The 72,089-nt window shown below is 37.8% G+C and overlaps 2 protein-coding genes and 1 long non-coding RNA gene across 3 annotated transcripts; all 3 read left to right on the top strand.

The window, feature by feature from the left end:
• Positions 1 to 14,911: 14,911 nt before the first annotated feature.
• On the top strand, positions 14,912 to 17,381 carry LOC104239994 (protein VERNALIZATION 3-like). Its single transcript, XM_070147460.1, has 4 exons — positions 14,912 to 15,106; positions 15,652 to 15,713; positions 16,569 to 16,609; positions 17,158 to 17,381. Exons 1-4 carry the CDS (start codon positions 14,912 to 14,914, stop codon positions 17,298 to 17,300), a joined length of 441 nt encoding a protein of 146 aa, XP_070003561.1. The 3' UTR covers positions 17,301 to 17,381.
• Positions 17,382 to 21,851: 4,470 nt separating this feature from the next.
• LOC138868480 (uncharacterized) lies at positions 21,852 to 22,854 on the top strand. Its single transcript, XM_070146035.1, has 2 exons — positions 21,852 to 21,869; positions 22,066 to 22,854. Exons 1-2 carry the CDS (start codon positions 21,852 to 21,854, stop codon positions 22,852 to 22,854), a joined length of 807 nt encoding a protein of 268 aa, XP_070002136.1.
• A 3,872-nt stretch (positions 22,855 to 26,726) lies between these two features.
• On the top strand, positions 26,727 to 28,250 carry LOC138869790 (uncharacterized). Its single transcript, XR_011400042.1, has 2 exons — positions 26,727 to 27,159; positions 27,933 to 28,250. It is a non-coding gene; the product is annotated as an uncharacterized lncRNA (long non-coding RNA).
• The last annotated feature ends 43,839 nt before the right edge of the window (positions 28,251 to 72,089 follow it).

Genomic DNA, 72,089 nt, shown 5'->3' with positions numbered 1-72,089 from the left:
GAACCCGACTATAACAACTGGTAAGCATGTAAATAAATTAGGACCTTTTCTCTTTCATTTTTAGAGACAAATTTAATAGAAAAAAAATGTATGCACTTTAGGATTATCCTTTTAAAATAAATGAGATGAGCCTCGCCCAATAAAACGCACAAATTGCGGGGCCCTCAATAATTGGTTAATAATTGTATAGACTTCGGGATCGGTCGTTTAGCAAATTTTACGACTTTACCCAAAATAATGGTACGCTAGTTGCTTTAGGTGCGCTTTTAACAATTTACTTTCGTAAACTCGGGTGCACATTTATGTGACACAAATCCAAATCTCAACGGAGTCGAGATGTGTCAACAACCACGGGTGCATTGATTGTGACGTGGTTCGAGATGCATGTCCATGATGTTGCAAATACCTTTAAAAAATAATGAATGAGACGAGCCTCGACAAACAAGAATACACAAATTGTGGGGCCCTCAACGGGTAGTTATTTCGAATGCTTAGATTTCGAGACAGGCCGCATAGCAAAATTTACGGCTTTTCTCAAAATAACAACGCGTTAGTTTTTAGGTGCGTATTTAATAATTGTTATTTTCCTAAACTCGGGTGCACATTTATGTGACCCAAATCCAAATCTCAACGAAGTTGGAACGTATCAAAAATTGCGGGTACATTTATGTGGCGCAATTCGAGATGCATTCTCACGACGTTGCAATTCTTTGAATAAATAATAACAAAGCGGTAAACAGTTAAAATTTGCACGTAGGTTCATAATTGTATAAAATCAGATAATCAAGCCGAATATGACAGTTGAGCGACCGTGCTAGAACCACGGAACTCGGGAATGCCTAACACCTTCTCCCGGGTTAACAGAATTCCTTATCCAGATTTCTGGTGCGCAGACTGTTAAACAGAGTCATTCTTTTCCTCGATTCGGGATTCAACTGGTAACTTGGGACACCATAAATCTCCCAAGTAGCGACTCTGAAATAAATAAATAAATCCCGTTTCGATTGTCCTTTAATTGGAAAAAAACTCCCCTCCGCGCCCCTTTGCGGGTGGCGCGAGCGAAAAAGGAGGTGTGACAAAATTGTTTAAAGGATTTGGAAATGAATTTTGATTAGAAGATGTTGGTATCGGGCCCGTATTTTGGTTCCAGCGCCTGGTACAGGTCTTATATGTGATTTAAGAAAATTCTGTGAAGTTTGGTAAGAAACGGATGTCATTTGACGTGATTCGGACCTTAAATGCAAAATTTGATGTTTTAAGAAGTTTTGAAATATTTCATTGATTTTGAGGTTTAATTCATTGTTTAAGGGGTTATTTTGGAGATTTGATCATACGGATAAGTTCATATGATGTTTTTGAGTTAGTAGTATGATTGGTTTGGAGCCCCGAGGGCTCAGATGAGTTTTGGATATGTTTCAGAAGGGTTTTGAACTAATAAAAGTTGCAGATTTTTCAGTTCTGGTGTGCTGGTATTTTCTTCTTCGCGTTTGCGGGAGGACCCTTACGAACGCGATGAGTTATTCATGCCGAAGGAAATTTCCTTCTACGTGAACGCGTGACGCAGGTCACGAACACGAAGCTTTAGGGGGTCTTCCCTTCGCGAACGCGGGCCTGGTAATGCGAACGCGAAGGCTTATGAGCCTGGACAGGGGGGGATATTATACCCTATGCGAACGCGACCTCCTGGCCGCTAACGCAATGGATCGAGGAGTTAATGCCCGCGAACGCGAGCCCGTTTACGCGAACACGAAGGTCTCTCAGGCCTAGCTCATCGCGAATGAGATGAGCCTATCGAGAACGTGAAGACCAAATTCGCCCAGTTATTTTAAGTTCCAAAAACAGATTACATTACAGGATTTCCACCATTTTTCATAAACTTCATCTTCTTCACACCTCTTGGGCAATTTTTGAAGAGGAACTTCACCATAGCTTCATAAGTATGTAATCCTAAGCTCCTTTTCTTCCATTTTTATCAACACCCACTAGATTCTAGGCCTAAAACATGAGATTAAGGGTAGAAAATTAGGTATTTGGGTAGAGTTAGGGCTTTTTGATTATTTGGGAATTTGACCTCGTTTTGGGGTCGAATTTCAAAACATATTATATAGTCGGGCTCGTGAGTGAATGGGTGATCGGGTTTTGGTCCGAACCTTGTGTTTTGACCAAGTAGGTCTGGGGTCAATTTTTGAATTTTTGGGAAGATTGATTAGAAAGCTATATTTAAGCATTGGAATTGGATTGTTTAGCATTTATTAATGTTATTAAGTCGATTAAGTCTAGATACAATTGATTTGGAGCCAAATTTGAAAGGAAATGCAGTGTTTGAGGCTTGAGTTGGTCTTGGAAATTCGAGGTAAGTGTTTGGTCTAACCTTAGCTTGAGGGATTAGGAGTTGTGTCCTATTTGCTATTTGTTTCTTGTTGAGTACGACGTATAGGCATGGTGACGAGTATCTATACGTTGGTGTCGAGCATGACTGTGAGTCTTATATTGGGATTTTCATGACTTCGTTGTATTATTCATGTCTTGGTGAGGATTTCCATTTGTGGTGTAAAGTTGTGGAAAGAATTGTGACCTATGAACATTGAGGAGCGTTGGCTCCAGTTGTATAAAGAATTGTGAAAGTATAAGTGATAATTGAACCTCTATAGAATTGGCTCGAGTTGTGAAGTGAATTTTTAAGTAAAAGTGAGAAAGAGAAGAGATCATTATGTTGCCCCCTTGTCGGGCTATTGTTGAGTTGTGGTTCCCTTGTATTGTGTTCTTAATTGATATTACAGATGCTTAGGTTGATGACTCTTTGTGTTGGGTAAGGATTATGGTTATTCTCGGGGAACAAGTTTGGTTATAGCTAAGGTAGTTAGATGTTGTAATACGTTTGGTTATAGCTGAGGTAGTTAGATATAGGAACAAGTTTGGTTATAACTGAGGTAGTTAGATGTTGTAACAAGTTTGGTTATAGTTGTTTCTCCCTTGTCGGGACGTAGTTACTTATGCTGTCGAATCCCTTACCGGGATAGTTTAGACCTTATTGATCCCTCGTCGGGACTCTTGTAATGATTATTGTTGATTTTATATGTGGATCGGGTTGCACGCCGCAATAATGTTATATTGGATCGGGTTGCACGCTGCAACAATATTATATGTGGATCGGGTTGAACACCGCAACAATATTATATGTGGATAGGGTTGCACGCCGCAACAATATTATATTAGATCGGGTTGCATGCCGCAACAATATTATATGTGGATCGGGTTGCACGCTGAAAGATCAGAGTCATCTTATCTTGACTACTCCCTAGAAGACAAAACTCTTAACGATGCTTTGAATAGCAATCTTTCGTACCCCATTCAATAGACTTGCCGGGAAAGCTTAATAGAGTGACCAAGCTAAGACCTTAGACGAAGAGAGTGTCCAACCAATCATGACAAGCAGCCTTGCACTAAGCAAGTCGTAGTCCCAGCTTTTATTCTCCTTCGATAGAGTTGGATTGGAAGAGTCAGCCTGCGGGGTAAGCCTTTTCACGTGTGCGCATTATTGTTGATTTCTCTCTTTTTTCTGGAGTAAGAAATCCAATATGGATTCAAAATCTACCATAACATAAGGAGAAGAGGTAGAGCAATTATGTGGATCAGGTTGCACGCCGCAACAATGTTATATAGGATCGGGTTGCCCGCCGCAACAATATTATATGTGGATTGGGTTGCACGATGCAACAATATTATAAGCCAACGATAGAAAGGTTGAGACCTACAATTCCAGGGTCGACCAAATTCTAGGCGCACTTCCGATCTTGAAGGGTGTGGATTCAAAGAAGTTCGTACAGAAGATGTTCCTGCAGGAAGCGGCTTCAAAACCCATTCCAAAGAAGTTCAGGATGCCAGACCTTCCAAAGTACAATGAAACCTCGGACCCCAACGAGCACGTCACTGCTTACACTTGTGTAGTGAAGGGCAACAACCTAAGAGACGATGAGATCGAGTCCGTCCTGTTAAAAAGGTTTGGGGAAACACTCTCGAAAGGGGCCATGATGTGGTATCACAACCTAGCTCCTAACTCTATAGACCCATTTGCCATGCTGGCAGATTCTTTCGTAAAGGCACAAGCTGGTGCCATCAAAGTAGAAACAAGGAAATCTGAAGTCTTCAAAATCAAGCAAAGAGAGAACGAGATGCTGCGAGAGTTCGTATCTCGCTTTCAAATAGAAAGAATGGAACTACCACCAGTCTCCAACGACCGGGTGGTGCAGGCTTTCACTCAAGGTTTGAACGAACGAAGCTCGGCGGCTTCGAAACAGCTAAAACAAAATCTGGTTGAATACCTTGCTGTGACTTGATTGGATGTTCACAACTGATATCAATCGAAGATCAGAGTTGAGGACGACCAATTAGGATCCCTCTCGGGCTTGGTATACCCAAGCAGGATTTTAATGAAAGAGACGAAGCCGAATCCAAACAAATAAATGTACCAAAAATACACCAAAGATAGGAGAAACGCCCCGAGGCGTAACATACCCCGGAATAATAGAAGAACGTACCAAGGGCAGAACCCTCGGGGACTCGTCAGCAGAGCCAGGTTCGATAGACACGTAGGGCCGACGGAGGCACCCCGCTTGTCAGAATTCAACTTCAACATCGATATTTTAGATATCGTGTTCGCCATCAATAAATCAGACACACTAGATGGCCAAGGCCTGTACAATCAGATCCGTCACAAAGGAACCATAACTTAGTGTGTTAATTTCACAACACACACGGTAATAGGATCGAAGATTGATAGAAACTCCGGGAAAAGGTAGCCTGGCTACTCAGTAAAGGTCACCTCCGGGAATTCCTCAGCGACCGAGCCAAAAATCAGTTCCAAGAAAGAGAGGCAACCAAAAAGAACGAAGCAGATGAGACGCAACATGTAATCCATATGATCTATTGAGGTTTCGGTGCCCTGTAGGAACCCATGGTCAGGGGAACAAAAATATCCCTCACTAGGGAAAAGTGAACTCGAGGTTCTATCTCATCTCCATAACGACGCACTAGTAACTTCTTTTCTTGTGAATACATTTCAAATTAAACATGTGCTGGTGGATCTAGGTAGCTCGGCCAATATTATCAGGTCGAGGATGACAGAGCAACTCAGACTGCTTGACCAAATTATGCCCACCTCTCGAGTCCTCAACGAGTTCAACACGGCGAGCAAAACAACGAAAGGGGAAACCACCCTACCAGTCAATATGGCTGGCACAACCCAAAACACTAATATCTCTACCATCAAAGGAGCTGAAGGATAAACAAGCAGTGAAATAGCAACCACGAGACATGTTCTCGGCTATACCCAAATTAACAAATAAAGGATCGTACTGTGTCCTCAGAGCAAATACTAAAGGCCTACCGAGGCTCAAAGCGCCATCGCCACTAAGGTATAACCATCTCCCATTTAACTTACACTTCACACTAAACTTTATGCAGGTGTCCGATTGAGACAGTCGAAGCATTATCCAGCCCGAAGACCTTAAGGTTTCAAAGCATACATTGCACTCTTTTCATTCAGTCGGGTTTTATCCCGAAAAGGGTTTTACCAGCAAGGTTTTTAACGAGGAAACATCTATATACTACCTAAGGAAAACTCAACAAGTATTCAAGGCTTCTTTTGCAATCAACCTCAAATACCAGGGGCATCCCCCGGAAGGTCACCTACTCGGAGAAGCCAAGATGCACTAAGTGGGGTCTCAATAGGAAAATAATATACCGGTCCAAACGGTCGAACGAACCGTTTCCGCATAGAACAACCGAGCCCATAACAGCAAAAAACGTGTATACTTGTACCAAGTAATCAAAGAACACTTTCCCCTTCATCAAAGCATTTCGCGTTTCAAGGAACCTCGGTATTGTTTTGCAAAAAACGGCACTAGAGCCAAAAAATGTCTTGAATACTCGGGGGCTGGCGTCAATAACTCAAAAATGTTTGACCCTTGGGTCGGAGCTTCAAACTCATAACCCCTCTATGAGGCAACATCGAGATCACAAAACGGCTCTAGAGCCAAAAACGTCCCAACACTTGGGGACTGGCATCGAAAACTCAAGGCCACATGATCACTGGGTCGGAAACCCCAAAATCGTAAGGCCTTAATGAGGCAATACCAAGTTTACAAGTAATGGCTCCCGAGCCAAGAAACCCTCAGTGACTCGGGGACTGCTGCCAATCGCCACCCCAATCGACTTATCATAACCCGAGGCCACATGACCACGTGTGGGTAGTCTCAGCCTCGTAAGACCTATATAAGGCAACAACAATATCTGTAAGACCTCAAGCAAGGCATGAACCACACTTGTACCAAGTGAAAAAACTGTAAGACATCAAAGTCATGTAAAACTTTTAAGACCTTACTAAAGGCATAAACCCGATCTTAAAGTTAAGGCTATATATCGAACTTGTAAGACCCATAAAAAGGCATACCCTTGATATAGACGCTGAAACTACTTCATTCGGGGACTGAAAGGCTCCGGCCAAACACAAATGCCTACGGTCACAAGGCCGTACCAGCCAAACTATCGCGACTCGGAGACGCCCGACCGTTGTTATAAAATCACAGGCCTTTAATTACTTTGAAAATAATTTGAAAAGAACCGGTTAAACAAGTTAACCTCGACATAGGCAAAAGAGCTTCGACCATATCATCTCCAAACTATAGGCTTCAAGATACTCAGCCACCAAGGCAAACCTCCCGAGGTGCTCGATCATCGCCATATAATGACTCACAATCGAGGTTTCTAGCAAACCGTCGAAGAGCGAGGCAATCACAATTTCAAAAAGTCCTTAACAAGGGAAACATAAAGCCTATATAAGATGTCATATCAACCCAATGTGTAAGAGCCACTATCGCCAACCCATATAAGAGGTCGTACCGACCCAACGCGTAAGAGCCACTGTTGCCAACCCATACAAGAGGTCATATCGACCCAATTCTTAAAATCCACTATCGCCAGCTCATAAAATAGGTCGTACCGACCCAACATGTAAGAGCCTAAGGGCCAGCTTTAAATTAAAAACTTGAGTGTCGAATGAGCTCGAGTCGAAACCCGATTCGGAGACTAAACCCAAAACAGTTAACTAGATATGCCTAATAGCAAGAGCATAAGATCTCAAACGCTGTCTCACCCTAAAAGGTCATACCGACCAAGCGCGTAAGAGCCTACGGGCCATCCCAATAAGCCTCAGGGCCATACTATGAATCTGAGGATTCCTTTTAACTTGAAGACCAGTTCATCTAGCTACAATCAAGGCAAAGGGAAATGCATGAAAAATAAAACTATGAGGTTTCCTTTTATACATATATGTGAGGGAATACAAGCTTCATTTAGAAAGTTCTCTGATAGCACTCTATGCGAAACAATAAAGGAAAGGCCTAATCTAATATACGTCCCTCTAGGTGACTATGGACCGTCGGTTTCTTCCTCGCCATCTTTGGCGTCAGAAAGAAGGAACTTAGCATCATACTCTTCCGCCTTTGGCTTCTTTATCTCTTCCGAAAGATCGAAGCCCCTGGCATGAATTCCCTCCGAGATTTGCACCTCGCGTACTCTTTATTCCTACTCCCATAGTCAAGAGCCCCCTTAGCTCGACACGAGCATCGGCCACCTCTTTCAAATAGGCAGCCACCTTCTTACCAGCCTTAGCTCGGGTTATTTTGGCTTCAGTCTAGGCATCCACAACTTCGTCCCTCATCTTTAGGAGCTCAGACTAAAGTCTTGAAATCATGTTCGTTCGGACCAAACTATTCTCGTGAACGCTGCAAAGTTGCACTTTAAGGGAGAAACCTTGGCCAAAGCATCTTTCTTAGCCGATATCCGGGTGTACGCCTGAGCCCTTAGCTCATCACTCTCATACTTGGCTTGACCAACTTTGTTCCTAAGGCATTCCAGGTCTTCTATCTTTTTCTGCAGCTGAAGTAAACAAAACATTAGCCTCAGAAGATAGAAAAGGAAACACACCCTCCCTTGAAACAGAAGTTACCTGCTCCTCAAGCTAGCTTTCGTAGTTCATACTGCGACTCGCCTTATACCATAAGTGCGCCAACTCATCTTACCTTTCATCGCAAAGAAGCCTGAGGGATTTCTCCTCATCTATGGCTTTCCGCAGCCTGGCCTTGCGGCGAAGCAGCTCAAATTTGAGCTTGCTAAAAGCCTGTGAAAGAGAAACGTGATAAGAGAGCAAAAATTGCAAAAACTATAAAACAAATGTGATTAGCTAAAACTCACCATGGAGTAGAGCTGTTGAGCTCTATCGAAAGTCAAACGCACATTTGTTATCCCGGCTTTGTCAACCCCAATAGAACCACTCCGGATTGGTATACGGTTATCCGACATGCGTGGCCCCTAGCTTCGAATGTCCCTCGAAGTACATTCGATGGGAGAAGAAGTCGGCGGCAGGGATCCCTCATTCCTTGAAGGTAGATGGCAGCAAATGAGGGACCATTTTTCTAAAGCCAGAGATCTCGGGTGCTACAGGTTCGGCTGACGCGCCCTCTGTGAGCCTCCGAGCTGGACTCGTCTTGCTATAATCACTATCGTCCTGCAAAGACCTTTTCTTCTTATTGTTATTATTATCCCTTGTCCTGAAGCCGGCTATCCTCCTCTCTCTCCTAGAGGGCACGATATCGCTTCAAAGAACTCTCCAATGCCTACGATGACAGAGTTAATATGTGAAAAGAGAAAGTGTCCTTCAAGTTAAAGGGAAGGGGGGAGAAAAGCACATAGCACGTACCGTGGTGTTTTGCCTCCCATCTACACCTAGACAAAGCACGCCATTTACGTTTATTATAAGTCGAGTGGGTTGCCAACTTCTGAGCCCAATCCGGTAGGTTGGGGACCTCGCACGACATCCATGAAATTGCTGCAGAAAAGGAAAACGAAGGCGCATTTACAAATCCCACCTTCGCCATAATTTAAAAACTACATAGGCACGAGTATACCACTTGCGTGTAAAATTCCATTCCTCGAAAAATGGCAAAAACTCCACAGGGATAATATTAGCAGTCCATACTCGGACGAATCGGCTCATCCACCCCCGATCTCTATCTTCCTCGTCATCAACAACGAAAGGCGTGGTGGAGTGGTATCGTAGGGTTAGCAGACCTCGATGGTGAAAAGGTCGATACATCCTGATGAGATGGCTAAGAGTGAATTCAAGCCTTGCTTTCTCCGCAAAGAACCTCATCATCAATACTATTTGCCAAAATGATGGATGAATCTGCACTAAGGTAACCTGGTACTTTCGATAGAAGTCAAGCACAACCCTATCGAGGGGGCCCAACGTAAAGGGATATGTATACACATTTAAAAAACCCTTGACATGGGTCATAATGTTCTCTCTCGGGGAAGGTACCCACAATACTACCTTTTCCCCCCATCCACAATCCTTCATCACCGACTCAAGGTGATCTTTTCCTAATAAAGAAGTAAACTTTGAGGCATACTCCCAATGACCTTGAACGTTGGGAGACTTTTCTGATGGGAGATCCCCCGCTCCCCCGAAACAAAATGCATAGATGATGACTCGCCTGGCACTGACGGCACACTGCCAACCAGGCGGGAACTAGAGGCGAAACTCCCTTCTCCTTGCCGATTGGACCCTGATGTAGTAGTCATGACTGTGGTAAAACTAGAGAATTAGAGCGGGAATTTGAGCAAGAGCGTCAAAACTAAAATGATGGAGGACCTAACGCAGGAAAGTAGAACTCTACAAAAGAGGATTACTACTCAGAATAGGGGAATCTTCAAAAGGGCGAAGACAACCCTATATATGGAAAAAGCGGCGACTATCTGCCTACCTCAAAAGCCGATTAAAAATACTGGCTATAGTTTTTATCGCTTTGGAAAGATGTGCCGACAGGATCGCGTCGCTCATTTCATAACCATGTCATACACTTGACGCTGCCATTCGACATTTTGGGGTCAGAGACCCCCGCATCAACCAAGCCTCGAGATGGTACCCGATCTCGAGGACCCCCATCAAAAAAGAAAAAAAGGCTCTAAGTAGCCATCAATATCATTACAGGCCTCGAGATGGTACCCGATCTCGAGGACCCCCGTCAAAAAAGAAGATACACTCCAAGAAGCCATTGGCATCATTACAAGTCCCGAGATGGTACCCGATCTAGAGGACCTCCACCAAGAAGAAGACAGGCTCTAGGAAGCCAATGACATCACTACACGTCCCGAGATGGTACCCGATCTCGAAGACCTCCACCAAGAAGAGGATATGCTCCAAGGAGCCATTGACATCATCCTAAGCCTCGAGATGGTACCCGACCTCAAGTACATCTCTTAAAAAGAAGATAAGCTCTAAAAACCTACTCATTTGGGCTTGGCCTCGAGGTACCATCTAAACTCAGGTAATCCCTCATCCGGGATCTATCTACAATGCCTTAATTCTATCTACACTGAGTTCAAAGCAAGTTTTCAGGTAGCCTGAACCTGAGCGAACCCCCACTCGGGGACTGCTCCCGAAAGCCTAAAGGCTATCTTTGTTCTCGGGCTTCCGAGCAAATCCCCCTATCGAGGACTATCGTGGGGTCTAAAAGGCAAAGTCTCGTACTGAAAGTTCGAAGCCCTACCATCATTCAACTCGAAGTTGGGGATCCCGACGACCCCAGTTTATCAATCCAATCTAGGCTCGGTCTAAGGAACGGCAAAGGGTACTACGGGGAATCGTGTTAATATTGTATAGATCAGAGACAAATTGAAGAGACATCTTTGTATTCATAAGCACATGATTATAAAAGCCCACGAAGGGTCTTTATATATGATTACAAAAGCCCACGAGGGGTCCTTACACAAAAACAAAGAAGCAACAAAGTGTATATATAATAGAAGCCAAAAGTCTAATCTATTCTCGGGGGTGCATCCTCGGCGACAGTATCTTCGAGCACCGTCTCCTCGGTGGCCTCATCTCGATCTTCCAAAATGGCATCTCCAAGGGAGAAGATGAAGAAGAGGAAAGTGATGCAGAAGAAGCAAAAAAGGATGAAGAAAAAGAAAAAGATGAAGGAGCGGAGAGGGAAGAAGAAGTAGCTGGGTGAAAAATCTGGCTAGTATGGATTTCGCCATCACTACTATTGTGAAGCCACTTCTTGAGATGTCACACCGGAGTGGGATGCAACAGTTAGCAGATAGTACCACCTCACTCCGCAGAAAGCAAAAGGAGTGAGGCGTCGTACCGGGTAGTTAGGATAGATGAGTGGAAGTTCATAGTCTGCATATCCTCTAATGCGAGGATAATTCGAGATTTCTTTCTCATCACCTCGGGTCAACAACAACAATAACAAATCAGTACAATCTCGATCGGTAAGGAAAAGCCCTGGAAAAAGGCCATGGCATAACTGATGAGAACGCCGCCATGTAACCTTAAGGCCACAGACCTCAAACATGGGAAATAACAATAGATGAGAATGAAGAAAGGAAAGGGGTGAAAGGCTGTTAAAGAACATTTGAATAAAGAATTGGTTCCAGGAGGCTCTCATTTATAGAAAGGGTGGCAGTGTAACCGACGACGCCATCAATGTCTTTGAAAGACGTATCGGCAGCCGCAATCAATGCATTTTTGGGACCTGGGCTGACGGCGATATTATGGCTTTGAAGAATAAGAATTGGCAATGCATTGAATGATTCTGGAAAGATGAACCGACGGGGCCTCTCAGTTATCACAAAGGCTTACGACATAAGTATGGCATCATCGTGGGAAGTTCGAAGAGATGGATATCAAAGTCGTTTCTTGTTGTTCTACTCTAAGAAACGCGGAGACTATCTGTATACGATAAAATCGGAGGGTCTAATTATCCGTCATTACGATGCCTCGCAGGCACATTTTCAAAGGCTCGGGGCTATGGTCGAGATTCACCCCCGAGAGGCTAACGACGCCTAACCTCGGTGCAGTATAGATCGGCGGTTATGGTGAAAAAGTGAAAAGTTCCCAAGGCGCATAGCTAGAGTTGACGAAGCTTGTCAGGCTAGTCTAAACCCGCATCATGGCATTAACTGGTTGTACTAGCCCCGTATCTTTGTAATAAATGCATTTGTACTATGTTGGGATTCCCCCTCATATAAAAAGGGAATCCTTTTCAATTTGTAGGGATCTGATGCTCAATATTGAATACACAAGAACATTCTCTCTGTTCTCTAACATATTCTCTTGCTCTCGTTACACCATTTATTGCTTATATTCATTGTGTTCTATTTATTGTTCTTCATTTATTGCTTATCATTGGTCATAAAGAGCCATCATCATAGCTCTCATAACTGTTATCCCTCCCTCGATTGCTCTAAGCCGGTCATCCAACTCGACCTCGAGGCCCCATATACGCCAGCTCGAGGTCCCGACCTCCAGCCGTGTGGTTTGATTGTCACATCGTCCCTAAGTTATAATCTTGCTTTCTAATCTTTTACTTAGCATCATTTGCCTTACAACTGACATAAAAATAGATCACGTATTTTTAGAACACAAAATCAAATTTAATTGTTATTACCATTTTCACGCTAAACAGTTACTGTTATTTGATAGAGAGAATCAATTAATCTTACAACATTGGAAGCTTTAAAAGGAGTGAGTAATAAATATCTTACTTTTTTCCTTTTTTTCAGTGCCTTTTAAAGATGATGAGATAGAAAGATCGTTGTGTTCTAAAAATAAATAAGGCGACGTTCGCTTTCAAAGTCGTGTTCGAATTTTTAATCCAAGAATATAATACTATGCAGGTCCACTGAATTGGCTAGACGGATTCCTTTGTCATATAAATTTCAAATGCTAATTTAGAAACTTGTCAATGTAAATTGATAGTGTAAAAGATTTTTAAACAATGTAATTTAATTTATCATAACAGATTATTTATGGTTTTTATCAGGTTACTAATTAATTACTATAGTAGAGATTTATTTATAATTATTTTAGAAATAAAATAAAGGTGCATTGGTACGTTCGAAAATGTCTTTCAGAAAATAAGTTATTTTTTCTGGTGTTTTGATTTTCAGAAAAAGTTCAGGAATCTTATACTAAAAAGGGAAGATGATTTCCCTCACTTTTGTGGTGAAGTTATTTTCCTTCACAATTATTTTAAGTATTAACCAGTAGTTAGATATTATTTTTAATCTTAGATAATCAAATTTTTCTGGAAGCATTATCCGGTTTTTGCAAATAGTATAGTCGATTTTTTTTAAAAAAAAAGTCAAAAAATAATTTCTACTCTTCAACTAAATACCAAATAATATTTTCAGGAAAACAAGTTATTTTCCAAAAATTAAACTGTCATGCCGTTATTTAGTGCATAGAACTTGAACTAATTATTTCAACTCTATCCTAGGAAGCAAATTAAAAGAGAAAAAATCAAAAGGAAAAATAAAAACAAGAAATAGAGAAACGGGTCAAAGAAAGTCAAAGGTTCTGTCTTCCTTTATGCTTTTCTCACTGTGATATGATTTGTATATATCATGCACTCATCTGATTTTTTTTCTCTTAAAAGATGGCTAAATAGAGTGTTGGCTGTCCGAAATAGCAACCCCTTAGCATCTACAGCTGGAATATGTATCCACTGTCAGGGGCGGCCTAAGGGCAAGGCAGATGAAGCCATTGCCTTATGCCCCCAAAATATTATGCCCCCAAAATATTAAGCCCCCAATTTAAGTTTGTTATCAAATCTAATTTGTTCTTGTCTATGTATACTCATGTTTTTATTAAATATATTTCTAATGATTTCACTTTTTAATTTTAATTTAGTTTCTCGGATTGTCTATTTCTTTTCACCATATTTTATTGATCAATCAATTAGAAAATAATTATTTTTCATCTTTTTAAGAGAAATGCCCAAATGCAGTGGGGCACAAGGTTAGAAAATCGATAGATTATCGCCATTGCCCCCTCTACCTTCTTCCACTTAATTAATATCATATTTTCATTTACACATAGTTCCAAACGGTGATGTGCTCCTAATTCACACATCATACGTTGTGAACTTACCATAGCAAAAGTCCTAGGCGTTTGTTTTGCATCTCATTATTATATGGAGTTTACCAACAAAAAAAAAGGGCCTTTTAGTTTGTTTTGGCTTTAGGCCACAAAATCCGTTGAGCCGCCACTGTCCACTATTTGCTGGATTCACAAAAACAATCTTCTCCTTTTGGCGAAATCGCTTAATGGCCATCTAAACTTGTCATTTTTGTATATAAATTTACATCTTTCTCATTTAAACACTTCTAACTCATAAACACAAATAATAAACAGTCATTTTGAACCCGGAATCACTAGTCAAATTGTTTGGCTAAAAAGGGGTCATGATTAGTGTAACCCAGTGAGTCGAAATGCAATCAAAACCCAAAGTACAAAAACAATCTGCGACTAAGAATTATGCTAACTTGGAAAAAATTAAGCTAATACTTTACGAAAATCACATCATCTTTTACATTTCTTTTCAAAATCAAAATTAAAAAAGAGAGGCAGTTGGGTCATGTTGGGCGAATTGATTTATGATGCATTGTTTAATTTGATTATTTTGATTCACGAAATTTTTGAGGGGCTGGATCATGACCCGTTTATTGATCTTTTCGGCAAGTTCAAATTTGATCCAATCCACACATTTGTCACCTGAACTTGAGATGCATATTTTCTTCAGTTCATTGTCTTACAAAGATTGGCATCAACCAAGAATAGGATTTTCTAGTACGTAGGAGAATACCATAAAAGGGAGGATTCTTGGCAGAGTACAAAAACAAAAATTAAGCATATAGGCACCACACAATATCAACAATACTGCTCATATAAATAGACATAGCTAGCTCCTCCCTTTAATCACGAATTGCTATAACTTTGAAAGAGAAAAGTAAAGAATTTTATTGTAGTGATAATATAACACATCTTCTATATATCATCATGTCAAGAATAGATCCTTTGGTAGTTGGTAGTGTGATAGGCGATGTATTAGATCCATTCACAAGATCTGTTGACCTTAGAGTGGTTTACAATAATAGGGAAGTCAGCAATGCATGTGTCTTGAAACCTTCTCAAGTTGTTAAGCAACCTAGGGTTCAAATTGGAGGGGATGATCTTCGTAACTTGTACACTCTGGTAAATCATATTCGTTCTGTTCTATTTTATGTGTCATTGTTACTATTTGGAAAACATAAAAGGATTCTTCTTGACTCACAATTTTTTAAAATAAGAAAAGGGCAACTTGGTGCATTTAGCTCCCCCTAGTACAAAATCCAGAGAAGGGTCGAATCTCATTGGATCTTATATACATAGTTTTTCGCTGCATTATTGTTAGAGGTTGTTTATGTTGCTTGAGCCCTTGACATTCTAGTTATACGATTTATTCAACTATCTTTTAAATATTTTGTGTTACTAACTACTGTCACTTATAGTACTTTTACATAATTTCTAAATATTCAAATTTTATTTTTAAAACTTGAAGAATTTATATTTGATTGACACGGAAAATTAAGCAGTTGACCTAATATTGCAAATCTCACCCTGTAAAATGGAAAGGAGGGAGAGAGAGTATACACCTATATATATATATATATATAGGTGTTTAGTTTTAATTTCTTCAGCTTTCTTAATGTGGAATGTTTTGACAACATTTGAGATTTTGTGCTCTTTTTTCCCCCTAGGTTATGGTGGATCCTGATGCTCCAAGCCCAAGCAACCCTAACCTGAGAGAGTATCTACACTGGTTAGTCTAGCTTCTAGTAGTTTTTATTTTCACCAAACATACTGCTCGAAAAAGCAGAAGCTGTTCTTGTAGCTGAAAAATAGGAAATTGTAGGGTTCTTCTTAACTGTTGCATGCATGAGCTTCTTCCATCTATATTATTTCAAGCTTATACAATATACCTTTTTAAGAGGTTAATATATGAGGTACCCCAATATCATATATTTATTTAATCCCACCCACATATGCTTGCGAGCGACATAATTATTTTATGTGCTCAAAACACAAGTAAGAGATGTTTTAAGAGAAGTAACAAAACTGGTCTAACATAAAATCATAATGTCATTCGAATTATAATTAATGGTGTGTACTGAAAACCCTAGATCTCTCGTAACACAAGTGAGACATATGCTTTAGATTTTTCAGTCAAAATATTAACTTCAGTCTCAACGCAGAATATGACATATGTTATAGAGGATACTGCTCTTATTACAAGAAAAAGATACACAAATCATCACAAATTCAAGCATCGAAATATATTTTGCGATGGAAGAATGAAATTGTCACAAATGTGTCACAAAGTTCGTTCAAATTTATGTATTCCGCATCTTTAGTCATAAATATCCCGTCATATATCAACTTTTTTATTTCTTGTAATGAAAAACCAATGTTTTTACATGAAAATCTCTACTCAAAAATATTATTTGAAAAATCGATTGAAACTGAAATACAGAAAACATATAAAACTGAAAACGAGGAAAGTCTCAGTGGGATTCTCTATGTCTTTATTTAACATTAATTCACTATCACTATATATCTATCCCCCCCCCCCCCCCTCCTTTTTTTTTCTAACACTTTCTTTATTACATTTTTGTAGGCTGGTCACAGACATCCCAGCAACTACAGATACAAACTTTGGTAAATCCTCCTATATTACAGATCATTCTGCATAATTAGTTTGTCATTTACAAACATCCCAACTCCCCATAACCCCACCTAAAAACCACAAACCAAGAAAATAAGCCAATCGTTAGGTTATATAGGTTTTGTGTTAATCTAACATTCTTAGGTAGAGTTTAAGTTATATGCACTCACGTTGTAAAAAATATTTGAACAATCAGGTCAATTATAAGATAATAATATTAATTGATAACCTAGTAAAAATTGTACTCTAATTTACTATTAGAGACAGGGGCGAAGCTATGTTGGCCCAAGGGTGGTCAACTGAATACTCATCACCGAAAAATAATACTATATATAAGGTAAAATATTACTTGTTATTGATTAAAATATACACTTTGAACACTCTTGCATAGCCCACTGGCAAAGGGTGTTTAAATTTCGAACACCCTTATTGAATTTTCTAGCTTCACCACTGATTAGAAGTAACATAAAATTTTATTTACAGTGTTAGTGTATATATAACTAAAATCATTTTACTTGTTTTTTTGCTGCATTGATTATAGGAAATGAAGTTTTATGCTACGAGAGTCCACAACCATCATTGGGATTTCATCGCTTTGTTTTCGTGTTGTTTCGACAATTGGGTCGCGAAACTGTGTATGCCCCGGGTTGGCGTCAGAATTTCAACACAAAAGACTTTGCATAACTTTACAATCTTGTTTTGCCTGTTGCTGCTGTTTACTTCAATTGCCATAGAGAGAGTGGTACTGGTGGCCGCCGCGCATAATAAATGATATTAATTACTTATATATATATATTTCTGGAAAACTTTTAGTAAGATTTCCCGACTTAATTAATAACAATAAAGCTTTATTTACTATATATATATATATATACATATAGTAAATAAAGCTTTATTGTTATTAATTAAGTCGAGAAATCTTACTAAAAGTTTTCCAGAAATATCTGCACTTTGTTTGATATATAATTAATACTCCATCTACTATTGGTTACCATATGATATATAATTGTATTAGTTTCAATATAAGGTTTGATGTTACCTATTAGTAAGCCTTGCTCATTGCTTCCTTCATTGTCTCCTCCTCTCCTTCATTAAATAACTTCATTGTGGTTGTTAGGTATTGAAATACAGTCTAACCTATCTTTAACAATATCCTCATATTACATTCATTTACTATAAAAGCTAGTTTTCTCTTGAAATCGACTTTTGATATTATATTTTACCTCTCTATAACAACTTTTTACCTATAAAATCAACATCTATCTTTATAGCAATATGCGCTTTGTAAAACTACCCCTCTATAACTTCCATGTAGAATCTCTAATAGGATCACCAATAATAAGTTTAAACATTTTGATCTCAACGTACTGCTACTTGAACCGAGATAGAAGATTCAACTCTTAATCTCTTAGGTTACCTCAAGGGAAAACTATTAGGTATCCTTTGATGCACATCTACGCTAATTCAAGTGTTATATCTCTAGTAAGAGACTAGAATCTATGAAATAAGCTACAATTACGGCTTGAAATAATTTAAGCTTCTAATAGCTTTAAAATGTATACATTAGAGTTTAAATCTTTATACTTTTGGTTTGGTAGGAATTTATTAAGAACGTGTTAGTTTTTTTAATATTTATTTAGTAAAATTTACTTAAATTTTGAGTATTTAGATTTGAATAATTTTCTAATTTTTTTATAACACCCAAAATATATTTAAACATCAAGTATTGTTATAGGTATATAACATTCATTCAATATAAACGCCAAAAAATATCGGAACAAACTGTAAAAGCCATATTTAACCTATCCAACTTCAAATACCATAATTGAGCCTAAAAAGTAGTATTTAAAGATCTCAATAGTTAAGGGGCCTTTTGTATGTTCTATATACGATTCCGAAGATGAAGCTAATAAAATCCAGAATTTATGGCCCTTGATCAAATTGGAAAAATCCAATAATTTCAAATTAATGACAAAAAACAATGAACTTTGTCAATTTTCCTGGGTAAGGATCTCCAAGTTCGTCTTTTCTTCAATAACTAAAATCTTTACCACACTAAGGAATTAACAACATACAACTTAATTTCAGTTCCGGTATCTAGAAAACCTAATTAATTAATCAAAAACTAAAGTTAACATGTAGAAAATAGTCATAATCTAGACAAGGATACCAAAATTAGATATGAGTTTATAGTGAAAATACTTGCATGAATACACGGTGAATAAGACTTGAGAAATTATTGTGCTTGAAATACCTACGTATCAAAGTAAATGATCAAAACATATGAGAATCGCCTGCGAGAAATGAGAGAGTGAAAGATAAAAAGTTAGGGAAAAAACAAGTTGAAGAATACAAGGACGCTGATAAATTACTTGCATGTAATGAAAATATTGTTCACTATACATATACAAAAATAAGCAAGAATTAGTGACAGACAAATTTTGCTGCTAAATAAAAAAATTCGTTGATTTAACAGTGAATTAGTGTCGATCTATAAGAAATCTATTAATTACGAATTATTTAGCGATAAAATTGGCGATGAGTTTCCTAGCGAATTCTTTTTTTTTTTAAAGTAGTTTTAAGCATATGACACATAATTGGTACAATTCTTCTCCCTTCGTCTCACAAAATGTTCACATTAAATAGTACTCTACATGTTCCATCCATTATTAAAGCTTTGCTCTCTCTCCAACAAGTTTTCTCACTACTTGCATGTTATGTATGCCTAATCAGGGATTAGTAAAATACCAAAAAAAAAAAAAAAATCAATAGGTAAACATGAAAAAACAAAAAGAAAAAGAAGAAGCATAATACTCGCACATCACAACAAAAAATGGTCATAACGGCAATAAAATTTGCCGCGAAAACTTTTACCAAGAATTGCATCTATATTTGCTATAGTATCGCTAAAAGTTTTAGTGAATATTATTTTGACGAGATATTGGACCATCACATGATTGCAAAATACAAGTGGTTCATAATGTAGAACATTGACGGCTGGATTCCTAAATAAATATGCAAAGTTGTAATGGGGAATCCATTGCAAAAGTATGAGAACGATATATTTATGGGTTGGTTTCACTATTATGGTAAAAGCTTCGAATGGGAATTTTCTGTGTCTTTTGTGAAGAATGCTACTTCAATATGGTCCATAATTATGATATCTTCAAACCTATATATTCTTAGATTATTAGGACTAGGTTCACAATAGAATCGATGTCGTTTTCTTGTCTATGACAGCTGAAATTTTGTTAGTTTTTTCAAACCTATATATTCTTAGATTATTAGGACTAGGTTCATAATAGAATCAAGGCGTAATACATACGGAGACACCTAAAGTTAGTACGATCTTTCACTTAGACACTTAAACTAGACCTCTTTCCAATTAGACACGTTTCTTAGGCAATTCTCATACCAGTTAGACACGTTTTTTGATGGCTTATTAATTAACAAAGCGCGTGTTCTGCAATCTCCGTCTACGTGGCAAAAATAACCATTATAAATCGTGCCACATCATTTTATTTGTCCACCTCAGCTATATAGTGTTATTTCCACTAAAATACAAATAACTAGCCCTAAACAAACATCTAAACATATTACCATTGTTCCTTTTACCTTCGATGAAAACTAAGAAAGGTCCTACCACTGTTAATCTTCTTCTTCTTTTGGTCAATGGTGTTGGAATCTAGTATTTACACTGATTTCTCATCGTATTTACAGCGGTTCAAGGTCCAATCTCTCCTTATTTTCTATTGCTACAGCTAGGGCTAAGTAATCTGTATTATTTCTCAAGCTAGGGTTTTTTTGGGGTTTTCCTTTGTGTTGGTCCCTTGTTGTCTTATGTAAGGGAATATTATGGAGGATGACTATATTTTAACTCACTTTCACCACGGGGTACATTTATCAAGCAACCTGTCCCACTATACAAAGGGGAATTAGATGCTTTTGTTGTTGCTATCGATAAAGACCATTTTAGTGTTGTCAGTTGTCTGCTTATGCTAAAGACCTTGGGTATGCAGTTGTCGAAGGGTTTTATTGTCAAAAGGAAAAAGATGGTGATTTTATCAAAGTCTTTTCTGATTTTCAGTTATATGAATTTGTGAAAGATTTAAAACATGGTGATATTTTGGATGTTTATTTGCGTCATGGTGTAAGTCAGCCTGAAGTAGTCGAAGAAAATGTTGGTCTTTTATGTGGGGCAGAAGTAGGTGGGGGTGGTAATGACCAATTTAATGCTAGGGCAACACCTGGGAGTAATACAAATACTGAAGAACCTATTGAGCCGCCTACTGAACCAACTCACAATGCTGTTGAACCACCTATTGAGCCTCCTATTGAACCAACTTTGAATGATGCTGGACGAACTCATAATTGTTCTGAACCAACTGTAAATGCTGCTGATGGAGATGAATCACTAGACCATAATGTTAATGAAGATGGAGTGCAATCAGATGTTGAGAGTAGTGAATCAGAAGAAGATGTTCTTCCAGAAGAAGATGATTCAGATGTTGATGATGAATTGAGATCTCTAAGGGCTGAAAGGAGGAGTAAGAGGCAGGGTAAGCAGAGGAAAAAACCAATTGCAATAGATGAGATACCACTAGGAGAAGCAGGTATTGACAGAGGATTTGAGGATATTGGAAGAACTACTACCCAGTACACAAATGTGATACTTCAAACAAGAATAAGTTGTGCACTTCAAAGTTTGTTGCAAAGAAATTCAAAGATGAAATAACTAAGCAGCCCCACATAAGGATATAGGAAATACAGGACTTGTGTAGGGACAAGCTAGGATTGTATGTTGGCAAGACAATTTGTTATAGGGCTAAACTGCATGTTCTCAGAGAGTCCATGGGTGATTGGAATATGGAGTTTGCAAGGTTATGTGATTATGCTGATATGATAAAACAGACCAATCTTGGTAGCTCATGTTGGGTAAGGATGGACAGTGAAACTGAGCTAGGAAAAAATCTCTTTGTTTACTTTTATGTGTGCTTTGATGCATTGAAGAAAGGTTGGTTAGAAGGATGTAGAAGAATCATAGGTTTTGATGGTTGTTTCTTAAAGGGTGCTTGTAAAGGTGAGCTTCTGGTTGCTGTTGGCAAGAATGGAAATCAACAAATGTTTCCTATAGCATGGGCAGTTATGGACTAGGAGACAAAACATAGCTGGAGTTTTTTCATCAACTACTTGAAAAATGATTTGCAATTGGGAACTGGAGAAGGATTAACTGTGATGGCAGATATACAAAAGGTAAGTATTCTGTTCTGTTGTCTCTTAAGTAGCCTATTAAGTAATTTTGGTATTTGATGTTCATTAATGTGATATGTTCAGTTGTTAAGTACTTAAGTATTCTATTATTTTGTTAAGTAATTAGTATTCTGCTGCTATTAAGTATTCAATTTTGTGTAGTAATATGCTGCTGTAATTTAAATTAATTATTGTGTAGGGATTTGCTGCAGCTTTGAATGAAGTTTTACCTAATGCTGAATTTAGGATATGTTTCAGGCATATATGGTCTAATTGGCATAAGAAATGGAAAGGCGAGGAAAGGAGAAAACAGTTTTGGAGGTGCTCTAAATCTAGTTATGAAGTTAAGTTTAAAGAGGGACTTGAGAAAATGGACAAACTTGGTAAGGATATTTGTAGGGATTTGTTATATTATCCAAAAAGGTCATGGGTTAGAGCTTATTTTGAAGTGCATTCCAAGTGTGATGTTGTTGAAAATAATATGTGTGAGACCTTTAATTCATGGATTTTAGCTTCTAGACATAAATCAATTATAACTATGTTGGAGGAGATTAGAAGGAAAATAATGACTAGGCAAGTGGATTTGTTGAAATTTGCTGATACTTTGATATCTGATATATCACCTGTGGCAAGGCTATTGTTAGAGGATAGCAAAGACCTTGCTAGAAAATGTATTGTCCTTTGGAATGCTGATGTTAGATTTGAGATTGGAGAAGGGCTGCATAAGCATGTAGTTAATCTGACTGATAAGGTTTGCACTTCTAGAGCTTGGCAGTTGAGGGGTATTCCATGTCAACATGTTGTTCTTGCATACTATCACATAAACGAAGAACCTGAACAAGCAGTAGAGCATTGGTATAAGAGGGATACCTTCTTAAAAGCATACAAGTATTCCATCCAGCCTATGACAAATATGAAGATGTGGCCTGAAACCAACAATCCTAAGATAGAGCCTCCCAAACCTAAACCCATGCCTGGTAGACCTTAGAGGAACAGAAGAAAAGGCAAAGATGAACCAAAAAAGAAATATGGAAAGTTGTCCAAGTGTGGAGTGAAAATGACATGTTCCAAGTGCCATCAACAAGGACATAACAAAAGATATTGTAAGGTAAATGTTTCTTGTCAAATATTTCCTGTTGCCATCACATGTTTCCTGTTGTTCATATGAATGTAGTAATCTGTTTCCATCACTGTTATTCACTGATGTTGCTCAATGTTATGTAGGCTGAAAATTGGATGCCTTCACATCAAGGTAGCCAAAGCTCACAAGGTGCTAGCCAACCTGATGCAGCTGGAAGCTCAAGCCAACCTACAAACTCTATGTGCTTTGATACAATAAGGGTTAGAAGGGTTAATGAAGCTAGAAGCTCAAGCCAACCAACACCAAGTTCAACAGATTCGAGCAGGCCTGCTAGAAGAGGATTAGGTAGTCAACTTCCTCCAAAGGGTAAAGCAACTACCAGCCAAAAGAGAGGAAGGGGTGCAAGTAAAGAAGATGCTGAAAAAGGAGCACAAAAAAGGTCCAAAAATGTTGGATTTGGCGTCTACACAGCTGCAAGTGGAACTCAAATATTAAAGGTATATAATCATACATATTTCATGTATAATATGACTTGCAAATAACTTACTGATTGTGGTTCAATATTTGGCAAACTGCAGCCCGGAACATCAAGCCAACGAGTTATGGTAAGTGGTTCAACTTATAAGAGTGCAGCTCCAACAGGAATTGACCTTGGTTTTAAGGCTAGAGGCTTGAGGTGGAAGGGTTAAGATGCTGTCACAACTTCCCAGTTGCAGCAGATGAAGGCAAACTTCAGCAAGAAGTAGTATCTTAGGAACTTATTTTTTCTATATGTTATGTAGCAACAACCTATTATATTTTGGGATCTAGTTTTTGAAGGAACTAAACTTTAAGTTTTATTCAGTCGTGTAATCTTACTATTCTGTTTTGGATATATGTTATGCAGCTGCAACTTCAGCCTTATTTTGTTTGTTTTGGCAGAATAGTTACTCTATGTTTTGAATAATTACTCTATAATGCAGCAACTCCAGCCTATATGTTCTGCATTTTGAAACTGCATCTTATGGTTCTATGCCTTGTACAGAAGTTGTATATTACAGCACTTTCAAAATTCAACAACTGTAAATTAAAACAACGGTTTCAACATCTGAATATAAACAAAAGTTTATAACAAAATTCAGTTGTATTTATACAACATCTGAATATTACAACAACAATTTCAAAACAGAAATTTAAGCAACAACAGAAATCCGTCTTCTTTTTTGCTCATCAGTCAACCAAAATTCATCAGTCATACAGTTTCCATAAAACGACCAACAATACAACAACAATCGTCAAAAGGATCCGTCTTCTTTTTGCTCGAACTTTCTCCTCTTCAAAAGCTTTGACTCTCTTTAATAAACCCCAAATTATATTCTTCGCTTGAGTAGGCATCTCATCGTCATACCAACAGAAATAATCACATCCACCCTTTTTCTATAAATATCACAAAACACTTTTAATCAATTTTTATCAAAGAAAATAATTCATAAAACAGAATTTACAAATTATGAACAAACAATTTATTTTTCCGAATTTGCAAGCAAAAAACCTACGGCCTGGGTTTAATTGGGTCCAAGAAGTATTCAACTTTGGAGAAACACCACACTTACAGATTCGAGCAGCAACGCAAGGTGACATTGACGAGTTCGTCGATTCCGAGAAGTTCGACATTAATAAAAACGGCAACAACAAAAATGAGAGGAAGAAGAGAAGAGAAGAAATTAATTGATACCAAGAAGAGAACATAAACGAGAGAAAGAAAAGAAGAGAAGAAAAGATTTGCTAGAGAATTGCTGGAGAAATCTGAGAAGAAGGGAAGAGAACAAATAGGTTTTTTAAGAATTGGGAAAGGGATTAGGGTTTAAATAATAATTGACAATCCATGTTACCGTTATGTGTCTAATTGGGAAAGGAAAAGTCACTTTTTGGAATCCTTCACGCGCCTAAATAGGTTTGAAGTCACGCTATATGCCACCAACAAAAAACGTGTCTAATTGGTATGAGAATTGTCTAAGAAACGTGTCTAATTGGAAAGAGGTCTAGTTTAAGTGTCTAAGTGAAAGATCGTGCCAACTTTAGGTGTCTCCGTATGTATTACGCCAAGAATCAATGTTGTTTTCTTGTCTATGACAGCTGAAATTTTGTTAGTTGTTTAAGAACTTTAATTTTTATACACTAATTATATATAAAAAAATTATATTATTAGGTCACTTAAAAGATAACTATAAGTAATTTTCTATAATAAGTGAGATTAGCAGTGTGAAGAATAAGATACCTGCTAAACTAGTTAAAATACATTAAGGGGTCGTTTGATAGGATATATTAAGAAAAATAATACATGTATTTGTTTTGGTATTATTAATCCTTTTTTTTTGGTAGTGTTTTCGACATATATATAACTAACTTATTTTAGTTATACACCATATTCAATACAATTCTTACACATAGCAAACTATGCATTAGCAATACCGACTATGTAAATAGTTGGGAGTTTCTTAATTGCTCACCGATAGTTTTAATAACACGCATGTCCCTTCGTATTCTCAGATCTTAAATGAATTATGTGGGTTTTTTTTTACCTCGAGTATTATATTCTTTGTTATTATTATTTGGTATTACTTATCCTTTATCTCCTTTTTTCTTCTCTCTTGCTTTCTTGCTTTCCTCCTCCTCCTTTTTCTTCTTCTCCTTCTTCTTGTTTTCGAGCCGAGGGTCTATTGAAAACAGCCTCGCTATCTTCATTAGGTAGGGGTAAAGTCTGCGTACAGACTACTCTCCCCAGACTCCACCTGTTGGGAATATACTGAGTATGTTATTGTTGTTGTTGTTATTGATAAGCATGTATAAAGATAGAATTACCCTTTCAAAACCTTTATTAATACACCAAATCAAACGGTCGATAAGAAATAATTTCAGTATAACTAATTACATCATAATTAATCTCAATATTACTAATCCTAATATTACCATACACCCTATTCAATATTATTCTTATACACTTTACTAGACGATATGTAACAGTGTAAAATATTTTACGCAATCAATATATATAAGTCAAATCTTAAAATAATACATTGAGTTGTAGCGCTTACGAAAAGCATATATTCTTAACCAACAACCTTACTTTTTTTTTTCTTCTCCTATAAAGATTATGATTGTGTCGTACAAGATGTGAAAACTGTATATTCTCCAATAGTATAAGAAATTGGATTTGACTTTTGAAGATAATAACAAATTGAGAAAATTCGTGAAAAGCAGATAATTCCTAAAGAAAAAGCACTCACTAAATCTTTGTGGTTGCTCGAATATCTGTACTGTGAATACCTAATTTTTGCGCTATTTTAACACCTCTTAAATTTATTAGTATTTTTATTATTTAATAATTTTTTCAATTTTGTGTGTGTAATTGCATATTTTTTATCATAAAAATACCAAAAATAATTTTTTTCTTCATTTGCGCATTTTAGAAATTAACTAAATGTTCAATAGGTGAATTAATCTAGTTAATCGATCATTTGAATAAGTTATTTAATTAATTTATTTGTTTGTATAAATTTAGTTTAATAAGTGGGATTAAGGAAGAAATTTGGCCAAATTTGAAAGAAAAGTGTCCAAGAGTGCAAGATAAAGGGCTGACATTGAAAGGGTCTGAAACTACGTAGTTTTGCCTCAAAACTACGTCATTTCGCTAAATGAAACAAGATCAAATCTTACCCATCCATTTCATCTTGATCCAATGAATCTCATTAACTATTGGCTTAGGTATTTAAAGCCTCAAAAATCTGAAAATTGTCCCTATTTTCACCCATAATTCTTTTCTCCTTCTTCTCTCTTCACTCTTTCTACGCCGCCCCAGCTCCGCCCACCGCTGCCGGCCGGAAATTGCCGCCGCCAGCGGACCACCTCCAAACACCTCCAAATTTACGCCATGTAATGTCCACAACTTTCTCTTTCCATATCTCCAAACCAAATCCTTCAAAAATCCCTCAAACTCCTTGAATCTTAGATCTAGGAAACTTTCCCGTCACTTTTTTGCCCAAATTCTTGAAGCTCCAACCACTACCGCCCCACAATACCTACATCAATGGATATAGCTCCTCAAGACCTAGCTATTGATGCAAATTTCACCCTGAAAATCCGGCGACCAAAATCCTGCCAAATTCCGGCGACCTCCCCGAACGCCCTCTTTGGGCATACCACCATTTTTTTGGTCACTTGAATTATAAAATGGTAAAAATCCTATTCTTTTTCGTGGCTGTTTTTTTATTTTTATTTTATTTTTTCAGATTTTATTTTTGTCTATTATTAATTATTTTAGCATTAGTTTTTGAAGTTTGAAATGTTAAATTTTCTGTTTTTGCACTTGTTGAAGTAGTAAAATAGTTTTGTGTTGATAAAAGTGAGGTAGTGAAAAATACTTAAGAGTATATGGTACTTCTTTGGTTGTTTATTTATTGCTTCAAGACTCTTTGAGTACAACACTTAAAAGTCAAATTGTTTGGTAAGAAAATGTAGACCTTTGGACAGTGTTTGAATAAAAGTCTGTCTTTGAATAGTGGAAAGCAGATTTTGTTTGAAATACTTGATATGATTTGAACCAGAAAGTCTGGTCTTTTGAATTTAAGAGCAGATTTTGTAGAAAAATCTGTCAAAAAGATTTATTTTTAATTTTTTGAAATAGCTGGTTGTTTTGATATATAGGGGGGGACTCCATCACATTTCGGGAGAACATTTTTATTTTTGCTTTGAACATACAAAAACAAAAAGAAAAATTCAGCAGCTGAAGCATCCTTTAGTAAGCTGAAATTGTAAGTCTTAAGAGTGAATCTTAAAGTGCAAACTTTTTAGAAAAGTATAAATCCTCTTTAGAGTTCGTTTCTGAGTTTCTTCTATGAGTTTTTAGGTTGTTTTAACACGGATTTACTGTTGGTTTTGTGGCTGTTGTGCTGTTGTTTTTATGCTGCTTTAATTGCTGTACTACTTTTTATTCTTTTGCTATCCAGGTAATTCTTTTGCTGGACTCGTAATGTATGTATTTTTGGAACTACTTGAACATGCTGCACCATTTAAATGTGTTTGATGTGATGAATAATTTGACAACAAAAGAGCTTGTATATTATTGTTATGTATCAAGCATGTGATATGTGAATATAGTCCTTCATAATACTTGAATATTGAGTCGCAAGTTTTTGAATGTGTTATGTAAGTAGTTTATGGATTTTTAAGCCTATTTCCAAGCTATTGTATTCGAGTAACAATGCTAAGTATGCCATGAATGAGGGTGTATAACACATAGCTTGAGTTCGTTTTAGTTGCTGAAATTTCACTGCCAACATATGCTTCTAGGAATGCTGTGATAATTTTTTTTTGAATTTGGCCATTTTGCCAGATTTGCAAAAGTGGCTATTTTTGTAAAGTATGCGTTTATACAATTGTGACTATGTAGTTAATGGTCATAAATGCAAACTAAGTAAAGAACCAAGATTGTATCAACTTTTGGCCTTTTTAACCAAAAAATAAAAGCTGACCCATTTACCTTTAAACAACAAAATTACCCCTTTTCTTCTAGAGGATTTGGCATTGCATAACAATTTAGTCCAATAATTGGCAGAAAATAGCCTATCTTTTAGCATTTGGCACACGTAACCTAAATTTAACATTTAATGATCTTCTCTCTCTTCTAATGGTCCAACCATTACCCTAAAAATAGGCTTTTATTTCTTTTTGTTAGAATTCGAAAATCTTTCAAGATTATTTCCCAAATCTCTACAATCTTTTTTCTAGGTTTTTAAATTATTTCTCACAAGTAATAAAAATTATAAATATAGTTTGTATATCATAGTGTATATCCAAGTGTATAACACAAATAAATTTTATTTTTTTGTATATCATACTGTATAACATGTTAAATAACGTGTATACCAATATATACATTACAACTTTATTTTTATTCTTTGTGTATATCAAAAATTTATTTTCCTTCGATAGTTGTCTATAATTTATTATTATCTTTGTATCCAAGTGTATCACAAAAAACTAATTATATTATTTGTATATCACATTGTATAATACATAATAAAATGTGTATATCAAAATATATATCACAAATTTATTATCCTTCTTTGTGTATATTAAAATGTATATCAAAAATTACTTTCCTTTCCGCGTATACCAATGTATAATATATAATTTCTTATAATATATAATTTCTTATGAATACACACATATATATGTTTGGACCTCGAAGAATTGTATGCACATATTAATTTGTCGCTCTATATTAAAGCTTCGCTCCTCTGTACTTGATGGGTAATACTGAGTAAACCAATGGTAGAGTTAATCCACCATTTTAATCTCATTTGAAATAGGGAGGGAGGGAGGCAGCGAACAAGAAGGGGGAGGGGGACCAGCGAACAATAAGAGGGAGAGTAGCAAACGGTTAGGAGAATAAATAATAAAATAAGGTAGTTTTTAGGATTTGGCTATAAAATGCTAATTATTTGGGGCTACTTTTGCCAAAATCTAATATAAGGCTAAAAGTTTGCCAATTCCCCTTATGTATTGTCATCAGGTGTCAATTTTCTTTCTTCTATATAGCATTGGACCAATTAAAATTCCTTTTTTGGCCCATTTTAATAATAAATTGCAGCAGCCCAAGAGCTCTTTACAAGCTGGCCCATTAAGTTGGCTCATTTCTTTTAAAATAGATTAAGTTGGTCCAACTTTTATTTGCATAATTTTTTCCAACTATAAAGCTAAAATAATAATAATAATATCAGATTTTTCTACTATTTTTAGTTAACTCGTTTCCTTTTAATTAATTTAAACGCTAGGCAATTAGTAGGCGCGCTTTAACTCACGGAATCACTTATGTAGCGTGATATTTTAACATTCAATAAAATAATATCATACCATGCCCATTAATTTTAGTTAATTCTTAATTTAGTAAATCTTTTTGTTAAGATCGCGGATTCGCTTGCGTAGCGCGATAGTTGATTTTTTTTTAAAAATAATTTTCAAAACTAATTTCTTCGAATGTAGTAATTTTCCAGAAGTAAATAACGTGCTAACAATCGTTTGTCATGACAGCGGATTCGCTTGCGTAGCGCCGTTATGACTAAATAATAAATTTCGTCGATCACGCATTCGCTTGCGTAATGTGGTTGTGACATCTTCTAATTAAAAAATATTCTTTAAATTTTCTAATAATCAAGAGATAAAGGCGGATAGGTAAAACATGAAAATAATATAAATCACACTTTCTCCAAAATTAATTCAAGCCAAATGTCGTCAATAAAGCGGCCGTGCTAGAACCACGGAACTCGGGGAATGCCTTTCACCTTCTCCCCGGTCAACAGAATTCCTTACCCGGACTTGTTTTTGCAAACCAATAATAATAGAGTCAAACCTTCCTTTGAATAGGGATTCAAATAAAAGGTGACTTGGAACACTGACAAAAATCAATTCCAAGTGGCGACTCTGTAAATAAAATAATCCCTATTTCAAATTTGTCACTTCAAATGGAAAAACTCTTTAACCCACAATCCATAACACGTTACATTTTGCACACTTATCTCTTGGAGGAGTAAAAAGGGGGTATGACAGCTCTGGCGACTCTGCTGGGGAATTTTTCAAGAATTCGAGTTTGTACATTAACTTTATTTAGCTTTATTAATTTTTGTATATATTATGATTTATTTGGGCCTAATGTTCTACTTGTCTGCTTTTTACTGCTTTGATATTGTCTTGACTGTATATATAAATTATCTTCTCGTGCACCTCATCTCAGTCTTCTGATAAGTAATAGTGTTGTTTATGCTGACCAGCTCCACAAAATTTTGTGTCTGAGATAAAGCCAGTGTGCAGACCTGCTCCTAGTGAAATATTTAGTCACACATGTTTAGGCGGGGAGAACCACCAGTAAAGCCGGAACCGTTCTACGACCGACACACTGGCGCTCCTCGGCTCGAGTTGTCCGCTCGAGTAAGCCAGTCTAGATACTTTCTCCTGTAGGATTTAAAAAACCTAGAAGAACAAGCCACATTCCTGATTATCCCTAGTAGGATCGTTTTTGTTTTGCATCATTCGACTTAGCGAAGCTCGGCACAGGGGCCGGGTCCGTATAAGACAGATATCCTCTTTGAGACTAACATGTCCACTTATGTGCTACTTGCTACATCATTTGGAAGGCTTGTTTGAATTGTTGACCGCTTTAGAAAATTAATTTAGCATAATTTAAAAAACAAAATCATCATTCTCGTAGTTTAGCACAAATAATCCTTTCTTTACTAAGATTTTGTAGTAGTCTAGCATGATGTGTGAACATTAATTTTTTTTATAAATAATCAAAAGAGAAAAATACTTATTTTGACCAAACTACGCGGGTCTGATTCTCACCGGATGTGAGATACGTAGGCAAACCTCATCGGTTCCGACTCCAATTTTCAAAAAAAAAAAAACGAAATTCAAAAAATATTTTCTTCCTTTTTGTTAGAAGCCTTTCTTCCACAATTCAAAAAATATATTTTTCTTTCTTTGAAAAATTACAAAAACAAAATGAATAAAAACAATTTCAAAAAAAGGGTGTGTTTTCAAAATCTTTAATAATAAATCAAAAATTTTGCCTTTTTATCATTTCCATTACATCAAGTTATTAGTTTTTTCAGCACATCCCTAATATCTTTCTCGGAAGCACCGAAAGGCTTGTTTCTTGAACAAATAGCAGTTTTTCTTCCTTTGCAGTAATTTTCAATATTTTGTCCCTATATCTTGTGCTTTTTGCCTCCGTCGGGAGTGCAGAGTGGTTGTTTTTGTAAAATAGTTAATTTTTTCATTTTTATCCTTTTTCCTTTTGTTGTTTTGTTTTACCTTTCACTGTGACAGCCTTGAAACCTTCCTAGGATGTGTTGCAGTTTTGTTTACGTTAAGTTAGCCATTTTTTTATTAAGGGTCCCTCATGTTGTGTTGTTTTATCAAAATATTCCTAGAGTAGATGTTTGCTTTCAAATATTATTTTGCACAAACTGCATGTACATATATTTTGCCTTTGAGGTTGGGCACATAGGTAACATGTCTAGGGCCTAGGGCTCATTTCTTCTCCGCTGAATTAGCTGGGTCAGTCATTTACTTGATCATTTAGATTTTAATTGACCACAATTTGATAGAGGGTTATCCCCAAGTGGGATTTGCGGGAGTCAAAGGATCAATACATTCGAGCTTTGCGGTCTAGATAGGTCGTAACCACGTTCTCTCCTTTTCAGGTACGACATGAGTACGATGAGTCAACAATTTGAAAAGAGACCGATGAACGAGGAGACACCGCAATTTTTTTATCATCGATGAGGTACCTGCACGTCTATCAATTTGGTGGAATGACATAGATGGTTATGAACAAAGACAAATAAAACGATACTTGGGACATTTGGTTCACATAATAGAGATCAAACCAAGATGATGTTATAGAAGCTCTAATTCCTTGTTGGGACCTGGATAATAACGTATATCGCTTTAATGATTGTGAAATGACGCCCACACTAGAAGAGGTCGCGAGCTTCATCGGAAAAGGCTGATATCTTCCCCGTGATAGACCTATCGTACCAAAAAGGGTACATGCATGCAAATATTTGGAACTTTTGAAGATCAATCATGGAAAGTATAAGGGTTATCTGATCGATGGGCCACTTTGAAATTCTTGTTTGACAGATATAGCGATAGAGATGCTTTTGAAAACAACTTAGGTCAACTCAAAAATGACGGGGACATAGAAACATGGAAGATGCATAGGCGTTTTGCCTATATGGTTGCATTTTTGGGCCGTATGGTTTTTCCAGATGTAGACGGGCGTATCGACATCCGATTAGCTGGGGTAGTACAAGCTTTGACTACCATGAAAAAACCCACTCTTGTCCCTATGATTCTTTCAAGTTTATTCTGGGCTTTGACCAAGTGTCGAGAAGGACAAATTTTTTTTGAGGGCTGCAACATATTACTATAGATGTGGATTTTGGAACACTTCTACCATCATCCTATCATCGATAAATTCGACCCGAATTGGTCCAATTTTGTTCAAAATCATGAAGAGAGGATTGAAACACGTGAGTTTCCTGAAGGAATTGGAGCTTGGAAAGCGTTATTTATCACCTTGACTGCAGATCGAGTCACTTGGAATTACCATTGGTCTTCTGCGAAGGATGTTATTTGTGAATCCTCTCATCAACCTTTCCTGATATTAATGGGGCTCAACGGCGTCCAACCTTACGCTCCGCTTCGAGTGATGCGCCAATTACGCTGACGCCAAGAAATACCACCAATAAGGGACATGAGGAAGTTCGCATATGACATTTCTCCAGAAGAGCCGGTTGATGATAAGGAAGTCATGAACAGTTGGTTCGGGGGTGGAATTTCTGAGTTTCGTAATATGGTGGAAGACCGTGAAAGAGGGGAGGTGGCCCCGGGGTACCTTGCTTGGTTTCACGACCCCTCATCATTGGCAGATAGGCCAGAAAGGTCCAACAGAAGAAGAAGTGACCACCTTTTTGTACAAATGCTAAAGTAAGAACTGGACCAAGCCAGAGAAACCATCTTTCAACAACAAGCCCAATATCATGCCAACATCATTCAGATCCGGGCAGAGGTTAATAAAGACTACCGAGCCACCCTGCAGGTTATGGATAAGGATTTAATGACCGCTCGTATGAATCTGGCATGTTTAGAGGAATAACTTGCATACAGGGTTAAGTCGCCCCTAAAAAAAGCTGAGAAGGGTCGACTCTCTAAAATGCACAAGTTGCAAGAAGACCTGAGCATTGTCGAGGAAGCAATGCACCAACAACAAATAGAGTTTGATCTCCAGAGGGAGAAATTCGAGTCGATTAAGAATCACCAACTAGCTGAATTCGAGATGGAGAAATGCCAGTATCATGAGGTAATAGGTTGGCTACAAACTGATTTGACCGAAGACATGAAACAAAGGAACTCAGCATTGGACCGCGAGGCAGATGCACTGAATTTGGCTGATGCACGTGGGCGTTAAATCGATGGCATGTTTGCGTTCCAGGAGAATGTTAAGAAAAGGATACTTGAGATAGTCGAGTACACTGCTCTGGGGTGCACATATTGTGAGAAAATGAATAGGAAAATGTTTATCGAATCCCCAATCAATCTCGCTCATCACATTGCTACAGATCTGGAGGCCCTGTACAATATGACCAACCAATTGGGGCAGGGAGCGCCCCAACCAAGATGATGACAAGTGGATAGTCTGCAAATTTGGAGTCCTTGTTGCATTCACTTTTTAAGATGTTTTAGTAGGTTTATTTTTATTTTTGAGTCTATGAGGGGTCTGTTTGTGACTTTGGTTTTATGGAGTCTTGTTTCAATCTAGCCGAGTCTGTTGTAGTTTTCTTTGCGCATTTTGTTTCAACGTCTTGTACCAAAACAAAAAATATACATATTGAAAGCCCAAAAAGATTTTATTTTTCAAAATGTTGTGTGTGTTTGTTTTTGTTTAATAAAAAAAAATCAATCAAGTGTCTTGCATCTCTGAACTACGTAATGATCTAATTCATACAGCGACATGATATGTAGGCAACCCACAAAAGGTTCGATCAAGTATTCATTTTAAAATGGCTCTAAAGTAAGGGATCAAATAAGGCGAGTGAGTAAAAAAAATGGAAAAAAGAAGAAGGAAATAACAGTGTAATAAGCAACAAGCTGATATACCGGAATGAAACATTGAAGCCTTCCAAAAGTATTTTAGAAATGGTGGCGATGTTAGGAGTATGACATATTACGTGTTATTCATATCTATAAAATGCCTAACCCTATCATGTTTGTTGTCTCTTAATCCAGTAAGTTTAAGGTGGTTGGTTTGTGGTAAATCTGGCAGCGCATCATTATTTCACAAGATCTAAGGGACTAGTAGTAATGGATAACAATGATGAAATTGAGTTGGTCAGTGAAAATCCCCAGGGTCAGTCAGTTGAGCAAGAGTTTGAGGAGATAAGAAAATTGAGACAACAACTGTCAGATGTATATCAAGCTTCGGTTTCCGGTCTACCTCTACCCCAGGGTCCCTTAGAGGGAACTACCATACCCTAGGCTACTCAACCACAAATCTATGCAACGAGCGATCCCATTCTACCACCAGGGTATATGCCGAACTATAGCGTCCATGCTACCCCCAGTACCTCTAATATGCGACCTCCAGTGGCACCGGTCAGGAACACCCCTCTCATCGTATCTAGCGCACCGGTATATACAATCCCGCCACCACCTCCTGTGACGAGGCCAAACAATGATCCACCATCTCATGCTTATTGTCACACCTCCTTTTTACCTACACCCCCAGAAAGGTGTATATACAAGGGAGTTTTATCCAACTTCAAGTGACAATCGAAACGGGATTATTTTATTTAAAATCAGAGTCACCACTTGGGATAATTTATGGTGTCCCAAGTCACCGGTTCAAATTCCGAATCAAGAAAAAGATTGACTCTGTATTACAGTCCGCGAACCAGAAATCCGAGTAAGAATTTCTGTTAACCCGAGAGAAGGTGTTAGGCATTCCCAATTTCCGTGGTTCTAGCACGGTCGCTCAACTGTTATATTCGGCTTAATTATATGATTTTAAACAATTATGAACACATGTGCAAATTTTAGCTTTAACCATTTTTATTCATTTTTTTAAAGAAAATTACAACGTTATTAAAACATGTCTCGAACCACGTCACATAAATGCACCTATGGTTTTTGACATATTTTAACATCGTTGAGATTTGGATTTGGGTCACATAAATGTGCACCCGAGTTTAGGAAGGTAAATTATTAAGATAACGCGACTAAAGCAACTACACATTTGCAACTTTGCGAGGGCCATTGAAAATTCGCTAAACGGCACGCCTCGATTTCTAAGGATTTGAAAGAACTAATTAAATGGGGGCCATGCATTTTAGATTCTACTCGGCACGTCACACCTCAATTCCAAGTCAAAGGAAATCCAAACTAAATTTAGAGGGCATTGGGTAGCCCGCATCTGATTGTGAAACAAAAGCATTGGGGCTAGCACAACAAGTAATGGGAGGAAACTCGGCTAGGTTGCCCCGCCTGGGCCCATGATGGGCCCAATAGGTTTCCTCCTTGATACTCTTTATTTTAACACACGCAGACAACCTGGACGGGAAAATGTTTGCCAAAACTAACTTCACTACACATGCCTCTAAACGTTCAATTGTTATTAAGCCATTACAGGAAATCTAACTTAGCAAGCTAACGTGAAGCAAGAGACTAGGCCCAATTCCAATAGTATGCTATTATCTTTCAAAATGACTTACTAATTATCCCACGTTCTTATATAACTGCCATCATCGAATCTAGAGCACGCCATAGTAACAACCAGACTTGCCAACTCCTTTTGAATAACAACCCAAAATGATGTGATTTATTCAATGAACATAAGACATACCAACACCTGCTTTCTAGTAAATGATAATAGGCTAAATTGTTTAATATAGCCTATGTTTTAGCTCAACTTAAGGATGGTTTACTATTGTAAATGTTCAAATAATGCAAAAATTGGCTCTAATCATGACTTTAATGTCTCACAGGAGTTCAATAAACAAATGAGGATTTATGATGGTAATCAAGTGAAAAATGGAGTCAAATGACGAAAAGTTGAGCAGCAACATCTTAACAAGAGAAAACCCCACTAGCGCGGGTCATGCGCTGGTCATGCGCTCCCGCGCTAGTTCAGTGATTTGGACAGAAAGAAACTCGATATGCGCGGGATGTGCACTGGTCATGCGCTCCCGCGCTAGTCCAGTCTAGGAAATCAATTATTTGGGGGCAAAATGAGAAATCTGAGAGGATCCACTCAACTTACATAAAGTAAAGCTCCATTATTGAGATGAAAGATCAGATTTTGAGGGAGAAAAAGCCATAGAAGAAGGAGGAGCTTCATCTTAGAGCTAAGAAAGGAGAAGAAGAACAACATCTTGGAGCAAGGATTCAAAGAGTTCTTCTAAACTTTCTTCTATTTGTTTGTTTATATTATGTTTAAAACTTTTATTGTTGATTTTGTATGATTATGAGTAGCTAAAAAACTCTAGTATTCTTGGGTCATGGATGTTAGATAATTATGTTATTTGAAGCTTAGATTGAAGATATTGAATTTATCATTATGGGTTGTTTATTTGATTCTGCTGTTAATTATTTTACTGCGTAGCTAACAGTAAAATACCTATTTACGAATCTTGAGTTAAACTTGAAAAAGGAAATTCTTGATTGCATATAGAATCAAATAGAGCAAGATCCGGATCCTGGGCATCGGGTGAAAGATTCGCAATTAAGATAGAACTATACTTAATTGCCTTGCTTGGTTGAAAAATAGGAGTTGTAAATGCATTCTTGCTAATATTAATACCATAGACATATAGGTATTAGTTTAACTTGAATAGATGCATAAGAACTCGAAAGATTCTTATGAATATTATTAACCCTATAATCAATAACCCGGATAATTCAATAAATCAATCTTAAGCTAAAATAGTAGCATGATCTCTAGCAAGTCCATGACCCTGGAATATCTTTACCCAAATTGTTATCAAAATATTGTGTAATTGGTGTAGTAATTTTGTATTGAATTATTGTTTAATTACTAAGTAAATTGTAAATTGGTTCTTTATATATTTTGTGATAATTTAGCTTGAATTGATAATTGTTTGAGTCTACATCAGTCGATAAGTTGATCACAATTCCTCGTGGGAACGATACTTTACTTACTACTATATTACTTGTCGATCGCGTACACTTGCGTTAGTGTTTTGGTCGCAACAGTAAACTCAGATCCTCAATGTGTTTAACAGTCAAAAATCTCGTTCCAAACAACAACCCAGTATATGAAACTAAGGGACCAGACTATAGCTTGCTAACAGAATAATAGATTATCCATACTTAGACATTAGACTTTGCAGTTTTGCAAACAAAGCTGAGTTTCATAAATACAAAAATTGCAGAACCTGATCATTCACAAAGGATAGCTGCTACATATATCTAAAGCTAAATTCTAACTTGCATGAATGAGATGAAAATAGAACAAAGCAGAATTGCTGTTCAAAATCTGGGATTCAAGCTAGGTATTCACATGATGTTTGCTAGTGAGGCAATAGATGATCCAAATCCTCAAGTACACGATTCAGTGGCTAAGGGCCTGTTCGATATAAATACCTGGAAATGAAAAGAAATAAGAAATGAAGGATCAGCAGTAGCAATAGAAGGAGTCAGCACCAATAGAGCCAATTGCAAACCAGAAAATGATATGCAGCCGTCCAAAAAAATAGTTTCAACCGAATGGTAACCCAACAACTTCAAACTAGACTTCTACAAACCCAAATTCACTCCATTTTTAATCCCCGGATGATTCAGAAATTACTTCAGAAGCTGAAAACCTCAAGATTACAGAAGAAAATTCAATGGAACAGTGATTTTGATATATTTTTTTTGGCAATCCGCTAGGCAAGCTCCTAGGGCTAATTTTTTTATTAATAAAAGAAAAGAAAATTACAACAATTCGGAAAAGTACAAATAAGGGGGACAATAGCACCAGTTTTGTTACCCATATGCCTTGGCTATATAATCACTCCTCTGCGCCTCACATTGCCTTATGATGGCAGCCTCATGTAGAGAATTCATGGTGTAGCTGCCGGCATTGTCTCACGAGGGCATATAATCTCATAGCCGTGTGGATATTTTCCAAAGGCATAGGACCAAGGCAACACAAACCGGGCTAAACCTTACCTTACTTATCCTATTGAGGCTTATAATAGCCTCGTCTACTAGCAAACATGTAAAAAATATGAAGTTGAAAGGACCAAATATTCTATGATCATCACAGAGTTTATAACATACTCTGTGATGATATTATAGATGAGGATAATATGAAAATGGTAAAATAAAATGTAGTACCAATGTGATTCTTGTCCCTTCTTTTCCAAACCTGAAAAATCTTCAATTTGTAATTCTTTGTTGTTTTCCTCAACCCTGTGCAAAATGTATTAAAAAAACATCATTTCCTTTTTGAACGGTTGGACCTCGTAGAAGTAGTTGGGGCATCTCATTGGAAGTCGCCTAACAATTCCTTCCTCACTCACCTTGTCGTCCTAACTTTTATCTCTTGTACGAATATTGTGATTTGGTCCGATGCGCGAGGGTGATAAATCCTGTTGCTTACATAGTGCAAACATTGGATCATCCTCTCTTGCTAAATTCAAGTCAATCCCCAAATTCATATATTGTGGAGCATTGGCACTCAGAATTGATTCCAAATACATTCTCTCATCGTCTGACATAAATTGATTGGTTGTAGCACTTAGCTTCTGTCCAGATGTTGGTGCTGTGACTTGTCTATCACCTATAGGACTAGCAGCTGGAATAAGTTGTTGCTGTCCAGCATATGTCGAAGTCGATGCCAATTTGGACATTGTTGTTTCTTTTCAACCATAAGTATGTATAACAGGTGAGTTATTTGGATCAAGCTATTGCTGCCGAGATTGATTTGCATCTAGAACTACAATCGAGTTGGCTTCAGGTACATTTGTGCCATTTCGCTGCTGCATCGCGTCGAGCCAAATTCTTTCCTTGTGTTGCTGTCCATTTTTTGGCCCCTAACTTACTGACCGTGGACTGTTTTTAATTAGCTGTTGCTGTCCCGGATTTGGTGCTGCTTCATATCGATCACAAATAGCAGTAGGAGTGTTCACAATTTGCTATTTCTGCCTTCCAGATTTCTTGTTTGTTGCCTTTGCCTTCGAGCTAGTAACTATTATGCTCGTTTCAATCTGTAGATTGCTTGTAGTCTGCTTATGCTATCCAACCATGAAGCTAGTAGGAAAATGTTGCTGCTGTCCTGAATTTGGATGCAGCAGTGCATCACATTGAGTGCGTGCACGCTGTTGTTGCAGCCCAGGATAATGACCATGAGCATAAGAAGCTTCTTGACTACATCGCTGCTGTTGCCCAGATTGTTGTTCAATGGAATCATCAAGCTCATCATCCACACCATTTTCCCAATGCTCCTCTTCTTCATACTCAGCTCGATCTGCCCAGGTTGTACTCCTTGGCATCATTCGATCAAAATATTTCTCCTCTTGTCTAACTGTTATTTCATTGATCTTCTCCCTCAAGTCTTCACTTCTGTCCTTGATGACTTCCTTATCATTACCTGTAGATAGTAGAGGTTGCGCAAAACCACTATGTTCACCAATCGACTTCACGCTTTGAGAAGGAATTTCTTGCGCCGATGTATTCAAAGTGACCAAAGGTTGCTTGATCATGGGATTGGCATTAAACATCATTGAAACCTGAGCGTCTTTGATGATTTTCTCCACTTTAGGACTAGAGAATTGCTACTTTGAGGGGCTGAAAATAGGTTCACGAACATCCTTCACCACGTCGTCTAAATTGCCTGTTGAAGCATTTCGTCGAAAACTCATATTTTTCATCAGATTGTTACTGGGCTTATGTCCTTTGCTACTGCTGGAGACTGGAACTATTTGCTGGGTTGAATGAAAATCTTTTAACGTTGTTGAATTAATTTCAACATCTTCTTCTACTGTAAATGCTCCTGTCACTTCCACAACCTTTGGATCGTTGACAAGAACCATGTCTTTTGAGCCACTTACTGGAGCAGCTGAAACTTCTGGTTTCTGCTTTTGTTGTACACTTTGTGGTGTTTTTGAATGGCTGGTTCTTGGTGTTGCCACACTTTCAAAGCCTGTAACATCTAAACCAACACCAGTAGCAGCATTTACCTGCACAAATATTGGAGTTAAATTTTGCTCATGATCAACAGCTGCTACTGATGGTGTAGCATTTGGAGCTGTAGCATTTGACAAAAAAGTTGTAGAATTATTAACATCCAGCTTGGTACAGATATCCTTCAACTTGTTATTATCTCCAGCTTCCTTTTTCTTCTCCACACCTACACCCTCAATCTTTTTCCCATCTTCAACTTGCCCTAAAACATCAGTCAAGTCACCACCAACAACAGTAGCTTCAGGTAATTCAGTATGCTCAGTTTCAAAATCTGAACCTTTAGGAAGTCCAGCTAAAATTTTACCACCCACAGCTTTGTAAATCGTATCCAGAGCTCTACTAACAAGAATATCACATGGAAAATTAGCTTGAGGCTTCTTAAAAGATGAGGCATCTCCTGCATCTTCCACACGATGACTAGACAACATAGCATTGTCTGCATTCATGGCTTTGGAAACACTGCTAGATGCATTTCGTCCAACATCTATTTTCTGCTGTTTCTGTGAGTCCACCTGCTTTGTAGGTGATTTTCTAGATGTTACCATATTCCAGCTTTCTAGCACCCTAGGATCTAAACCTGTAACTGACAGCCTAGGATCAGAACTTGTTCGATCAATAGAAGGAGTCGAAGGAACAATAGGTTTCCAAACACCAGCATGTGAATGCAAAACTCCAGCTGATTGCAATGTAACTCCACTAGTATTTCCAACCCTCAAATGAGCCGCTTGAACAGGAGCAGTAGTCTGCTCGTCCACCAACTTTTGAGGCTGCCTAAAATCCTCGATCACTGCCTTAATACCAGTAGCCAGTGTATCATCACCAATTGCATTCACAGCGCTAGTAGATGCTGCTTGTGTAAAGTGTATGGCGTTACCAGCAAAACCTCGAACAGCCTGCTCAAACCCAGTTGTTCCTCGATATCCCTCTTCCATACCATCCTCTAAATTACCTTCAAAACCTTTCCCCTCAACATGCACATTAGAAGCATTCTTTACAGCTGCAAGTTTAGAACTTTCTGTTTTTTCTTCAGTAATTATACCATTTGTTCCATCCATATGCCCCTTGTATGTTTGTTTTCCTTCATCACATTGCACAACCTACTGATCAACTACATTAACATTTGTTGTCTCCCCTGCTATTTGTACTACTCTTTTTGCATTAAGAAAATCCCTGGCATCACCTTTCAATTTATCTAGATTGCCCAGCCCTTCAACGTCTTTCACTGGAGCAGCAGTTTCCTTATTTTTCTCTCCAACGGCAAGATCTTTCATCGTGGCCTTGATGTTTACAACAAGTACAAAATTTTGGAAAGTTATCATACACGATCTCCTGAAAATGTTCATCAGTTTTCCCTGAATTTCTATCAACAATATGAATCCTAACATGCTTAGGATGTTTGTCCAGTAGGTTTAGCAACACCTTCACCCTCACCGTACTTGGTCGTGTTCTATCTTGTGTCGCTTTGTCCACTGCTAAAGGCTTCCCCATAGCTGAAGCTATGGACATTAAGGATTTCTTTGCAAAGAAATTTACAGGCAGATCTGGCATAGAAATCCAAACGACTGCTCTAGAGGTTTCTTCACGTGGATTAAATCCCATCGTCCATGGGAATGACCTAAAGAAGAATTCATCTCCCTTTGCCTTAACAAAACCAGTAGTTTTTGATAACACCTGAACAAAATCATCTAAGAGATCAAACCTTATCAGTATGTGTCGATATTCAAGTTGTCCAACGTTACAATACCCTTTGACGTCAAATTGTTTTGGTATAAGTTGTTGCAACTCATGGATATCTGGCTTCCCATATGAGAACTTAAGAATAACTGCTTGATGCAGTCCCTCCTCAATTGTAAACGCATTAACATCTTCAGTTGTGAATTCAACAGTAGGTTCACCATGCTGAAACGTGAGTGGACATAACTTCACCTTTGACGAATTTGCGGCAGATTGTTGTCCTTGTAGTTGCGATGCATATGGCTATTTTGTATTGTGAATTGGATGAGTTTCTCTACTGATTTGGGTGGACTTTCCCACATCTTGGAGCTGGGGAGAGACAGCAGCATCCATGACTGCTCAAAACATCACATACAAAGAACATCTAAAAAAGCCGAAATCTAAAAAATATTTGTCGGTGCTACAGTAGTCGCGAAATTGAATTTAAGATATGAAAAAAATGGCTATGAATTTGAGGATAAAACCAATTGGGATTGTGCGCAAAGAGTAGATGTATGTTTTGACACCAACTTTGTGAAGTTCCACCGTCGGACGCCGGAGTTATGGCCCGGTGAATAGTGACGGAGCTACTATTCAAGGCATTCCTAGAGAGAAAGAGGAGAATTCCCTAGTGATCAGCAGTGATTTTGATATTTCTGGCCGTTTGTGATTTTTTATCCAATCTGATTTCTATCCCTTTTGAATGCCAAATTAAAGAGCCTTTATAGGCAAGGCATTTAGGGCAACTTCAATGAATTCACAATTGCCCTTCAAACCTTCAGAAATTTTCGTTTTTGCTTAGGAGTCCTCAAGGTACAATCTAGAAATTCAGAATAACCCCAACCCCAGCTTCCTAGAAGCTTCCCTAGTTAGTTACACCTAGATTCCCTAAGCCAATTACCTAGACTACCCTTGAACCCAATCCAACTATGGGTCAGGCCAAATAGAACAACTAGAAATCTAAGGCTGTTGTTGGGACGGGTCACAATAAATCGAGGGCCCAAGAAATTCACCCAGCCCATGAATATTCTGAGACCCAAAACTCTGGCTCAAACACATTATCACAAATGATGACCCCAAAAGAGTCCAATCAATTTTACTAATGAACTGAATTAATTCTTTTCCTTTAACAAAATTAATTAAAGTTAACTCATGGCTATTGCTTGTACGAATTCAGCCAGAAACAAAAGGAAAAATGGAAAGAAAAAGGCAGAATGTAGATGGAGGAGAAACAGCAGAAAAAAAAAGTTAAATAATGAAACTGACGAGGAAGACGATAGAGAAAAGATAGAAAGAATACCTCTAAGGTCGCCCGAACAAAGCTTGATGAATTCTACGGCTTCAATTTGATTCGAAACAAGCATTAACCGTATGTTCTCAAAGAAAACAAACGGTCAATGTAAGCACGTGGTTTTTGCCTTATATGAGAATTACTCCCAAAAAATTCAAAAATAAAATGATCTTTGGTGTGCAATTTTGTGATATTTTTGTGATATTTTGAATAATTATTTGTATTTGTCTGTGCATGTTTATTTGTTAAATTAATAAAAAATACAAAAATATGTCGCATTTTGCATGTAGGATTTATTTCTACAATTGTTAGTAATTAAATTTGTTTTACAAAAATTAAAAATTACAAAAATAGGCATCGTTTGCAATTTTAGCATTTAATGTCCAAATATACAATTTTATGCTTAATTATTACTTAATTGTGCGTTAATTGTTATTTGGAGTTAATTTGCGCTTTTATAACTTAATAATAGTTTTAGTATTTTTATAATTTAGTTTTAGAGAAATAAAAGAAGAAAAGAGAGCGAAAATATAAGGAAAGTTGGAATTGGGCCTCTTCTTCAATTTCAAGCCACAGGCCCAAAAAATGGCCCAATCTTCTCTACGACCCAGTCCATTTCGAACTGGGTCGACCAATCCATAACCCAAAAGACCCAAACCCCTTTTGTCTTACATTTAAAAAAAAAAACAAAACAAAATGAAGAAAACCCTAAAAATTGAAAAATCATCCGCCACCCTCCTATCTTCTTCTTCTTCCTCAAGTTCCAAGTTGCCGTCCCATGTCCGCCCATCGACCACCCTTCGTCCAACAGTTGACGCAGAAACGAAGCTGCTCTCCGACCACCCATGACTACATCGTCTTCATCTCCTTCTTCTTCGTCCGAATTTCCTAGCCCTATCCGCCATTGACGAGGCTCGTCGAGCTCAAGCTTGAGCTCGACGTCCATGGTTGACCATGCTGCTTCTTTTCCTCCTTCCGAGCACGTCGAGCTGCTGTTGTGGTTGCTTAGATCTTTTCCGTCCAAACACCACCTCCGAACGACCCCAGCCACGCCGGAACAACACAAAACGAACCAAGATGCCATGGTTGTCCGCTCACGCACCTGCTACTGCTGCTAAGCAGCTGCTAGTGCTTCCCGTCGTCCTCCTCGATGGACTACTGCTTCCATGGTTGTCGTTGATGCTGCTATCACTGCTTGGACGCCGCTGCTAGTTCGTCGCCGCTGCTGGGTCGTCGCCGCTGCTGCTTTGTCGCGGCAATGGCTTCAGCTGCCCCCGACGCTGCCGCCTCACCTTCGTCCTCTTCACTTCGGCCTCGCGTACACGGATGAGTTTTGGTCGATGTCGTTCGTCGTTGGTTAGTCATTCGTTGTTTCAATCCGGTTAGTAGTTTTTGAATTTTATTTTGTCCGTATTTTGCTTTGATATTTTTCGAATCTAAAATCGGCGAATGTTTGTTTTATTCATGTCTATGGTTAGATATTTGATTTTTGGTTTTGTTCATGTTCATGTTGTTTGTTAAATTAATTTTCAGATTTCAAAATAGAAGTTTAATTAGTTGTTTTCATATTCATTTCATGTTTGTATTATTGTTTAAATGAATATTTGTTAGTTTGATGTTTGTTAGATTCAAATTGAAATTTAATCAACTATTTCTTCAATTTGTTTCATGTGTTTATGTATTGTTAGAAATTGTTAATATTGTTAAGTTCAAGTTTAAGTTCATAATTGTTTCTTCGTCGATCTTGTTATTTGTTTAAAGAATTTAGTTGTATTAAAGGAATATATTGTTTTAATCGTTTAATCCGTCATGTTTGTTGTCTTAAAATAGATTCATTCATGTTCATACTTTGTTTGGATGATCTTGAATCCGAATTTTGTATAGTTTGATTTCTTGTTTACCATTTATGATTATTGCTTGAATTGTTCTCATAATCTTGTTTAAAGTTTAATATAAGAATTGTTTGTTGTAATGTTGTTAGAGTTGATTTTAAGTTCAATATGATTGAATTTAGAAATCTTCATACTTTGTTTGTTGTTGTTGTTGAATCCGAAAATAGGATTGTTTGTTGCTAAAATATTGTTCAATCAAATTTTAGTTGTTCTTTGTTGTTCAATTTGTGTTCATGTGATTTGTTGTTGAAATGTTGTTAAAATCGTGTTCATGTGATATTGTTGTTATGATGTTCATCCGTGTTCATATTGTTGTTTGAACATTGTTAGAAATTGATCATATTGTCTATATTTTGGTTAAGTTTGATTAATTGATGTGTTATAGCTGATGGGTAGTTTGGTAATTTATAGTACTTTCGGGGGTAAAATAGTAATTTGCAATAGGGTCAGAGGGGTAGTTTAGGAATTGTACATTTTGTAATTGTTTATATGAAGCATGGGGGACAAAATAAAATGGGGTGGGTGGTGATATGATTATTTAATATAAAGGGGGGACAAGATTTAATTTAAAGGGGGAATCTTGCATTATTTTATGTTAGGCATGGGGGACAAAATGAAATGGGGTGGTGTGATATGTTTATTTAATGTAATGGGGATGAGTGGGAAGATAATGGGTTGGGTAGAGAAAAAGTATGGATTTTAATTAATTGAAAGGTTTATGAGATGGGTTATAAGAAGAGGTCTTGAAATCAGAATGGAGGACACACACAGACAGAAAAGATACGAGAAAAAATACACACATAGATAGAGAGAAAAAACGGACAGAGAATAGAAGAGAGAAAAATTCCGAAAAATATTTAAGCTTTCAAAATAAAAATAAAAGCTAAAAAATCTACTGCTTTCTTTCTTTGTTTGAAATTAGTATTAATGGTTGTTGTTTCATTTAAAGCTTAAAGCTTTTGTTTTTGGGATTACTACTCCACCGGTCTGTTACTGGGTTGTTACTGTTGCTGGGCAGTTGTTGCTGTTGTACTGTTATTACTGCTGCTGATTCTCATCTTCATTTTCTTTTGCTTCCAATATCAGGTACATATCTGTAAATTCATGTCACGAAAAGCTTCAACATGACAAATTAATGAAGTTCGGGAATTATAATTCTGTTTTCCATTCGTTCAAGTTCATTAGTTAAAAATTTGGTTTTTGTTTCAGTTGATTAATATAGTAGTACGTTTGGCGTAATGAATATAAGATAATTGTTACCTCTTAAAGTTCGTTTAAGTGTTGTAATAATATCATCTATTTCGGAATTTTCATTAAGTGAAGTCATGATTGAAATATCAAGGTAGGGAACATGGCATAAAATGGGTCATTAATTACATCCCGTAATATTGTTAGCTAAATGTACAGTAGAATGGAAGTATCAAAAAATTACATTATTAGTATATCTTGTAAAAAATCTGATTTTGGTTTAGATTGATATAAGTTGTATGTTCATATATGGCATGATGATGAGTATGTATATAATCATATGTGGAAGGTGAGTTAATACAGCTCGTTACGAGTTTAGAATATTAGGAATGGTTCAAACGTACAACTATATTGCATGTGATGTAATTTTATTGAATCAATTTGTATAATAGTTCTCTTTCTTATCAACTTGACTCTTATCTTCCATTGCAAACATTAACCAAACCATTGCAACTTTGGACTAAAACAAATACATGAGAAGGACATAGGATTTATAAACGAATAACATTTTTTTAGCATTCGCTCCAAATAGAACAATGAAAATTCTTCAAAAATATCACTTCCTTTCTTACATCCATTCTTTCCCAATTTTTATACGTAATTTGCACGTTGTTTATTTGGGTAGGCAAATATTGTATTCACTAAATGGTAGTATTAATCACACGTTGTTTATTTTTACTCCTCAAATTCGAATGGTTTGAGGAATATAATTCATACGCGAAAAAATATAAATTGCGATCAACGTCCAATAAATTGTAAATTCTTTTTAAGGAATTTAGAGACTAGAAGAATATTTATTTCTCATGATGTTCACATAAAAATACGTGGATATAATAAACAATTTGTAAACAAATTTATACTACCATCAAAAATATTTTTGTGATTAGGGATACGTTCGCGTAACCTAATTATATTTCTAAAAGCAATTCGGATTATGCGTTCGCGCAACTTCGATCGAATATTTAATAAAAGGGATTTCTCGGAGAATATCATTATTAATTTCATAAAAACCCGAGATGTGAGGTTCACTACTTAATTATACCAAAAGGGCGAATGTTCTTGATTTTATTTAAAGCATAATTTCGAAAATAATTATTTTAATAAAAATATTATCTATATTATTGTGTACACGTGCGCGTGACACAACTCCGCATGTTTTAAAAATATAATTTATAACACGAATATACGTACGCGTGATTCGATTCAAAGAAGGGTCTTTAAATCTAAATAGAAGCGGTAACAATAAAATCATGCAATAAAAATGTATTTAACAAATCAAAATAATCAAGCCGAATATAACAGTTGAGCGACCGTGCTAGAACCACGGAACTCGGGAATGCCTAACACCTTCTCCCGGGTTAACAGAATTCCTTATCCGGATTTCTGGTGCGCAGACTGTAATACAGAGTCATTCTTTTCCTCGATTCGGGATTAAAATTGGTGACTTGGGACACCCTAAATCTCCCAAGTGGCGACTCTGAAATAAAGAAATAAATCCCGTTTCGACTGTCCTTTAATTGGAAAAACTCCCTACGCACCCTCGCGGGGGCGGAAATAGGAGGCGCTACAGCTCTGGCGACTCCGCTGGGGAAATTTAACCTAGAACCACTGGTTCAGGGTTCAAGAATTCGAGCTTAAAATAACTGTTATAGTTGGCTTTATTTATTATCTGATATATGCCTAATGTGCTAAATGATGCTTTTACCGCTTTAATATTATTTGAATTGTGTATATAAAACTGCTGCGAAACCCTTCTTCTTTCTGAGTCTTCTGAATTTATGGTGTACACGTGCGCGTGGCCCACCTTTCTGTTAGAAGTCATACCAAATAAAGACGAAGTTGGGACAAGTAACTAGGCCGGGCAAACTTTCGTGCTCCCGGTACGTTGCCCCCATTTCGGCTGAAGCTGTCCACTTGGGTAAGCCAGGGCTAGAACAATATACCTCAGGTTTTTTCACTTAGAATAACTCAGCTTCATGCCGGATCCCTAGTAGGAACGTTTGTTTGCATCACGTGCATTTGACTTTGGAGGCTCAACACAGGGGTTGGGTCTGTCTAGGACAGGTGTACCAAAAATGAAAATGACCATCCTGATGCATCTTACTTGCTGCTACTTGCGCATTTATTTGATCCGGATTTGTGTGTTGACTAACTTTTGAATATCAGGAATAATATTTTAAAATTGAAAAAAAAGAAATAGCGGTTAGGGAATTGACTGTTTATTTTTGAAAAAAAAGCCAATGCCCAAATACTGTCAAAACTCTACCGAAATTTTGAGAAAATGAAAAAAAAATGTTTTATTAGTTTGTTTTATTAAAAGCAAAGAAAAAATAGAAAGAAAAAAAATCGTTGTTCTGTCTTATTTTTCAAAAAAAATAAAAAATAAAATATATATATATATATATATATATATATATATATATATATAAATCGTTGTTCTGTCTTATATATATATATATATAAAGGAAAATAGTTTGTCTTCCCCTGAAAATGACAATGAAAAAGAGTCTTACTTTTAAAATAGTTTTTTTATTCGTTTCTGAAAAATTCAAAATAATAAAATAAAAAGAGTCGGGCGTTGAAAGTGATTTTATTATTTGTTGCAAATATATATATATATATATATATATATAAAATCCAAAAAGTTTTTCTTTATTTTCAAAAAATGTATATATATCTTTATTTGTTGCAAAAATATTTGTCCTGCCAAAAAAGTCTAGAAAAGTTTTGTTTAGACTCCCAATTTTCAAAACAAAAAATCCAAAAATATTTTCCATTATTGACTTCTTTAGAAAGTCTTTTTAATTATTAAAAAAAATATATATAATAAAATAAAAAAAAATCCGAAAATATTTTCCTTCTTCTTTAAAAATTGAAAAGAAAATGAAAAATTCAAAAAAATTTTTTTAGAAAGCATTTCTTTTATTAGAGGTAAAATTCAAAAAATTATTTTCTTTCTTCTTTAGAATAAGAAAAAAAAAATATCTTCCTTTTACTTTTGAAATTCTCAAAGTTCAAATCAAAAGAAAAGGAATTCTTAGAAGTCTTTCTTTCAAAAAGAAAATCAATCAAAAATCCAAAAAAAAAATATAAAAATACTTCCTTTCTTCTTTTAAAGCAGTTCTTTTACAAAAAATAAAAAAATAAAAAAAAATAATCATAATTTAAAATCAGTTTATTTACTTTATTCATGACCTGCCCGAACTACGCGGGTTTGATTCTCACCGGATGCGAGATATATAGGCAACCCTCATCGGGTCCAACCCCCATTTTTGCTAAAATAGCCAAAAACCAATAAATAAATAAAAAACATGTCAAAATTTTAATTTTTTTTTCATAAATAAGTCGGGCAGTGTCCAGCCTCCACTTTTTGCTAAAACAAAATAGCAAAAAAAAAAAATATATGTCAAATTTTAAGAGTCATAAAGAAGTCGGGTGACGTTGTTTTATCAAGACATAGCCGAATGTTCCCGAATGGGACGCCAGAAGGCCGACTTTGCATAAACAATCATGTTTAGGATTTTGGTCTAGTTGACCCACACAGCCTTAAAAATCTTCGTCCCCGAGGCGCTGAAGGGCCGTGTTTGCAACACCAGGTTTTTATTGTAATTTGAAAAAAAAAAATAGTCGGCGGTCAGGTGAATACCGTTTGAATTTTGTCATAATAAGCCTAGCCAGCTTCGGCCGCGTCTTAAACCGTTCTTGCCGAAATAGCCTCAGAGTATCTTTCAGTTGTCGAATGGCTATTTTCGTAAAAGAACGGACAAGTATGTAAAGTGTCATAAAATAATCCTCTCCGGCCTCAAAATTTGGACGGGGCCACATTTGCAAAAATAACCGTTTGGTTGCATTTGTCAAACGGAGAAAGGAAGCTGGCCGTTTGTTTTGGAGTTTGTAAAACTTTTGATTATAATATGTGGGTCGTTTGATTTTCAAGTTTGTAGGTCATTTTTAAACCTTTGAAACCCAATATGAAAATTGAAAAAAAAATGATTAGTATTGCTTATCTTTTATTGGTCCGAACTACGCAAGGTCTGATTCATGCGGGGTCATGATACGTAGGCAATCTCTATAAGATTCGACCACCACTGAAAAAGAAAAAAAAGGGAAGAAAGAAAAATAAAGGAAAGCGCAAGTGCATCGCATTTCTGATAGAACAGTTTAACTGCTTAGGTGCATTGCATCTCTAATATATGATTATCTGTCAAATGCCCTGACACTAATGTGCTGGCTTCCTTTTGTTGTGTTCATATATAGAAAAGTGGTTGGTTGTGGTAACTCCTCCCTGCAAAGCAAATGACACAGAACATCAAAACAGGATGGGTCGGTACTGATGACCGACAACAATTGGTCGAACAGAACAACGGGTTGGTAGAAGAAGTGAAAATGCTTAGACAACATGTGGCAGACATGTATCAGGCATGGATAACTGGGAAAGCACCACCCCCACCACCGCCAAGCTTTTCAAACTCTGGCATTACCCATCCCCCATACTCTCCATCCCAACCCACTTATGACAGCTTTCCTAGCTACCCGAGTAGCTCCATCACTCGTCCACGCTACTCCCCTCCCCAATGCTACTTCTCTCCACGAGGTTCCCAAAGATGGGCTTCACTTTCCAAATACCCAGCTCCACAGAAGGCCTATCCACCCTCACAAGCCTACCGGAAGCCCCCTGGATCAGGTTTCCGGCCCAATCAAGCATTTAGGAACGAAAGGTTGCTGAAACGAGGAAAGGCTCTCACCCCTATCGGAGTATCTTATGCAAGTCTGTTTGAAAGGCTAAAGCATGCTGGCTTGATTGAGCCGCTCCCCGCATATACTCCAGATCCACATGCAAGAAACTTTGATCCGGCAGCGCAATGCGCGTACCACTCCAATGTCATAGGGCACAACATTGAGAGTTGTCGTAATTTGAAAAGGGAAGTAGAGAAAATGATCCAAGAAGGGCGGATTGTGATCGATAACAGTAACATGGAGCACTCAAACCCTATCGAGAACTTGTTGACGGAGGTTGATGATATGGAAGCTGATAATGGTCTTGGCAATACTAATGCAAAGCTTAGTGGCTAAGATGCCAATTTTGATAAAATGGGAGGACGCTCCGTTCCTTGGTTAGCAAGAGAGAAGCTGTTGGTGGTTTATTTTGTTGTCATTTCTGTTATCCGGATTATTCTTAGGGTTGTAATCCGAATATTGTCTTGTGTCAAACCTTCTTATCTTTCCATTTTTGTCGTATCAGTTTGTTTAAGTCTCGTTGATGTTGTGTTAAGATTTTATTCTGGTTGTTTTGTTTGTTTTTCTAACCATTTCGCCGGAAGTCTAATACAAAAGCCGGTCTTTTATTATTTCCAGTCATCTTTTTATTTAGTCCTTTTGTCATTTTCGTTCAATGCCGATTCTAGGGACATGACATGCGCACACAGTTTGGGCCTAGTCTATAAAGTTAATCATAAAACCCTGGGAAGGTGATCAAAGCATTTAAAGGAAATAAGAACGGTTTGAGATTATTTGAAGCCCGAGTCATGTGGAACTGGGGCAAGTAAAACATAAAGAAAACCGTTAAATGCAAGATTCGCCAAATTGGCATGAGGGTCGTGCATGAGAGTGAGAGTGTCGCCCAGCAGTGCTTTAGAAATGACAAATGAAAAAGTAAGTGTTTAACATAATTGTCAAGTCCAGCACCATCGGAAGAGACTATAAATCTATGTTCAATTGTGTTGTTTGCACTTGGCATGTTTTGAAGACTGGAATGACGAAGACATTTTGTTCTTGCTACCTAAACACTTTATCCTTCGTTACCCCTTTTGAGCCTTATTTATTTTCTTTCATACCCCTCGTTCGGAATCAATAGCAATGACTAGGAAATACGAGCCTGGAAGGTAAAGAAAAAATAAAAAAAAAAACGAAAAAGAAAAAGAAAAATGAAAAAAAAACAAAAGAAAGTCAAATGAAAAAGAGGAATTGGGAACTACGTTTGACCTGATTCCTCAAAGAGGATACGTAGGCGCTTCACGGCTCGGTCATAGGGTGCATAGTGTGCATAATGTGCATGGTATGCATGGTGTAATAAAAAAAAATTAAATAAATAATCCTCAAGCAAGAAACTGGGGCAAGGGTTGCGCTCGTGGTAAGCAAAATTGGTTCCGAATGTTGTAATTTTTAACCCCAAATTTATTTTGTTTTTGAGCCTTTAATACCCTTTCTTTCTAGCCTATCCAAAAACCCACATTACGGTCCAAAGAAAGACCTTCTGACCAGTCTGCAAAAGATGCCAAATCAGACAAATGAGAGTCTTATCAGTGAACATAATACTCTGTTCCACAACAGAAAGAACTCTAATCTCCAGCAGAGAGAGTCATACCGGCAACACTCCAAATCCCCAGCGAGAAAGTGATACAAATGAGAGAGTCTTATCGGTGAAAATCTTCACAGACACCATAAGGCGATGAAAGCTGAGAGAAAAACCAAAATGAGAGAGGCTTGATAGTGAAAACCCTTCGGGCACTACAAGTCGAATAAGATTGGGAATCAGATGGGGAATCGCCAATTGAATGTCTTGAAAGACGATTGACGGCAGAGGATGGGCCACATGTGCATGTCATGACCATTAGAGTCGGTATTTGCGTTTGATAGGTTTTTATTTATAGTTTCTTTTGTTAAAGAGTCATCTTTTTCCGTTGTCTTTTATTCTGTTCCCTTTTATCTTTTCCTTTCATAGAAATTTCCCCAGTAGAGTCTGTTTGGTCAGAACCAGTGGGAAATGACTTCAAAATAGGCCATCAGCTTTCCAAGATAAGATCTGACTAATACATCCAAGTGATATAGTCAGGAAGGAACAAGCGCGAGGCCAATGTCAAGAAAGATATCCCCAGCAAAAGGGAATTAACAAAAGGATCGACGAGTGTCAAGAGGGATATCCTTGCCGAAATCAGAGGTTATTAAAACCTCAAGGCCAAGGCCCGTGGACAAAACAAGGAGAGCAATAAGCATGACTTGGAAAATTCATGCGAGACTAAAAGGTCGGGAAAATGCAAGTCTCCGAGCCATGCCACGAAAGAAGAGGGATATCCCCAGCAGAAAAGGATTATCCCCAGCAAATAATATCATCCCTTGTGGAATGCAGAGCAAGGAAGGAAAAAGGGAAAAGCCGTCCCAGTGGAGTATCACAACCAACTACCACGCTTTAAGCTAACAAATTTTGTTTTGAAACAGGTAAAAGAAATGGCATTGATGACAGAAATGCATGCCATAAGGGAGACTGTAAAACTGGGGCAGAAAATTTTCCTTTCATTTGGAAAATTTTCTGGAAGTCAGGTACCCATTTGAGGAAGAATAAAAAATAACACCAGTCTCAAGGGAAGTGGTCTTTGAACCAGTGTTGCCCCATTATAATAAGTTTCCAATGGAGGAAATTGATCCCCAGCAGACAGAACAAAGGGATGACATTTGTGCTCAGAAAAACAAAAGTCATTATCATCCCTAGGAGCTTCCAGAAGAATGAAGCATCGATTTGAAGGGATAAAATTCCCCAGCAATGTTATCCTCAACGACGTTATCCCAAGAAGATAACACTTTTATCCCCAGCAGTGTTGAGAGAAAATAAATTCTGAAAAAAAAAGAAAAAAAATTGAATTTGAAGGAGGGGAAGAAAGAAAACTACCGCAACGATTTATCTCCTAGAGTCAAAATCTTGGTCTGATGAAATTGTTCTCCCAAGATAAAATCTTAGTCGGATGAATCTTTCTCCTAAGATCACAACAAAATGGACCTAGTCTGACGATTTATCTCCTAGAGTCAAAATCTTGGTCTGATGAAATTGTTCTCCCAAGATAAAATCTTAGTCGGATGAATCTTTCTCCTAAGATCACAACAAAATGGACCTAGTCTGACGATTTATCTCCTAGAGTCAAAATCTTGGTCTGATGAAATTGTTCTCCCAAGATAAAATCTTAGTCGGATGAATCTTTCTCCTAAGATCACAACAAAATGGACCTAGTCTGACGATTTATCTCCTAGAGTCAAAATCTTGGTCTGATGAAATTGTTCTCCTAAGATAAAATCTTAGTCGGATGAATCTTTCTCCTAAGATCACAACAAATGGACCTAGTCTGACGATTTATCTCCTAGAGTCAAAATCTTGGTCTGATGAAATTGTTCTCCCAAGATAAAATCTTAGTCGGATGAATCTTTCTCCTAAGATCACAACAAATGGACCTAGTCTGACGATTTATCTCCTAGAGTCAAAATCTTGGTCTGATGAAATTGTTCTCCCAAGATAAAATCTTAGTCGGATGAATCTTTCTCCTAAGATCACAACAAATGGACCTAGTCTGACGATTTATCTCCTAGAGTCAAAATCTTGGTCTGATGAAATTGTTCTCCCAAGATAAAATCTTAGTCGGATGAATCTTTCTCCTAAGATCACAACAAATGGACCTAGTCTGACGATTTATCTCCTAGAGTCAAAATCTTGGTCTGATGAAATTTTTCTCCCAAGATAAGATATCAAATCTTAGTCCGATGAATCTTTCTCCTAAGATAGGATATCAAATCCTAGTCTGATGAATTTTCTCCTAGGATAATTTGAAAAGAATTGAATTGAAAAAAAGAGGTTGAAGTCAGGAGCCCCCCTGAAGAATAGAATGGTGATTTATTGGTTGAAGTCAGGAGCCCGCCTGAAGAGAGGAAAGGCGTTTTAAAAAGATGTTGAAATCTTGCCAACCTAAAGAAAGGAATGGCGATGTATGGTTTGAAGTCAGGAGCCCGCCTGAAGAGAGGAATGGCGATTACATTTCAAGTGTTGAAGTTGGGAGCCCGCCCATAATAACAGAGGAATACATTCAGTCTTTACTTTTCAAGTGTTGAAGTTGGGAGCCCGCCCATAATAACAGAGGCATACATTCAGTCTTTATATTTCAAGCATTGAAGTTGGGAGCCCGCCCAAATAACAGAGGCATACATTTCAGTCTTTAATTTTCAAGTGTTGAAGTTGGGAGCCCGCCCAGATAACAGAGGCATACATTTCAAGTCTTTAATTTTCAAGTATTGAAGTTGGGAGCCCGCCCAGATAACAGAGGCATACATTTCAAGATCAAGTCAGAGGACAATAAAACAGAGGGTTACAATAGGAATCCCCAGCAGGAAACAATAAAATTCCCCGGCACCGGGAAACAGAAGGTTGCAACAAGAGGTCACAGTACAAACTCAAGTACATGTGTCAAAAGAAGAAAAGCACCGGAAGAAATGCAAGCAGACAAGGAAGCAAGGCAACAAAAACAAATTGTACTCTAGCCTAGCTTCTTGTTTTCTTTTAAGCATGGTGTAACAAGGAGATCGGTAAGCAGTGGTAATAGCATGCAACAACAGTAACAATGCAGTCCCACGGTAGTCCCAGCTACCAAAATTTCCCGAACTACATTGACCTGATTCCTGTTTAGCCCAGGATATGTAGGAAACCTTTGAAGCAAAGGTTCGGTCAAATCTTTTTCAAAAAATGCTTCAACGGAGTACTCGGATGGGCAAAAATCGCTCGCTTTATCTTTGCACGAAAACCCTTCGTGTCTCCGGGCAAAGAGGGGCAGCTGTAAGCACGTGATTTTTGCCCTATATGAGAATTACTCCCAAAAAATTCAAAAATAAAATGATTTTTGGTGTGCAATTTTGTGATATTTTTGTGATATTTTGAATAATTATTTGTATTTGTCTGTGCATGTTTATTTGTTAAATTAATAAAAAATACAAAAATATGTCGCATTTTGCATGTAGGATTTATTTCTACAATTGTTAGTAATTAAATTTGTTTTACAAAAATTAAAAATTACAAAAATAGGCATCGTTTGCAATTTTAGCATTTAATGTCCAAATATACAATTTTATGCTTAATTATTACTTAATTGTGCGTTAATTGTTATTTGGAGTTAATTTGCGCTTTTATAACTTAATAATAGTTTTAGTATTTTTATAATTTAGTTTTAGAGAAATAAAAGAAGAAAAGAGAGCGAAAATATAAGGAAAGTTGGAATTGGGCCTCTTCTTCAATTTCAAGCCACAGGCCCAAAAAATGGCCCAATCTTCTCTACGACCCAGTCCATTTCGAACTGGGTCGACCCAGTCCATAACCCAAAAGACCCAAACCCCTTTTGTCTTACATTTTACAACACAAAACAAAAGAAAATGAAGAAAACCCTAAAAATTGCAAAATCATCCGCCACCCTCCTATCTTCTTCTTCTTCCTCAAGTTCCAAGTTGCCGTCCCATGTCCGCCCGTCGACCACCCTTCGTCCAATAGTTGACGCAGCAACGAAGCTGCTCTCCGACCACCCATGACTACATCGTCTTCATCTCCTTCTTCTTCGTCCGAATTCCCTAGCCCTATCCGCCATTGACGAGGCTCGTCGAGCTCAAGCTTGAGCTCGACGTCCATGGCTGACCATGCTGCTTCTTTTCCTCCTTCCGAGCACGTCGAGCTGCTGCTGTGGTTGCTTAGATCTTTTCCGTCCAAACACCACCTCCGAACGACCTCAGCCACGCCGGAACAACACAAAACGAACCAAGATGCCATGGTTGTCCGCTCACGCACCTGCTACTGCTGCTAAGCAGCTGCTAGTGCTTCCCGTCGTCCTCCTCGATGGACTGCTGCTTCCATGGTTGTCGTTGATGCTGCTATCACTGCTTGGACGCTGCTGCTAGTTCGTCGCCGCTGCTGGGTCGTCGCCGCTGCTGCTTTGTCGCGGCAGTGGCTTCAGCTGCCCCCGACGCTGCCGCCTCACCTTCGTCCTCTTCACTTCGGCCTCGCGTACACGGATGAGTTTTGGTCGATGTCGTTCGTCGTTGGTTAGTCATTCGTTGTTTCAATCCGGTTAGTAGTTTTTGAATTTTATTTTGTCCGTATTTTGCTTTGATATTTTTCGAATCTAAAATCGGCGAATGTTTGTTTTATTCATGTCTATGGTTAGATATTTGATTTTTGGTTTTGTTCATGTTCATGTTGTTTGTTAAATTAATTTTCAGATTTCAAAATAGAAGTTTAATTAGTTGTTTTCATATTCATTTCATGTTTGTATTATTGTTTAAATGAATATTTGTTAGTTTGATGTTTGTTAGATTCAAATTGAAATTTAATTAACTATTTCTTCAATTTGTTTCATGTGTTTATGTATTGTTAGAAATTGTTAATATTGTTAAGTTCAAGTTTAAGTTCATAATTGTTTCTTCGTCGATCTTGTTATTTGTTTAAAGAATTTAGTTGTATTAAAGGAATATATTGTTTTAATCGTTTAATCCGTCATGTTTGTTGTCTTAAAATAGATTCATTCATGTTCATACTTTGTTTGGATGATCTTGAATCCGAATTTTGTATAGTTTGATTTCTTGTTTACCATTTATGATTATTGCTTGAATTGTTCTCATAATCTTGTTTAAAGTTTAATATAAGAATTGTTTGTTGTAATGTTGTTAGAGTTGATTTTAAGTTCAATATGATTGAATTTAGAAATCTTCATACTTTGTTTGTTGTTGTTGTTGAATCCGAAAATAGGATTGTTTGTTGCTAAAATATTGTTCAATCAAATTTTAGTTGTTCTTTGTTGTTCAATTTGTGTTCATGTGATTTGTTGTTGAAATGTTGTTAAAATCGTGTTCATGTGATATTGTTGTTATGATGTTCATCCGTGTTCATATTGTTGTTTGAACATTGTTAGAAATTGATCATATTGTCTATATTTTGGTTAAGTTTGATTAATTGATGTGTTATAGCTGATGGGTAGTTTGGTAATTTATAGTACTTTCGGGGGTAAAATAGTAATTTGCAATAGGGTCAGAGGGGTAGTTTAGGAATTGTACATTTTGTAATTGTTTATATGAAGCATGGGGGACAAAATAAAATGGGGTGGGTGGTGATATGATTATTTAATATAAAGGGGGGACAAGATTTAATTTAAAGGGGGAATCTTGCATTATTTTATGTTAGGCATGGGGGACAAAATGAAATGGGGTGGTGTGATATGTTTATTTAATGTAATGGGGATGAGTGGGAAGATAATGGGTTGGGTAGAGAAAAAGTATGGATTTTAATTAATTGAAAGGTTTATGGGATGGGTTATAAGAAGAGGTCTTGAAATCAGAATGGAGGACACACACAGACAGAAAAGATACGAGAAAAAATACACACACAGATAGAGAGAAAAAACGGACAGAGAATAGAAGAGAGAAAAATTCCGAAAAATATTTAAGCTTTCAAAATAAAAATAAAAGCTAAAAAATCTACTGCTTTCTTTCTTTGTTTGAAATTAGTATTAATGGTTGTTGTTTCATTTAAAGCTTAAAGCTTTTGTTTTTGGGATTACTACTCCACCGGTCTGTTACTGGGTTGTTACTGTTGCTGGGCAGTTGTTGCTGTTGTACTGTTATTACTGCTGCTGATTCTCATCTTCATTTTCTTTTGCTTCCAATATCAGGTACATATCTGTAAATTCATGTCACGAAAAGCTTCAACATGACAAATTAATGAAGTTCGGGAATTATAATTCTGTTTTCCATTCGTTCAAGTTCATTAGTTAAAAATTTGGTTTTTGTTTCAGTTGATTAATATAGTAGTACGTTTGGCGTAATGAATATAAGATAATTGTTACCTCTTAAAATTCGTTTAAGTGTTGTAATAATATCATCTATTTCGGAATTTTCATTAAGTGAAGTCATGATTGAAATATCAAGGTAGGGAACATGGCATAAAATGGGCCATTAATTACATCCCGTAATATTGTTAGCTAAATGTAAAGTAGAATGGAAGTATCAAGAAATTACATTATTAGTATATCTTGTAAAAAATCTGATTTTGGTTTAGATTGATATAAGTTGTATGTTCATATATGGCATGATGATGAGTATATATATAATCATATGTGGAAGGTGAGTTGATATAGCTCGTTACGATGTTAGAATGTTATGAACGGTTCAGACGTACAACTATGTTGCATGTAATGCAATTTTATTGAATCGATTTGTATAATAATTTTTTTTATTATCAACTTGACTCTTATCTTCCATTGCAAACATTAACCAAACGATTATAACTTTGGATTAAAAACAAGTAATGTAGAAGGTGATTAGGTTTCTAGATTATAACATTTTTTTAGCATTCACTCCAAATAGAACAATGAAAATTCTTCAAAAATATCACTTCCTTTCTTACATCCATTCTTTCCCAATTTTTATACGTAATTTGCACGTTGTTTATTTGGGTAGGCAAATATTGTATTCACTAAATGGTAGTATTAATCACACGTTGTTTATTTTTACTCCTCAAATTCGAATGGTTTGAGGAATATAATTCATACGCGAAAAAATATAAATTGCGATCAACGTCCAATAAATTGTAAATTCTTTTTAAGGAATTTAGAGACTAGAAGAATATTTATTTCTCATGATGTTCACATAAAAATACGTGGATATAATAAACAATTTGTAAACAAATTTATACTACCATCAAGAATATTTTTGTGATTAGGGATACGTTCGCGTAACCTAATTATATTTCTAAAAGCAATTCGGATTATGCGTTCGCGTGACTTCGATCGAATATTTAATAAAAGGGATTTCTCGGAGAATATCATTATTAATTTCATAAAAACCCGAGATGTGAGGTTCACTACTTAATTATACCAAAAGGGCGAATGTTCTTGATTTTATTTAAAGCATAATTTCGAAAATAATTATTTTAATAAAAATATTATCTATATTATTGTGTACACGTGCGCGTGACACAACTCCGCATGTTTTAAAAATATAATTTATAACACGAATATACGTACGCGTGATTCGATTCAAAGAAGGGTCTTTAAATCTAAATAGAAGCGGTAACAATAAAATCATGCAATAAAAATGTATTTAACAAATCAAAATAATCAAGCCGAATATAACAGTTGAGCGACCGTGCTAGAACCACGGAACTCGGGAATGCCTAACACCTTCTCCCGGGTTAACAGAATTCCTTATCCGGATTTCTGGTGCGCAGACTATAATACAGAGTCATTCTTTTCCTCGATTCGGGATTAAAATTGGTGACTTGGGACACCCTAAATCTCCCAAGTGGCGACTCTGAAATAAAGAAATAAATCCCGTTTCGACTGTCCTTTAATTGGAAAAACTCCCTACGCACCCTCGCGGGGGCGGAAATAGGAGGCGCGACAGTCAATACCCGTTTCAAACCCTATCCTTCAAGAGAATTTGAAGGCTTGACGGATTCTTTATTTCTTTGTTTTCAGATTCAAAACTAGACTGATTTGGTGAGGACTCGGGAAGAAATGGTGGTGGATTGGGGTTGATGGAAGGACAATGGTTGCATGGATGAAATTTGGGTGGTGTTCGAGCTCCAACGTCGGCCGAAAATGGGGAAGGGATGAAGGGCAGCGTTAGGGTTTGGCAAGGAGATGAGGGACATGGGTGATGAACAGAAGGAAGGGGGGTTTGTTCTGAGTTAATCTCAGAACTTTGGAAATATTTAATCAATGCACAAGAAGCCACCCCCACTGTTGGATGAGCCAAGATTAAAGGCTCAGATCATTTTAAACCTACTAACTCGAAACGACGTTGTATGGTTTGAGTTGGGGGACTAGGTTGGGTAAGGGCAGAACTGGGACGGGTTTTGGGGACGGGTACTAGGAGATTTGAGATCTGGGCCGGGATGTTTTAATTAAAATAGGCCCAAACTAACTCTCCTCTTCTTTTAACTCCTATTTCAAATCAATTTTCCAAAAATTCTTTTTTCTTCTTTTCCCTAAATTAGATTAAAACCTAAATTAATTCCTAGAACCTAATTAACTAAAAAAACACTAAATAAATCTAAATGATAATTATCACAATTAATAACAAAACCAAATTAAAAGAAAACTACTCAAAATCAAAATTAAGATTAACAGTGCAAATAAAACTATTTTTGTGATTTTTCCATTTTATAAAACAACTAACTACTAGTTAATTCTTAAAAATGCAAAGTTAAATCCTTAATGCACATGCAACATATTTTGTATTTTTCATTAATTAAACAAAAATAAGAATGCACAGACAAATGCAAACAATTATCAAAAAATGCCACAAAATCCACAAACATTGCAAATAATGAAAAGAAGTTATTTTGTTTTGAATTTATGGAAGTAATTTATATAGGTCAAAAATCACGTGCTCACAGCTGCCCCTCTTTGCCCGGAAACACGAAGCGTTTTCGTGCAAAGACAAAGTGAGCGGATACGAGCGATTTTTGCCCGTTTGAATATTCCGTGGGAAGCATTTTTGAAAGATTTGACCGCACCCTGCTTCCGAGGTTGCCTACATATCCTTGGCTAAAAAGGAATCAGGTCAGTGTAGTTCAGGAATGTTTGGTAGCTGGGACTACCATGAAGCTGTGATTTCACTGTTGCTATTGTTGTTGCTGCTGCTTACCGCATTCTCTTATTACACCATGATAAAATAAAAAGAAACTAGACTATACTATGATCTATATATTACAAAATACTATCTATGTCTTCAAACTTGCTCTTGTAGTTCTTGCTGTCTTGCTGACTTGTATTCTCCCGGTGGAATCGTTTTGTTGCCGCCTTGAATTATAATCTGAGATGTTTTTTTTCCTTTTTCTCCAGGTGGATGCCTGACTGCTGAACTTGAATGTATTTCCTGCTCTCCAGGCGGGCACCTGATTGCTGAACTTGAAGCTCTCCAAGAGGGCTCCCGACTTCAACAAAATAGACGAAACAAAGAAAATTTGCTGCCCCTGTTTGGGTATTTGGGCACACATGTGAGTGTAAAACGGATCATATTACCAAATATCAATAAGAATTTGAAGGCTAAAACTTGAATTGTACTCCCTTGTTCTTCAGGCGGGGACCCTGACTGCTGACTTGAAATGTATTCCCTGCTCTCCAGGCGGGCTCCTGATTGCTGACTTGAAATGTATTCCCTGCTCTCCAGGCGGGCTCCTGATTGCTAAACTTGAAATGTATTCCCTGCTCTCCAAGCGGGCTCCTGACTTCAATCAAAATGACAAAACAAAGGAACTTTTCTGCCCTAGTACAGGTGTAAAACGAATCACATTACCAACTATCAATAAGAACTTGAAAGCTAAAATTTAAATTGTACTCCCTTGTTCTCCAGGTGGGCTCGTGATTTCTGACTTGAAATGTATTCCCTTCTCTTCAAGCGGGTTCCTGACTGTTGACTTGAAATGTATTCCCTGCTTTCCAGGCGGGCTCCTGATTACTGAACTAAAATGTATTCCCTGCTCTCCAAGCGGGCTCCTGATTGCTGAACTGAAACGTATTCCCTGCTCTCCAGGCGGGCTCCTGACTTCTAACTTGAAATGTATTCCCTGCTCTCCAGGCGGGCTCCTGACTTCTAACTTAAATGTATTCCCTGCTCTCCATGCGGGCTCCTGACTTCGAACTTGAAATGTATTCCCTGCTCTCCAGGTGGGCTCCTGACTTCGAACTTGAAATGTATTCCCTGCTCCCCAGGCGGGCTCCTGACTTCTAACTTGAAATGTATTCCCTACTCTCCAGGCGGGCTCCTGACTTCAATCAAAATGACAAAACAAAGGAACTTTTTCTGCTCCAGTTTGGGGTATCTGGGAACATATGTAAGTGTAAAACTAAATCATATTACCAAGTATTACAGAGGATTTGAAAGATAGGTCCCATTATTCAGAGGGGTGCTGACAACTCTTAACTAAACGACAATTTTAAATCTACGTTATATCTTTTAAAGGTGTGACTTCTGCTAAATCTTGTTATCTAAAAGGATCTTTAAACCACTTCCCATTATCCAGGAGGGTCCTGAAAATCAAAGGTCAAATTTTATCTCAAGGGTGACAACTTTCATGGCTGAATTATACTACCCTACAACAGAGTTTAAGCTACATGTTGTTATCTAACCAAAATCTTAAAGCTATGTCCCATTATTCAGGAGGGTCCTGAAAACTCCTAATTGAATTCTATCTCGAACATGCAAATTTTAAGCTAACTTATACTCTTTGGGGTACATTTATGCTAGATTATGCTATTTCTGAACTTTAAACAAGGTCCATTTTTCCAGGAGGGTCCTGAAAATCAAAAAATCAAACCTGTTTGGTGACTGCCTTTCTCCATTGAGGGTTTCTCCGAAACAAACGAAATTTCTTGCCCCTGTTTTAATCAAAGAAAATTTTGTCAGTTTTAAAATGTGGTGGTTAGTTGATGGTATTCTTGCTGAAGGTCTCTCCACTGCATTGTTTTGTTTTGACTGGCTTCCCCGAACTAGCCCTGAACCGCTTGACTTTCCGACTGACTTTCACAATCCTATGACCCTGAATGACCCGAGTGTTCTATACCTAAACTGTTATTTCACACCTCTGACCCCTTTAACGGAACCTCTGCATCTCCCATGAAATTACCAAATCATTTTGCCGGAGGAACTCTTGCTGGTACTTTGCCCCACTTTACATTATGCTATCTTTTGTATACTCTGGTCGCGCTGTGCTTTGCAGTCTTAAAGCTGGTAGTGAGCTTTGAAATTCCTTCTTATTCGCTTAAACAGAACTGACATTGGGAATATCTTAGAGAAATAAACCCAAAAGAAATGAAATGCAATGACTTTCAGAGTTAAGGATAAGAAAATCCAAAACTGGAAGACTATCTGAAAAGGAAAAGAAAAAACATTTATCTGAGTGAAGCATCTGGTACCAATGATCATGACATGCATTTCGGATTAATTGGCCCAATCTGTCCAACCAATCAACTTTCAGTTGCCATACCTTGTTGCCCCAAAATTTCCATAACCTGCGGAGCCTTGAAAGGTTTTCACCAGCAAACCTCTCTCACTCATCCATCCCTCAACTCACTTTCGCCTTACGGTACCCGTGAGGGTTTTCACCAATAAGACTCTCTCATTTTTTATTTCTCTCAGCTCCCATCGCCTTACGGTGCCCGTGAGGGTTTTCACCAGTAAGATTCTCTCATTTTTGGTTTCTTTTCCCTATGTGGTCCAGAGTGTTGCCCCATGATATGAATCACCTCTACCTGCTCGACTTGGCATTTCTCGAGGACTAATTGGAAGGTCTTTCTTTGGACCGTAATGTGGGTTTTGGATGGGCTTAGAAAGAAATGGTACGAAAAGCTCAAAATAATTCGAATGGGTTCGAAATTACAACTCTCGAAATCAGATTTCTGATAACGACCACAACTTCTGCCCCAGTTTCTTGTTTGGGGACTTTTGGATTTTTATTTTGATGGGACCGATCCGTGAGGCTGCCTACGTATCCTTAAAAGGAATGAGGTCGAACGTAGTTCATGTCATAGAAATTACTTTGTTGTTGTGATTTTTCTTTTTCTCTTTCTTTGCTCTCTCTTTTGCTTTCTTTTTCCCTTTTGTTGTTTTTCTTCCTTTTTTTTTCTTTTCATTCTTTTCTTTCTCTTTTCATTCTTTTCTTTCTTTTTTCTTTTCTTTCTATTTTTCTCTCATTTCTTTACTTATCTTTTACGCTTGTGTTTCTGATATTTGTTACTGATTCCGAAAGAGGGGTATGAAAGAAAACAAATAAGGCTCAAAAGGGGTGACAAGGGATAAAGTGTTTAGATAGCAGAACAAAATACTTTCATCATTTCAATATTCGAGACATGTCAAATACAAACAAGTACAATCAATGAAAGAAATCATACATAGTACCTCTTGATTGCATCAGAATTGATAGCCATTTATACACATTTACTTTCTACATCTGTCAAATACAATGCACCATTGGACAATATTCTAGTTACAATGAACGGCCCCTACCAATTTGGGGCGAATTTTCCTTTTGCTTCAACCTGATGAGGAAGAATGCGTTTCAATACTAACTGACCCACTTCAAACTTCCGTCGATGCACCTTCTTATTGTATGCTTTTTCCATCCTCTGTTGATACAACTGGCCATGACATACTGCTGCCAGTCTATTCTCATTGATCAAACTTAATTGCTCCAGACAGGTTTTAATCTACTCATCATCATCAATTTCAGCCTCCACGACAATTCGAAGGGATGGAATTTTCACTTCAGTGGGTATCACTGCTTCGGTGTCATACACCAATAAATGAGGAGTCGCCCATACTGAAGTACGGACAGTAGTGCGATAACCCAGAAATGTGAACGACAGCTTTTCATGCCACTGCCTAGAACCCTCCACCATTTATCGAAGTATCTTCTTTATGTTTTTGTTGGCCACCTCAACTGCTCCATTTGCCTTAGGGCGGTATGGGGTAGAATTGCGATGTGTAATCTTGAACTGCTGACATACCTCTTTCATCAGATGACTATTGAGATTAGCACCGTTATCTGTGATAATTACCTGGTATCCCGAACTGGCAAATGATATTCGAGTGCACAAAATCAACCACCGCCTTCTTGGTTATAGACTTGAATGTTTTAGCCTCAACCCACTTGGTGAAATAATCTACGGCCACCAGAATGAACCTGTGCCCGTTCGATGCTGATGGCTCAATTGGCCCAATGACATCCATGCCCCATGCAACAAAAGGCCACGGTACAGACATCATATGTAATTCAAATGGTGGATAATGAATCAAATCTCCATACACTTGGCACTGATGACATTTATGCACAAAACTGATACAATCTCGTTCCATAGTGAGCCAATAATAACCTACCCGGAGAATCTTCTTTGCCAGCACATACCCACTCATGTGTGGTCCACAGACTCTAGAATGTACTTCAGTCATAATAGTCGCGGCCTGTCTGGCATCTACACATCTTAATAACCCGAGATCTGGAGTTCTTTTGTACAAACCTCCTCCACTGAAGAAAAATCCACTTGTCAAGCGACGAATTGTTCTCTTGTGATCACTTGTGGCTTGTACCGGATATACTCCAATCTGGATGTATTCCTTGATATCGTGGAACCATGGTGCACCATCGAGTTCTTCTTCCACCACGTTACAATAAGCATGCTGATCGCGGACCTGAATATGCAACGGGTCTACATAAGCCTTATCTGGATGACGTAATTGACGCTAGAGTAGCCAAAGCATCGACGACCTCATGTGGATCCTCGGAATATGCATGAACTATATTGATTAAAACCGTTGAAAAAGATCATGCAAACATTGCTGGTACGGTATGAGTTTTAAATACCGTGTTTCCTACTCTCCCTGAATCTGGTGTACTAGAAGGTCCGAGTCACCCAAGACCAAGACTTCCTAGACACCCATATCTATAGCCATCCTTAAACCCAAAATGCATGCGTCGTATTCCGCCATGTTGTTAGTATAGTAGAACTGAAGTTGTGTTGTAACAGGGTAATGATGCCCTATTTTAGAAACAAGTACCGCTCTTATCCCAACGCTTTTCATGTTAGCAGCCCCATCAAAGAAAAGTTTCCATCCTGGATTTTCAATCTGTTTCGATTCCTCAATATGTATTACCTCTTCATCAGGGAAGTAAGTCTTCAAAGGCTCATATTCTTCATCTACAGGATTCTCAACCAAATGGTCGGCCAGTGCTTGTGCTTTCATTGCAGTCCTAGTCACATAGATGATGTCAAATTCTATGAGCAAGATTTGCCACTTTGCGAGCCTCCCTGTGGGCATAGGCTTCGGAAAGATATACTTTAATGGATCCAAACGATAGATGAGGTATATAGTATAAGATGATAGATAATGTTTCAATTTCTAGGCTACCCAAGTTAGGGCACAACACGTCCTCTCAAGATGAGTGTACTTAACCTCGTAAGATGTGAACTTCTTGCTGAGATAATAGATGGCCTGCTCCTTCCTGCAGGTAATGTCATGCTGGCCCAACACACAACCAAATGAACTATCCAGGACCGCCAAATACAGAATCAAAGGTCTCCCTAGTTCTGGTGGGACCAACACAAGTGGGTTTGACAAGTACCCCTTTACCTTATCAAATGCTTCCTGACATTCATCTGTCCACTTGACTGAAACATCTTTCTTTAACAGTTTGAAGATAGGATCACAAGTTGTCATGAGCTAAGCAATAAACCGGCTGATGTAATTCAATCTTCCCAACAGACTCATCACCTCAGTTTTGTTCTTTGGAGGTGGCAATTCCTGGATGGCTTTGATTTTTGACAGGTCTAATTCAATACCTTATCGGCTGACTATGAATCCCAACAACTTTCCATACGGAACAGCGAACGCGCATTTTGTAGGATTGAGCTTGAGATTGTACCTGCGAAGCCTTTTGAAGAACTTTCTCAGATCTCTGACATGGTCGGACTGCTTTCTAGACTGTACAATCACATCATCCACGTAAACCTCAATCTTCCTATGTATCATGTCGTAGAATATGATCGTCATTGCCCTCATGTAGGTTGCCCCGACATTTTTCAGATCCAATGGCATGACCCGATAGCAGTACGTTCCATATGGAGTGATGAATGCTATCTTTTCTACGTCTTCTTCATCCATTAAGATTTGGTGGTAGCCCACATAACAATCCATAAAAGAACCAATCTCATGTTTGGCACAATTATCGATCAATATATGGATGTTCGGCAGTGGGAAGTTATCCTTGGGACTCGCCTTGTTGAGGTCTCGATAATCAACACACACCTTGGTATTGCCATCCTTCTTCGGCACATGCACTACATTGGCTAACCAAGTGGGATACCGAGTGACCTGAATGACCTTGGCCTCAAACTGTTTGGTGACCTCTTCCTTAATTTTCACGCTCATATAAGTTTTAAATTTCCTCAGCTTCTGCTTGACAGGGGGGAATGCCGGATCAATGGGCAATTTGTGAACCACCAAGCTAGTGCTTAGACTTGGCATATCGTCATAGGACCATGCAAAAACATCTTTATACTCGAACAATATTTTAATTATCTCGTCTTTGAGTTATGGTTCAAGATAGACACTTATTTTAGTTTCCCGGACATTGTCTTGGTCCCCTAAATTTATTGCTTCTGTATCACTCAGTTTAGGCTTGGGTTTTCTTCAAAATGGCTTAATTATTTACTAATCTCTTCAAAGGCTTCATCCTCATCATATTCCGATTCAACATCACATTTTATTTCTTGAATTACTATTTCAGAATTAGATTGGCTTTTAAGACTGGGCCGGAGATTCCACATGCATATCATATCATTGAAGCCGGCATAAAAAGAACTGTATAAGGAAGAAAGGAAAACAAAAATAAAACTATCGGGAAGAGAGGAAAAGAGAAATTGCATTTCATTAAAATTAAAGATAACAAGGTTTATATATCCAAATGGACGGAACATAGAATCTGAATTACAACCCTGGAATAATCCAGATAAATTGAAAGAAAATCAAAGCAAACTACCAAAACTCCCTCCTGGTGGGGAGGGGAGTAGCTTCTCAATTGTTAATCTTTGCACCGGGCCCAACGAATTGCACAACCACCTTGCTAGAACCCTCTTTAGCTTCCAACACATTCACATCGGCGAATATCCTCTCGAACCTTTCCATCAAATCTCCATCCATATCAACCACCGAATTGGGAACCGTCGTCACTGGGCGCTTTCTGGTACCAGGCCTGACAAATGATCTGGAAAGATGCGGGACTGGCTTTGGAAGGGCCCATGCTCTCTGTTTCTTTTTTCTGGCTCTTCTCACGTCTGCGACTGTGGGCTTGAACCCCAGACCAAATGTATCCAAGTTTTTAGAAAGAAAAACCGATTGTACGATACCTTGCAGAGATGCACCCAAAACTTTGCCCCGTACAAAACCATTTTTCAGCATTTCAACAGCTACCATGACTGATACAGCAGTTACCCTTGGAGTTGGCACGCACTTCCCTTCAGGAATTTTCTCTACCGATACCATGTCAAAAATCTGATAAACCCATGACCCCTTGTCGTCTTCAAACTCTATGAACGGAACAATGGCATCACTGGGAACACACAAATTATCTTCGCCATGCACAACAATTTCCTGTCTATCCCATTCAAACTTAACCATTTGATGCAGAGTGGACGGGACCGCTTTGGCAGCATGAATCTAGGGTCGACCAAACAACATATTGTAAGAAACAGCCACATCGAGCACCTAGAATTCCATAGTAAATTCAACTGGCCCTATTGTAAGCTCGAGCACTATGTCCCCGACTGAATCTTTCCCTCCACCGTCGAATCCCCGAACGCAGATACTATTCTTGTGAATTCTTTCATCATCCACTTGTTCAAAGTGGAAAGAGGGCAAATATTTGCACTGGAACCATTGTCAACCAATACTCGAGTAACCATGGAATCTTCACATTTCACCGTCAGATAGAGGGCTCTATTGTGCTCAGTACCCTCAACGGTCAACTCATCATCAGAAAAAGTGACTCTGTTTACCTCAAATATCTTGTTAGCTATCTTTTCCAAGTGGTTTACTGAGATTTTGTCAGGAACGTGGGCTTCGTTCAAGATCTTCATCAAAGCCCGACGGTGCTCGTGTGAATGGATCAATAATGACAATAGCGAGATCTGAGCTGGTGTCTTCCTTAACTGCTCCACAATGGAATAGTCCTACACTTTCATCTTTCTTAGAAATTCCTCTGCTTCTTGCTCGGTCACAACTTTCTTCACCAACACTGGGTTATCTTTGGAGATCTTAGCTTTTCTCAACTCTTCGGGGGCAAAGCATCTCCCCGATCGAGTCAAACCATGGGTCTCACACACTTCTTATTTAACCTCTTTCCCCTTGTAAGTCACTATCACTCGTTCATAATTCCATGGGACTGCCTTGCTATTGACTATGGGTAATTGAGTTACTGGTTTGATAATGACAGGATCTGTGTGGGCGCCCTTCACAATTACCGCATGCTTGTTCGTCACTCCTGGCACAACCACTTTTGCTCTTTCATGTTTTCCTGCAACGTCACTTGAGGACCACTTCTTGACCTCTAGAGATGATTCGTTATTTTCCCCATTCAACTTGATCACAGACTTCTCACTTGTTAACTTTTCTAACGGCTTGGCTTCACTAGCCCCAATCATCATGACGGCTTGCGAAGGCTTCCTAGGATCCCCTCCCATATGCACAATCTCAATCATATTTGTCTCATGATGGGCCGGCAACGGTTTCTGGTTGATATTGGGTGCCTCCGGGGTTTGGACCTCAATCCGATTAGTATCAATGAGCTCTTGAATAGCTGTTTTCAATTTGCAGCATTTCTCTGTGTCATGACCCGAGGTCCCTGAACAACACTCACAACTTACCGAGCGGTCAAGATTTCTGGGAGGGGGATTTGGCAGTTTAGCCTCGATCGGATTCAACATACCCAACTGTCTCAATCTATGGAATAGGCTAGTATATGATTCTCCTAAGGAGTGAAAGTCTTTTGTTTCTGCAACCTCTCATTCTTAAAGGCTTGATTGGGCCGAAAACCTGTTCTAGGGGGATTTTTGTACGCTCTTGGGGGTGGATGGGCATTTTTTGGAGCTAGGTATGGACTTTGCGGAGCTGGCGCACGCCATTGTGTGTGAGCAGAATGTTGGGTATAGGTTTGTGCATGATGGATGGAAAAATGAGGATCTGGCGGTGGGTACTAGTGTTGTGGTGGGCTATATGGAGTGTGGGGGTAAGCTTGGTGATAGGGTCGAGGCGGGTTGTAGTAACGTGGAAGGTCCCTGGAACCGACCCAAGCTCCCGACTCACTTGTCGCAACGTCCTCTTTCTTCTTCTTCCCAAGTACACCTCCAGTACCATTTTGAATGGCCTGGGTGGTCGCTTTGATTGCTGAATAACTCATGATCTTGTTGGACTTGAGTCCCTCCTCAACCATGCGTCCTATTTTTATAACTTCATTAAAGGACTTTCCCACTGCTGACACCAAGTGACCAAAATAAGTGGGTTCCAAAGCTTGCAAGAAATAATCAACCATCTCACTTTCTTTCATCAGAGGGTCAACCCTCGCTTCTTTCTCTCTCCATCGGAATCCAAATTCTCTAAAACTCTCACCGGGTTTCTTCTCGATCTTTGTCAATGACAGACGGTCTGGGATAATTTCAAGATTATACTGAAAATGACAGGCGAATGCTTGGGCCAAATCGTCCCATGTGTACCACCTGCTGTGATCTTGTCTGGTATACCATTCTAACACCGATCCACTCAGACTTTGGCTGAAATATGCATCAGCAACTCATCTCTTCCGCCTGCTCCTCTCATCTTGCTCAGAATCCTCTTAAGTGTGCTACTGGGTCACCATGCCCGTCGTA

Source organism: Nicotiana sylvestris, chromosome 5 (genome assembly GCF_000393655.2).
Source record: "Nicotiana sylvestris chromosome 5, ASM39365v2, whole genome shotgun sequence".
In the NCBI taxonomy this organism is placed as follows: domain Eukaryota; kingdom Viridiplantae; phylum Streptophyta; class Magnoliopsida; order Solanales; family Solanaceae; genus Nicotiana; species Nicotiana sylvestris.
The sequence above is the reverse complement of the archived record's forward strand: the minus strand, read 5'-3'. Positions and strand labels throughout refer to the sequence as shown.

Bases quoted from the DNA above. Each gene is read 5' to 3' on its own strand.
- LOC104239994 (XM_070147460.1), top strand. From the start codon at position 14,912: ATGTCAAGAATAGATCCTTTGGTAGTTGGTAGTGTGATAGGCGATGTA. The intron at 15,107-15,651 runs GTAAATCATATT...TTTTCCCCCTAG, and splicing joins TTCGTAACTTGTACACTCTG to GTTATGGTGGATCCTGATGC. The intron at 15,714-16,568 runs GTTAGTCTAGCT...ACATTTTTGTAG, and splicing joins CTGAGAGAGTATCTACACTG to GCTGGTCACAGACATCCCAG.